This window comes from Oryza sativa, chromosome 12 (assembly GCF_034140825.1).
Source record: "Oryza sativa Japonica Group chromosome 12, ASM3414082v1".
Taxonomy (NCBI): domain Eukaryota; kingdom Viridiplantae; phylum Streptophyta; class Magnoliopsida; order Poales; family Poaceae; genus Oryza; species Oryza sativa.
The window spans coordinates 7,634,962-7,697,440 of NC_089046.1; the positions used below are offsets into that span (position 1 = coordinate 7,634,962).

General features: G+C 41.6%; 3 protein-coding genes across 3 annotated transcripts; 1 reads left to right on the plus strand and 2 right to left on the minus strand.

Annotated features, from left to right (window-relative positions):
* Window positions 1-6,853: 6,853 nt before the first annotated feature.
* On the plus strand, window positions 6,854-11,698 carry LOC4351855 (disease resistance protein RGA5-like). Its single transcript, XM_015763253.2, has 4 exons — window positions 6,854-6,950; window positions 7,372-7,456; window positions 7,584-8,394; window positions 9,486-11,698. The coding sequence occupies exons 3-4, from the start codon at window positions 7,598-7,600 to the stop codon at window positions 11,569-11,571; spliced, it is 2,883 nt and encodes a 960-aa protein (XP_015618739.1). The 5' UTR covers window positions 6,854-6,950; window positions 7,372-7,456; window positions 7,584-7,597; the 3' UTR covers window positions 11,572-11,698.
* Window positions 11,699-17,149: 5,451 nt separating this feature from the next.
* Window positions 17,150-25,964, minus strand: LOC4351856 (transcription factor MYB3R-1-like). The gene is made up of 12 exons (XM_026022242.2): window positions 25,624-25,964; window positions 24,656-24,894; window positions 24,521-24,575; window positions 23,898-23,955; window positions 22,810-22,904; window positions 22,621-22,724; window positions 22,118-22,246; window positions 19,731-21,519; window positions 18,966-19,168; window positions 18,301-18,385; window positions 17,857-18,072; window positions 17,150-17,524 (listed from the first exon to the last, which is right to left on the minus strand). Exons 2-12 carry the CDS (start codon window positions 24,784-24,786, stop codon window positions 17,390-17,392), a joined length of 3,000 nt encoding a protein of 999 aa, XP_025878027.2. The 5' UTR covers window positions 24,787-24,894; window positions 25,624-25,964; the 3' UTR covers window positions 17,150-17,389.
* A 9,072-nt stretch (window positions 25,965-35,036) lies between these two features.
* LOC4351857 (exocyst complex component 5-like) lies at window positions 35,037-49,106 on the minus strand. Its single transcript, NM_001423371.1, has 24 exons — window positions 48,855-49,106; window positions 48,562-48,759; window positions 48,375-48,449; window positions 47,109-47,210; window positions 46,927-46,977; window positions 46,727-46,832; window positions 45,506-45,619; window positions 45,345-45,436; window positions 40,579-40,747; window positions 40,413-40,489; window positions 40,228-40,326; window positions 40,029-40,119; window positions 38,191-38,276; window positions 37,928-38,104; window positions 37,654-37,707; window positions 37,437-37,565; window positions 37,228-37,320; window positions 37,004-37,150; window positions 36,756-36,853; window positions 36,599-36,683; window positions 36,186-36,244; window positions 36,011-36,109; window positions 35,847-35,930; window positions 35,037-35,759 (listed from the first exon to the last, which is right to left on the minus strand). The coding sequence occupies exons 1-24, from the start codon at window positions 48,915-48,917 to the stop codon at window positions 35,687-35,689; spliced, it is 2,421 nt and encodes an 806-aa protein (NP_001410300.1). The 5' UTR covers window positions 48,918-49,106; the 3' UTR covers window positions 35,037-35,686.
* Window positions 49,107-62,479: the final 13,373 nt, after the last annotated feature.

A 62,479-nucleotide genomic window follows, 5' to 3' on the forward strand; every position in this document is an offset into this window, starting at 1 on the left:
CATATTCAAAATTGACTTTGAAAAGGCTTATGACAAAGTTAAATGGCAGTTCCTTCAGCAGACATTACGAATGAAAGGGTTTTCACAATCATGATGCAATTGGATTTCTAACTGAGTTGAAGGAGGAACTGTAAGTGTCAAAGTCAATGATAATGTATGAAAAAATTTCCGGACATGCAAAGGCTTGAGACAAGGGGATCCAATGTCCCCAATTCTTTTTAACATAGTGGCTGACATGTTAGCCATTCTTATTGAAAGAGCCAAAGCCGATGGCCAAATTAGAGGGGTAATTCCATACTTAGTGGATGATGGTTTGTCCATTCTCCAATATGCCGACGATACAATAATATTTCTTGAACATGATTTTGAACAAGCAAAAAACATGAAGGCCATTGTTTGTGTGTTTGAACATCTCTCGGGGCTGAAAATAAACTTTTATAAAAGTGAATTTTTCTGCTTTGGGGGAGCCAAGGAAATGGAGGACCAATATAGACAACTGTTTGGTTGTAATTCTGGTTCCTTTCCATTCAAATACTTAGGAATCCCCATACACTATCGAAAACTCAGAAATTCTGATTGGAAATGTGTGGAGGATAGGTTTCAAAGAAAACTTAGCACATGGAAAGGCAAAAACAGCTCCTATGGTGGGAGATTGGTTCTTCTTAACTTGGTTCTTTCGAGTCTTCCCATGTTCATGTTATCCTTTTTTGAAATACCTCGAGGTGTACTTCAAAGACTGAATTACTATCGATCGAGCTTTTTCTGGAGCAGTGATAGCCAGAAAAAGAAATATAGGTTAAGAAAATGGGATTATATATGCCGGCCAAAAGATCAAGATGGACTGAGTGTCCTAAATCTTGATATCATGAATAGATGTTTGTTGAGCAAATGGCTATTCAAGCTTCTTAATGGTGATGGTCTATGGCAAAACCTTTTGCGCAACAAGTACTTAAAGGGTAAACCCCTCTCCCACATGTCATCCACAGAGAGAGAGCCATCTCTCTGGACTGCACTCTTATAGTCGACAGCTCTATGTGGCTTGTCAACCACCGGACCGTAGCTCCTCACACCGAGAAACCCAGTCTTCCCCCAGAAGACTGTCTTCCTCGACTATACATTCTCCTACCCCAAACACTCTAACCCAGACAGCATTCGTTAAACGGTAGCTTCCGCGCCCTTCCTGCCTGCTGAAATTGATGTGAATGATCGTGTCTTCGACATCAATTTCAGTCTGATTAGATATGTCATTGAAACAAATCCGTTTTGTCTCTGTTTTCTTTTCGGATGAGCCAGAACCAGGAACATCCCAATTTTGGGCTGGCCTAATAAAAGTAAAAGATCAATTTTTTCAGTATGGATCTTTTAAACCTGGTAATGGGATGGAAATAAGATTTTGGGAAGACATGGTTGGGCTTGCAACCTCTCAAATATCAATATCCTTCTCTGTACAATGTGGTCCGAAAAAGACATTCTACTTTGGCAGAGGTTATGAGCACAACACCGTTGAATGTTTCATTCCGACGATCAATTGTAGGACCAAAGTTAGTTGAGTGGAATGATTTGATCTCTCGACTAGCTAACATAACCCTGTCAAATGAAAAGGATTGCTTTATTTGGTCGCTACATAAAAATGGCCATTTTTCGGTCAAATCCATGTATAATGCGATCATCAATTCCAATGTAAGAATCCACAAGAGGATCTTATGGGAGGTAAAGGTACCACTAAAAATCAAAGTATTTATGTGGTTTCTTCACAAAAAAAAAAGTAATCTTGACGAAAGATAATCTCATAAAGAGAAATTGGAGAGGAAACAAGCAATGTTGTTTTTGTAATATACAAGAGACCATCCAACATCTTTTCTTTGACTGTCATGTTGCACGTTTTGCTTGGCAATGTGTCTTCTTTGCCTTCAACATCCCCCCTCCCCACAATGCAAAAGATATTTTTGGTGACTGGCTAAGGGGAGTGCCTAGACGCACAAAAAAAATAATTTTGTTTGGAGCTAGTGATTTATGTTGGTCAATTTGGCGTTGTCGTAATGATATAGTTTTTAACCATAAAAAATGCCTAACATCATGCAGGTTATCTTCATGTATTCCAATTGGCTCCACTCTTGGTGTATGATGCTTTCACAGGAACAACAGGATACTATGCGCAATGGTGCTACACGCTTGGAATTAGTAGCCAAGGAACTTTTATTCCAGTTTGGATGGCGTAGTACCTACAGAATTTCGTGATAGAATCTACGTGATTTTGAAAAAAAAAATTATTTTAGTAGATCATATCATCGGCAGAAGTTGGGGGTTTGTCCCAGCTCGCCTTTTTTAACTTTTCTGTTCACGTCTGAATTTTTTGGCTGTGTGCCTACGAGCAGAGGCTGGAGATGTAACCCATTTCCATTATCTAAAAAAACGTTTTTCGAGCTACAAATCGTTGTGTTTTTAAAAGGAAATTCTACCTTAGAGATTGTTGTTATGGAGAATTAATTACTCCATTTTTTTTAATTTAAAATAATTAATACTTAATTAATCGTACGCTAATGACTCTTCTCATTCTGCATATCTTCATAGTTCTCTCACTTTTCATTCACTCCGATGGTCACACATCTCATCCTGACAAGTATCAATTACAGCAATTGAGCAACGAAATAAGTGTTAAATTGTCTTTTTTTTCCGTCAAACACACACCCTAAGTTGTCGTGTTCCAAACATAAGGGGCTTGTCTTACTTTCTAGGATCATCATCGTCACAATTCGATGGACTTGACTGATGCTAGAGCTACCGAGTCATTGGTGACTGCTGAAATGAGATGTTTAAATTAAGGTTGAATTTAATGTAGTAAGGCCCGGCGGCTATGGGCATCAGTACAAGCAAACGATAAAGACCTTGTACATGTCTAATTATTTAAAAAATAAAGCCAAATCAAAGCTCTACTCTATAATACTCCTCCGTGACAATGTCTAGAAATATAGCTACCTAACACTACGTATCTGGATAGGGTTATGTTTAGATTCGTAGTGTTAACTAGCTACTCCCTCGATCTATTTTAGGATTTTTAATTTTTAGTAAATATTAAGGTTAATTCCTCTTTAGTAAAAAGATTTCTTTCTAACTAATTGATTGGCTTTTAAATCATTGAAATGATGAAAATAATTGAAATATTAGTTCAAGAACCTATAAAGCATTTATATTTTTGAACAGATGACGGGGGATTATCAGTCAAAGAAAAACCAAAGAGACTGCAACTAGTGCAATGCAAACACTTGGAGACGATGGAAAATGGCGGTTACATTCTGTCGTCAGTCGACCTATACAAGGTTGCAGTTATTAATTAAATACCAAGGTTTCCGGTCAATCCTTCCAGATCATCTACTCACTCTACTACGTCAGATACGTCTCCATCAATCTGTGATTCTAATGTAAAATAGTACTCACTTATACTATTTTTGGTCAAATAATCCCTCTAGGCGGCTGCTAACAGGTTCCAAATATGTCCAAATTAGCCTTTCGTCATTTATTCTTTGAATGCGATGTAACTAAATTCACACAGATCTGTTCACATTGGACATCACTTCGCCTATAGAATATCACACATGTATTGGGTCATGGTTTGATGGTATTAAAAGAACTATTTCGACTATTTTAACAGGTACTAGTGCTAGTCAAGATGCCACCTTGTAAACCATGTCAATTTAAATGTTATACATTTATAATAGGGTGGATAGTCAAACTAGTCCTCCAAATTTCACCTACATCTCAGTTTGATCCTTAACTTTTCAATTCTACCTTCCATATTAGTCCTTAAAATTTTTATTTTAGTTCAGACTCATCCTTAGAGCTATTTAGGAAGCCACATGACTAAATCTAATCAACATCATAAATAACCCTAATACCTCTCTCACACATATATAAGAAAAGAAAAAAAGTATATATAGAAACTATATGGCAGGCATCACCCTTTTATTTTTACTGGCGGAATAACAAAACAAATGCTTGGAAAATTTATTGGAGGATTCTAAGTCACGAGACGACAGCAAAAACCAACTTCCCATGACGTGCACTTAGGAGGTCCGCCATAAAAAATAACTCTATTTTTTTAGGTGGACCTCTTAAGTGTCCGCCACCAAAAAAGGGTAGATAAAGAGCACCGTTGTGAAAAAGATTCATGGTTTTAAAAGTTGCACATCCACTGCCCAACACCCACCAAACCCTCCCTCTCCTCTCCGCCCTATCTCCGCTCCCTCGCCTCTCCTCCTTCCTCTCCCTTACCCTCCTTTCTTCAGCTTCTCCTCGGTGCTCTCGGAGATGGTGATGGCAGCCGTGGTGATGACGACGACAATGATGGAAACGAGAGGTTTGTTCACGGCGGATCCGACAGTGGGGCGGGACGTGGGCAATGGATGTGGCAGTGAGGAGGCATCCAGGCGGTGGATCCGGCGGTGGGAGGTGCGCAGGCGGCGGATCCGGGAGCAGGAAGGCACGCGGCTATGGATCCGGCGGTGGGAGGCATGCGGGCATCCGATCCAGCAGTAGGGAGGTACTTGGGTGGCGGATCCAGCGGCGGAGAGGCTCGTGGGTGGGCCGGTGGAGCATGGCTGCGCGTGTGGGCGGGCAATGAAGCTCAGACGGCGGCGGATCCAGTGGCAGGGAGGCTCGCGGTGGCGAGCGGGCTGGTAGAGCTCGGGCACGACTATGTCTACGGACGAGGCTTGCGTGTGCGGGTCCTGCGGCATGTCGGCCACAGCAAGGACAACTAATCAGCGACATCGACATCGCCCCTCCGCACCGGCAAGAGGAGCTCGACGCCGGCGTCAAAGAGTGCGTTGAGGTGGTCGATTTTTTTATCTTAGTGTGATACATTTTATGGTTTGTTATTTGTGATTTCTTGAATTTGTGGTTGTGGGATTGGAGGATGTGATGTTTAATTTGTGGATTTGTTATTGTGGGATTAGATGCAAATTCATAGAATCTGTGATTGTGGGATGTGGTGTTCGATTTGGATTTATGATTGTGGGACTAGAGACAAACTGATCTGGACTGTGAATCTGGTTTGGTTGGTTCTAAAAATATATATATATTTTACCAAAAAAATATTTTTTCTGGTGGTCGGTTCTGAAAATGAAAAACAAAATTGCCAAAAATATTTTTGCTAGTCGTCCGTATAACCTAGCCACCAGTGAAACTGATTTTGGTAAGCGGGTGAGGTCTCCCTGCGATGATCATCATCTATTGTCACTGACCCATGATCGCAAGCAGCTAGGTGGTCCCCTGGTGAAAATGTGTAGTTATATACTACCTCCGTTTTTTAATAGATGACGCCGTTGACTTTTTCTCACATGTTTGACCATTCGTCTTATTTAAAAAATTTACGTAATTATAATTTATTTTGTTATGAGTTGTTTTATCACTCATAGTACTTTAAGTGTGGTTTATGATATATACATTTGCATAAAATTTTTGAATAAGACGAATGGTCAAACATATGAGAAAAAGTCAACAGCGTCATCTATTAAAAAACGAAGGGAGTAGAATATATATAGATTCATTAGCATCTATATGAATATGAACAATGCTAAAAAGTTTACATTGTGAAACGGAGGGAGTAAACGTTACACTAACTATATATATTAATCCATGTCGACACTCCATGTGCATGCATGTACGTTGTTTAATAATGCTTTAATCAACAAATCAATCACATTCATCAAGGCATCCAACAGGAGAAATAGTTACATACTAAATACAACGAACACCAACTCGCGTCGCGATCTTCCTGTATAATTGGTCTTCAATAATTGTATATATATACACCCGATCTAGTTAGTCAAAAGAGTAATTGATTATTGCCTTATTGTCTTAATAAAGAAAAAGTCTAAATACCCTTAAAACTTTAATAAAAGTCCATCTTACCTAAATTGTAATCATTCATATGACCTTAAGATGATTTTACAAAGTGGTTTTTATTTAATTCTTTTCAGAAATAAAGTACAAATGCATTCACTAATAAGAGATGCGCACTTTCCCTGTAAGTACACACGTACACTGTACCCTACCCTTATGAGCAACTCCAAAAGACTAGGTTAATATATCTTGATATTGATAAAGTAACCACGCAGTTGTTTGTGTCAGCGGCCACGTCACAAACCATTGAATGAATAAATCGCATAAATACTAGCACGCATGCCAAATCTAGTACTTCAACCCACATAAGTATGTTGCGCCACAAGAAACCCAATTATGTTGGATCAATTTGACTATTTGACATATGCATTAGATATATGTTAAAATCTCTACCTAAATATTTCTGTTTAGTCATATGTTTGCTCTCTCTTAATATCAATATAATACTAGAATAACATCACTGTAAGCATAAATTGAGAATCGAGGATTGACTATGTGTAAATAAATATGTTATATTCATTATTTAAAACCGTCCGTTTAAGTGTCCAAATCCACAAAACCGCCGTTCAAAACCAACTTAAGGTGTAATATAAACAATACTATAAAGTTTAGAGATTGGATGTCCAGTTCTAACGTACGTTCAGTGTACTAGGTAGATTTTCATCCAAAATTTATGGAGTATATGGACTTATTCCTCTCAATAATTAATGCAACGTTCTTGCTGTAATTCCCATTATTTATAGAAAATAATTTGGACTACAAAAAGAAATAATTGAGGGTAATTAATATAATCGTCCGGACATCGTGCGTACGCCTACAAAAGAAGACTCTAGCTAATTAAGAGCTGTCCACACCATGCATCCGTCCGCATATACCCTGTCAACAATGTCAGACTTAATTTTTGACTTTATTTTTTCAGAACACTCTATATATATATGACACCGATGATCGATGGCTTTGGGTGCCTCCCTTTGCCTGCCTTCATTCGTGAATTAAAAGCTTTGGGTGCACATTGCCTTCAAAGTTCAAACGGTGCAAGGGCAGGGCAGGTACGTAGCTCTCTGGCCTGTGGGCTGCTGGTTTCTTCCTCCACACCTCTAAAAAGTACTACTTTTTTTCTACTGTATTGCTTAGGCCATTTCTTGTAAGCACTTAGGTTGTGTTATTCCCCTTCTTTCCCAACTCAACTATCTTTTTCTTCCATGTAAGCTTTTCAAACTGCTAATGGTACGTTCTTGGTAAAAGTTTTCTGAAGTTGCTTTAAAAAATCATATTAATTTATTTTTTATTTTTTTTGCTAATACTTAATTAATTACGTGTTAATCTCAGCCTTAGTATTTGTTAACAGGTTGTAGCATGTAGGATTTAATTCTTTCATAATTAAATAAATAATCTATCAGTTTCCATTTAGAATGCTGGCTAATTCTTTAATTCTTATGTTTCTCTTGATCCATGCTTCATTACTACTAGCTATTGTTATTTGGGTTCATCTGTTGCTCGGTCGAGGCTACTCTCACTGGTCAGAAATCTAAGCTTCATTGAGGAAGCACCGGTGGTAAGTGTACAACTAACCCAACACAAGTCGGTTACTAATTATTATATTAACCGCCTAAATTTCTCCTAAAAAATAAGCACCATTTTAAAACTCTAATAAATAAACACCTTAATTTGGCTATTTGCAGGACCAAAGAGAGGCATGTCGACGATGGTGGTGAGCGCATACAAGGGGGTGATTGACTCTGTTCTTGCAAAGCTCAGAGAGCTGATGGGAGGGGACATGTGTGCCAACCTCATAGGCGTGTCCAGCAGGGACATTTTGTTCCTCAGGGATGAGCTGCCTGCCATGAGTGCTCTCCTGGAGAAGCTGGATGATGCCGAAGAACTCGATTCGGAGGCGAAAAATTGGAGGAACCAAGTGAGGGAGATGACCTACGACATCGAGGACTGCATCGATGATTTCAGTAACAACATCACAAGCGTAGACGCTAAGACGGGGTTCCTCTACAAGGCTTCCCAATTTCTCAAGACTTGCAGGGCTCATCTTGAGGCTGCCTGGCAAATCAAAGAGCTCAAGACTCGTCTACAGGAGATAAACGAGCGGCGTAAGAGGTACAAGGTTGGACATTACATCTCTAATACTACCTCAGTGACAGTTGACCCTCGCATCTCGGCATTCTATAAGGAGACAGCCGGCCTTGTAGGCATTGACAGCCCAAAGAGAGAGCTCACTAAATTGGTGATGGACGAAGAGACGCAATTGAAGGTTATGTCAATAGTTGGATTTGGAGGCCTAGGCAAGACCACCCTAGCTAGTCAGGTGTATCGTGAAGTTGGAGTGCAGTTCAACTGTAAGGCATTTGTATCTGTTTCTCAAAAACCAGACATGGTAAGGCTACTCACAAGTTTGCTGTTACAACTCAAGCAACATCCCTCTCATGCTTGTGGGGTGCAAGAACTCATCGACAATCTCAGGGAATATCTAATGGATAAAAGGTAGATATTCACATTATTTATTCAGTTTCTAGGAATAAATTAACGTCTTATCATACTAGTTCTTTCTTTAACTAAATAATAAAACTTCTAGGAAATTAATTTCTTTTCCTCCTAAGTATTAGGTCAAAATATGCGTGCACACCTTTAGATTTCCACAAAAGCTTGGATTTCTTGTTTCAAAAAATTTAAGACCCGTTAACACATACTTAATTTGACTAGTTTTAGGAACAGAGGACACAAATGAAATTAAATTTTACTTACTAAGGATCATCTATAAATGGTGCACATTCATGCTACTACCTCCATCCAAAAAAACTAGCAAATTTCAGATAGATTAGTACTCAACACAAATTACCGTTGTACCCCTGTTTAATGTTGTTTCTAATGACTCAACATCACTCTCAATTCACCATGCATGCAAATAAAAAGAAAAGGTTCAGCCAATTAGTCCACCTAATTAGCATTCTCAAATTAACTAGTTGGGTCCTACCTTGCTAGAAACACAAATTTTTGGTGCACATTTTGAATGGTAGAAATACATTTAAAGATATTAATTGATGATTTTAGTGTCTATGTATTTATATGGTCACATTTGACTTTGATGGTTTTTCTGTCCATCAATAAGGTAAAGCTCGAATTAATTAATTGCTCAATTATTTCCTACATACTGTACATTTGTATATTTGAAAAATAGTTGCATATTTAATACAAGTATTCGCTTCAAATATAAAGATGAATATAATGTACTCCTCTCCATCCAAAAAAAATAAGGATTTCTAGGTTGTTTAGCAAATATTAAAGTAAAGGATAATAGAGTTTAGTATTCCTCTTAAATGAGGGATGGATTGGAGTGGGAGGGTGTTTGAGGTTAAAGATGGTGAAAATTGATTGAGATGATTGATGGGATACATAGTAGAATGCTTATATTTGTAGATAAATTTCAAAATCTGGGAATTTTTATATTTATGGACAGAGGAAATAGAATCTAGTTTCCAATTGCACGAGCTTTGATTTTGCTAAATCTATTTAAAAGCGAGTGTTTAATTATTCCTTGCAATTTAATATGTACCGCACGTGAAATGTTTTTGTAGGTACTTCATTGTAGTTGATGATTTGTGGGATGTTCCTTCATGGAATATTATTACATGTGCTTTTCCACAAAATAATCAACATAGCAGAGTTATAATAACTACAAGACACGGGGATGTGGCTAGGACATGTTCCAGTGACCATGGAAGCATTAACAATATGAAGCCCCTAAGTGCCCAAAACTCAAGAGAACTATTCTTCAACAGAATATTTGGGTCTAAAGATTATTGTCCCTCTTACTTGGAAGAAGTCTCATGTAAAATACTGAAGAAGTGTGGTGGCCTACCGCTTGCAATTGTTACTGTAGCTAGTATTTTAGCTTGCCAACCCACAAGACTGAAGGAGGAATGGGAGTACATTCAAAGTTCTCTAGCCACTAACAAATTTGCAAGGAAGTCCACCTTGGAAGACATGATGCAAATCTTGGAGCTCAGCTACAAGAGTCTGCCACATCATCTCAAAGCATGCTTTCTTTATCTTGGTGCTTACCCAGAGGATTGTGTGATTAGCAAGGTTGATCTTATTAAAAGGTGGGTAGCAGAAGGTTTTGTGAGTCACTCTCCTGGGCAAGATGCATGGGTTGTTGCAGAGAGCTATTTCAATGAGCTGGTGAATAGAAGCATGATTCAACTTCCATATCAGGGCTACTACAATGAAGTATCTCATTGCAAGGTTCATGATATGATGCTAGACATGATTCTAATGAGGTGCAAGGAAGATAATTTCATCAGTGTGATACAAGATCCACGAGCGGCGATAGAAGTTCAAGACAAGATTCGTCGGCTCACCATTGACTTGAATGGTGCCATGGGTGACACAATGGATATGAACATTACTAGGAAAGTGTCACAAGTTCGTTCTCTTGGTGTATTTGGAGGATCAAAGTGGATACCTCCTTTGTTGGAGTTTAAGTTTCTGCGGGTGTTATTCCTTGAATTCTTTCTACGAGAGATGATAATTGACCTCACTGGTATCAACCAACTGTCCCAGCTGAGATATTTAAAGGTTGAATGCAAGGAATGCCTAATGGATGGTGACATACCATCACAAGTTTCCATAGTGTTACCAAGTCAAATCCGAAGGCTACAACATTTGGAAACCTTGGAGTTACCCTGGGTATCAAAATGCAGCATCCCATCAATATCAGGCATCATTGATTTGCCGCGCTTGACCCATCTAGTGTTGCGACAGCATAAGGGGGGATTACCGGATGGGATTAGAAAATTGAAGTCATTGCGCACTTTGCATGGCTTTAATCTACCAGTAAGCTCATTGGAAAATATTGATGCCCTGGGTGAGCTCACTAGTCTAGCAGATATGTCACTCCATTGTGGCAAACAAGACACAAAATCTACTACTCCAGGATGGATGACTGCTCTGAGTTGTTCCATCGAGAAACTCGGTAATCTCAAAGGTCTTTATGTGAGGTCTAATAGTCCTAGCTGTTGCGCCGATGCGATGAGCAGCTGGTTTTCACCTCCATTTCTCAACCTTGAGAAGCTTGATCTGCTAGATTGGACATTCTCCAAAGTTCCTAGATGGATTGGCCAACTCCATAGCCTCCGTGAGTTGGCACTTGGGGGCAAGAAGATACTCCAGGAAGATGTTAGTATGATCGGCACAATGCTACCCTTCCTCACCCATCTAAGCCTACGTATTGTTACATGCAATATCGCGGTGAAGGAAAGCAGGATCATGATAGAAGGCTCCATAGGATTCGCTGCTCTCCGGTTTTTCTGTTTTGACTCTAATAGGATGTCACACCTAGAGTTTGGGGTAGGTGCTATGCCCCAGCTCAAGAGGCTGCTATTAGCACTTGATCCATGGGAATGGGATGAGGCCACACCTGTTGGACTTAAACACCTCTTGTACCTCGAGGAAATACGAGTATTGACAGCATCAACAGCTGTTGCTTCTGCAGGATCTGAATCAATGAATGGCAAGTCTGCACTAGTCAAGGGTGTGTTCCATGATGCCGCTAATGCTCTCCAGAGTCGCCCAGCATTTACCGTGCTCCCAAGGATCCGTTCTCTCTCTGATCACGTAAATTGTTGTAAAATTAATATGGAAACAGTTGCATGTAAGTAGGATTTTTAGGGAATGTATATGTAATTGTTGTAGCAAGATTTGTTCTTGTTCCAACTGAACATGGTTGTTAATGTTCTTACTTGTAATTGTAAGTTCTAATCTTACATCAAAAGGATGCTTAGCCTAACACATGATCACCAAGATAATCTAATGTGGAATTTGGTGCACTGGCCGGTGTCAATTGGAGCCACAAGGGTATCGTCTTCCTCTGTTCTTCTGGCTCATGAGATGTTGATGTTCTTAGCTACCTGTGTACTTGAGGTACCTCGAACATGATATCGTCTGCTTGAAGCAAAGATGTTGCAGGTGATTGTCCTCCGTGGGGCCGAAGGGGTTGCGGTTGATTGATGTCCTTCGCTACTACAGATCAATGATGCCGAAGGCATTCTAGTGATCGGTGTTCCTCCCAATGTCACTACCTACATGGGACAAGAGTCTGATCACCATGGAATCTTCTTCCACGGTTTCGTAGGATTGAATGTTTCAGGGTTTATGGGAGAGAACGTGCAAGAGTGACCACTATCCATGGGAACTCACTTAAATATCATAGTGGATAACTACGGGAAACTCCATTTAGAAAGATTTTAACACGTTTCTAATCATTCCGTGTTTGCGAATGTCATTGATCATGTTCATGTTTTCCAGCCAGTTAGGCCCAATTGATGAGCATATGTCACTAATTGCCTAGCCTACCACTATACCATAGTGTCGGCCATGCTCCCACCCAATCCCTTCCCTAAGCTCACTCCAACCAGTAGCGTTGTCTCGTCCTTTCCTCTCCTCTCCTCTCCTCTCCTCTCCTCTCCTGGCTGAATTCAAGTCAGTGGCAAGCGATTGGCTTCCCAAACCCTCTTTAGCCCACCACAACCAACAACCTACATATGGGCCAAAGTACCAAAGCTCAACTACACGAAGCATTAAGGCCTATTATGGCCTGAAGTTACCGGGACAACGAACCAAGACCTACTCCGCAAAGACTTCAAGCCCACGATAAGGTAGGCTCAACCGCTACCTCCATCTTTCCCCATGCACTAGGGCTAGGGCACCACATTTTCTTGTTGGAAATAAGTCTATTTTGCATCCCTTAAATATTTCCCTTGGTCCAATCACATCTCTCAACCGCAAAACCACAACCTCCCTCATTGCCCCTTCATCTGTGTCGCTGGCCCTCCATGTCACATGTCGCCGTCGGCCCTTCACGCCCTGTGACGTGAAACATAAGCATGCATAGTGCCACTGCCGCCGTGGAGCAGTGAGGAGAGCCACTGCCGCCATGGAAGAGTGAGAAGAGGGATTCGGCACCGACGAAGTCAGAGACGAGAAGCTTCTCGAGACACGCCCGCTCCTCTCGGTCGACGGCTAACGCAAGCGCCTCCGATCCAACCGCTGCGACATCCGCACGGGGAGGAGGACGCCCACAGCAACCACTGTTGTGTTCACCGTAAGGTCCTGCATCGCACCACCACCACCGAGCACACAGCACGGGGATCTGGTCATGTGTAATGGGAATGGTGCTCGTCGGGTAGAGCGGGTGACCGGTGCAACCGCGTGACAGCGACGAGGCACGACCGCTCCTCTCAGTCAGCCGCTAGCGCCAACGCCTCTGCCGCCTCCACCTCCTCCACCGCTGGCCATGCCGACATCGATCGGCGTCACGGCATCACCTCCTTGACCAACCCATCTACCATGTCAAACGTTGCTACTTCCACCATGGACGCCGTGCCATCCACATGGGGAGTATGACGTCCCCGCCACCCACAACAGCCGCGGTCCCACCGCATCTCGGACTACGAGCAGTGCCGCCATGTCCACCATGAGGTTCACCATCACCGATCATGCCAGATGGGAAGTTGGTTGTTGATATTTCTTAATGATATTACTAGAATATAATTTCCAGTAATGGCGCAGAAATACTCCTGGTATATTATGGTTACAGAGTTCATCCGCAAACATGCAGATATATCATTGTAGCATTTCACCCAAGAGTATTCCAAGGGTATCGTATTTATGTAATCCCGTGGGAAGATCATAGTAGAGAGAACCGTACTAATAATTTATATGTTACTTGTAATAATCATAGTCTAAGCAGGGGTTAAGATAAATCAAAGGGTACAGTGACACACAAGCAGGGAGCTACTCATTCACATACTAAAACATCTAAGCTAAGTGGAAAGAAAATAGAAAGAGAATCTATTCCTATACTTCTAATATACATAGTATACATACACTTATATGATTAACTAGCTAATACCCTCTTTCCGATGCCCTCCTAGTACTTCGAGAAGCCACCCCTGACTGTCGAGTTTCTTACGACAGCCCGCCATGACCATACAACCAGGGCTAAATACGGAGGAGTACCCTCCCAGGAAACTAACTTAGGACTATATACACGTGCGGAGGAATACCCGTACTGAGCTGTCACCATCAGCGGCCCACCTCTCATCCGCAGCATATAACCCCAAATAATGATATCTCGTAATCTAGACACCATGCCTAAACTACCAGATACTACTCTAATATCATCGTCATGACATAGAGTAATTGCATAAGCAAACATTATACCCGTACCTATGCTTCTCCCAGATAAGCTACCAGTATAATCAGTATAACATGAACATAATGTAAAGTTGGCATTCATATACTCGAAAAGTATTTCAATACCAGAAATGTATAAAGAAGAGTATTCTAAACAAAGTACAAAGCTTACAAAAGAAGAAAGGAAAGCTACTAGAGCCATACCCGATCTCTTCCGAAGGCTTCCGGACTCCGATTTCTATTCTATTCCTACTCCACTAGCATAAGACTACTAAACTAAACTTGAGAGAATATGAGAGAGCTTTGCTTGGAGTGTGTGGAGGAAGTGAGAGTGAGAGCTACTTTTATAGCTTGAGAATGACAGTTGTGGCGGTTGGAATGGTCGGAAATACCCTCCAACCGCCATAGGGAGTCGATCTCAGCCGTCCAGAAGAACCCTGGATCGAGTGGTGCCGTGGTGGGTTAGACCGAACCATGGGTTGGGCCGGCCTAGCCCAAAATCGGCAGGTGGCCTTCTCTGCTGCTCTCATACGCAGACTTGTGAATTTTGCCACAGTTCATTGTGTCAATTCTGAGTTCTTGGCCCATTCATGCATAAGTCTAATCCTCGACATCGTCCGATTGATTTATCGTCTGGTTTGATGCCGATTCTCCTCCACTTTATGGTTATTCTCTACAACAGGTTAGTAAACCTAATACTAGTGGAGTATTATTATTTCTAACACAAATATGCATTGCAAGCATAACTAGTTCTCCTCTATTTTGGTAATATTGACAGTCGAAACTGATCGCTAACGACCATAAACATTGGTCAGCGATGTCATGGACAGGGAGCTCGTTGGGCACGGTGGTTGACCGACACAGTCGCACGACAACGTCGAGGCACGCTAGCTCTCTCAGTCAGCCACCGGCGCATCCGTCGCCTCCACCTCCTCCAGCGTCGGTCGTGCCGGCTTCGGCCGGCATTGGCGCATCGCAAACAACGTGCCATCTGCACGAGGAGGACGCCCACACCGTCCTCGGCAACCTTGGTCCCGCACAAGGCCGAGGAGCTGCCATCGAGGGTGGCCAAGTGTGACTATGCGGCGCTCGCTGAGGGCGTCAGCGCATGCGGGAAAAGAGGGAAGACGAGAGAGAGGGCGTGGAGAGGTGAGGATGAAATGTGGTGAGAGTCGTTGACACGTGGGTTGCACCTGCTAACTCAGCAAGTCAACCACAATCAACCTGCCTATATCAACAGAAACCGCTTCCTAAACCACTAAGGAGATAGTTTGCACCAGTTTTCAAAAATAGGGGTGGTGTTATACCGGGTTTTGTAGTGGAATAACTTCACCCGAGGTCTCTCAACTTTACGTCGAGTCTGTTTAAGATCCCTAATCCTCAATACCAGAAATGTCTACCTCTCAAATATTTAAAACCATGCAAAATAGGTTCTATGGCAGTATATAGGGGTGGCAATCTAAGCCCACATATTTTTCTTTTTTCTCTATTCTATTATCTTTCTTCTCTTCTCTTTCAGCGAGCCTGGCTGCCTAGGGAGAGCAGTGGGCGGAGAGCATGGCGGCGGCTGGGGCGCATCGGGCACCTCGTAACGCCGCGGTTGTTCTTCTCATGGCCTCCGTTGGTGAAGCGGGGCTCATCGCCGTCGCCACCATCGGAGTTAATACCGAGGGAGAAGGAGGGCGCGTTGGGAGCCTCGTAACTTCATCGTTGCTCCTCCCGGCGGCGCTCCTCATCGTCGTCATTGTCCGAGTCGATGCCGAGAGAGAAGGATGGTGCATCAGGAGCCTCATAACGCTTATGTTCCTCCCCTCCATTGCCGCCGTCGGTGAGGTGGGATTCGTCACCGTCGCCCTCGAAATCGATTTCAAGAGAGAAGGATGAAGTCCATCCGCCAGTGACGACGAGGGAGGCATTTGGTGGAGAACTGAGTAGGCCGGCAAAGGGGGGATCAGTGGTCGACGGAGCAGAGCAGCGGAGGCCGGAGTAGGCCGAGAGAGGGGAGACGAAGGCAGGCGACGTCGGCAAAGGGGGCGGAGCGGAGTGGCTGCGGCCGAAGTAGGCCCTGGCCCTCCCCTCCTTCTTCCTCGTCTCAAGCTCCAGCTTTGCTTCTCAAGCGGTAGCCGCCGCACGCTTCTCAAGCTCCACCTCCACGAGCTCCGGCCCTCGATCTCCTCCACCAACGGTGGTGCCTCCGCCACACTCCGCGACTGACCCTGCTCTGCCCACCGCTAACCCCGCACCGAGTCGAGCGTGCAGCATGCGAACGGCGGCAGCGGCGCCTGATGCAACCTCCCCCTCCCTCCCCTGCCGGCCGCTTCCTCCCTCTCCCGGCCGCTTCTCCCACCGGCCATCTGCCCCACTCCCAAGCTTGGGAAGAAAAAAGAAAGGAAGAAGATGATGCTGACACGTGGGCCCACATTTTTCCTTCTCACTTACAGATGGGCCTCACATATTTATTATTTTATTTTTTGATAACTAGGATGTTACATCAACAAAACCAAATATCTATACTGTCTCGGGACTTTTTTTTGGACAGTTTTACATAGTTTAGGGGTACACATTTCTAGTATTACGATTAGGGGAGCCTAGACAGATTCTACGTACAATTGAGGGACGTCAGGTGAACTTATTCATTTTGCAGTTGAGGGAGACTATTCAGTAAGGAGCAAAAGAGGACGGGAAGTAAAGTAGACTTATTCCTTTCTTGTAGCTATGAATTTTCATGTTTTCAACTAACCAGTCCAAAGTTCTAAGCATTCAGAGGGCTAATCCATTTAGTGGACCTGCAGATAATATTTTTTTCTACTGAAAAATTTACATGCGTAAATATTTGTATAAAATTTAAGCTTTGCATGACACCAGACTGAATTCTAGCCATTCAAAGTATAGAGTAGTAGACTCACTCGAGAGCCAACTGTTATCTACCTGGTGAAAGACCTGCAGCAAGCAACACTAAGGTTGCCCCATGTAGTTCCAATTTGCAAAGGGCTTGCAAAATGATATTTTGAATCAAATCCACAAAGAGGCCTGGAATGTCAAATAATATTGAACAGGAATAAATTAAAATTTCTAAATTTAAATACTACAGCTTCAACAGCCCAAGTATTCTGCTGCCTTTTGGAAGCTAGCTTCTGGGCTGAAATTGTAAGCTGGCGATAGCAGTCACAAGAAGCAGCTTTCTTTACGGTAATAATCACAAAGAATACGGTAATGAACAAGATTCACAGTTTCACATAATGATTGTTACAGCTAACCTGAGGTGTATTCCTCATATATCTACCTATCGAAAACTTTTCAGGAGATGGGACGAAGGAATAGGGGAGCTCAAAGATCTTCCCAGACTGCTGCCAGCTTTTTTATCTGATGATCTTATAGGTGTGGCACATTCGTTGAAATCCAGGATTTTCCCCTCGGTCTGCAAAATATGCATTCATATTATGATCATTGCTAATAATACAGTTAAACACTGGCAGTCTGGAATGGGTAATGATGTTAATTTATGCTCAACGTGGATGCAAATCTATCAAAACCATTTACAGTTGATGGATTACAGAAAAACAACTGCCACCGTTTTGGACTCACAAACCAAGATTTGCCAGACAGCATGAGCTACATAGCTAAATAATATTAACGCAAGAGGAACTACTAAAATGACAAACAATAAAACCAGGGTCCTCCTTTTGTTACAACGCAAGACCTTTTGTTTCAACAACACGGGAATATGAAAATAAGCAGTTCAATACGCACCTTGATTTTTGCTTGCAATTTGGTTGTTGCTCCTGGTTCCTTCTTGGCATCTGGATTCTCCAGGTTTTCCTTATCAGAATTTATGTTCTCAGATTGGCCACCACTTGCCAGCACCTCACGGGCTTCTGCCAAAGCAGCAGCAGTCTGCACATTTATCTGCTTCACCAATCCTAGCGCATCGTAACTTCCATTAGCTGGGCTGACGAAGTATGAACCCTGGGAGGAACATATGGCCACAAGAAGTTCAGCAGAGTAAACAGCAAGCAATATCCCCAGTGCGTGACAACATCAGTAATTAATGAAAAAAAATACTCTCAGGCACGACTCAATAATATTTATTTCCATCCGCTTAGATTTAGCCATAGTCCACCAAGTTATATTCTTGTTCCAAACACTTGAGCTCTGCATTTCAAATATATAAATTTTACAAAGTGCTAAATGTACCTGAAATTGCATATCTACAAACCAAGGGGACTTCCATGCTGAAGGAGATTCTAGTCCTCTTTTGATGCCTGGGGTATCAGCCAATCTAACAATAGCAAGGCTTTAGAATTCAGAATTACATATTAAAAGGAACAAGGATCAAGTAATCTCTTCACACTTCAGTAGTTGGAGACAAGCGGAGTTTAATTCCCTATTGTAGTATCTTAAATGTATTCGTCAGTAGGATTCAAGTGTTCTTCAACATTCTGGATGAAATAGCATGTGCTAATCCCAGTAAGATGGTGGCTAAAAGGCTTATGATAATACATTAGATAATAAAATGTTTTTCAGTTTCTGACTAATGATGGAAGCTCTTGAATGGATATTTCAGTTACATAGATAAGAATGGGTAGTAACTTAATTTTGTACTGGATTAAGTATCTAAATAGAGACATGAGGTTGAACATGAAAACCAGCTAATCACAGTTTAGGTCTTCAGAAGCATGCCGGACTACAAATTCAATAGGTTGATGCTTGCAATAGCAAGAAAAGGAGGAAATGATCATTCACTAGAGATCAGTTTCCATAAAACTTAACGACTTAATATTCATGTAACCTGAGAAGATTACTATACAAAAGAATCTGCTGTAAAACAACAAAGGAACATGTGAAATTAGTGGTCTTACATGTTCACATATTCATAATCCACATTTATGCATGCTGAAGATTTCTCCACAATAAGTTCCGCAGGCTTTTTAGCAGACACTCCCTCCTTACAGACTGACAAAGATTCCATATTTGTGTTTTGCTTCTGTTTCATGGTGTTTTTACCATAATCTGGGGAAACAAGATCATCACCGTTGTGCTCAATAAGAATACCTGCAGGTTGCTGCATCAAACAACATATAGGTAAGAACAAGATCATTGGAAAAATTCATTTTCCATTTTGATCCAGTCTCCCAGCCCCCATATTTCATAGATGCTAACATGTTAAAGACTAAAGAGCACCTGCTACACTCAGGGCATTAACTTGGTTATTTGAAGATGCATAAGGCCACTCCCAGTGGGAGTTTCATTTAAATAGGGCTCCATGTCAACAATTTAGATGATGTGGGCATGTGGCAAAGAATTAATAAAGTGAGAGATGAAATGAGTGTCATCTAGATGAAACTGTCTACATCGTTTCCAATACAGCTTATCTCTTGCATGTATTGCCTATGAAACAGCAAAAATGAAACAATGCATTGTAAGAGATATTTCAATCATCCATTAAATACCTTGTTGCTTATGTGGCACCCACTGGGACTGGCCTAATGCTAAATTTAATTGTGTTACTGGACCCACTCTGATTGGTTCACCTCACAAACTATACAGGTGCTACCTTTTATCCTCAACGAAATATGATACACATACTAACTGGCTAAATATCATCAAAAACTGGAAGTACTTACTAAATTGCCTGGCAGATCATCATAAGTAGTAGTTATATTTGTTGCAGTACGCCGTTCCCCCCTTGCCTGCTCGTCAATGTGTTTGTAATTTCCTGCACTCTGTCCATCTTTTGCCTGTTCAATTGTGTTGTCCAAATTTTCCTTGTTCTCATCAGAGAACTCAAGTTTCTTTTCCAGAGGTTTAGAAGAAGCAGATCGCTCAATACGCAAAACTGATTTAGTTATAACAGCATCATCTTTAGTGGCATTAATAAAACATGTTTGAATGCCGATGGAGGATGTGTCTGATACCCCACAATCCTTTTCAGTCCCAGATTTCTTCTCGATTCTTTTATCCGGAATAGGAGACACGAGGTCTCTGTGACGTTTCTTTAGTATTGATGGTGTGCATATGAAGCTTTTGGCAGCACTCTTCAGCAAAATGTCAGGGCTTTCATCATGTGTAGGGGAGCCCCACAATCTCATTGGAGTGCAGACATTCATGGTCGACCGCATTAACTGCCGAATACCAAGGGGACTATACTCTTGGAGATCACCAGAAGTTACAAGGTCGCAACTGACAAATGGAACATCCATGCTTGGAAAACGAGGAGGTTCATAGAATAGGGCTCCCTCATCCTGCTTTTCATCTGCTGTAGCACTCGGTGTAACCGATGGTTCTTTCTCTATACTGGCTTCAGGTTCTTCCGCATTAGTAACATGTTGGTCCGCACATTCAGGTATCCTTTCCATCATTGAAGGAATATCACTGCCATTACTACTACCAGGGTTAGCAGACATTTCAGCGTCACCTGAAGAACTGGAAGATTGTGTGACCATTTCTGCCTGAGAAACTGTCATTTCTTTTGGTTCTGATCTATTATCAGAAGGTACATCAGTCATAACATTTGAACAGATAAGAGATGGTGGTACTGACATCTGTGGACTCTGTCCATAAGTAGCCTCCATCACACTGGAAGAATTTGATGTCTGTAATAGGTAGGGTGGTGCTAAAAATTCATTATCTGCTTGAGAGGAATATACATCCGATTGATGATTTGATCTTGAAAAAGAATCAGTTTCAACTGCATCAGGTCCAGAAAGAAGGCTTTGCAAGGAAATATCCTGCCAAAGTTCAGATTTCAGACAATTAGGACTATTGAAGTCAGCCTCCGACATAAAATGTAGTTTTTGCTCAGCTCCAGAATCACTTGGTAACATAGAGAGAGGCATCTCCATTGCTACATCATATGGTTCCAATGACCTTTCATGATTTTCTATACTACAGATAGTTGGGTTGTCTGCAAAACTAGAATTACTTGGCACTTCATCCATACTCATATGCAAATTCAATCCTTGAGCAAACTCCTCTTGCAAGTGTTGATCTGGATCGAAGTTAGAGGAAGAAACGTGGTAGTGCACCTCAGGTATAGCAGTTGCAACAGCCCCCACAGAAGTATAGCATGCTTCGTGACCCACAGAAGATTGAGAATCATGCGCTTCATTATTGTCAACATTCGCATTTACTTGCAAATCACAGCCCAATGCCACATTAGCATTGTGCACTTGGGAGCAAGAAACCTTGGCAAGTGATGATTGACTACACACTGATGAATTTTCAACCTCTCGAACAGCATAGCTACCACTGTCTTCGCTGTTTTGTTGGGTCAACGCAGGTGAGGAATTACAGTGTGCAGAGTATTCATTTAGAGGGAGACACGAGACTTGGGTAAGTAAACCTGATGACATGTATGAGTCGACTTTCTTCTTTACTGAACTGTTCCAGTGATTTTTAATTGCATTGTCCGTCCTGATAAGGGAAATAGAATGTTACAGGTTCAATCATTTCAGTAGTCCAAAAAGGGCATATTTTTATAATAACAAGCGTTAATTGAGCAGAAGTACATATAGATCATTGTGCATTAGGTCATAAACATTTAGAGAAGACAAGAATGTTAAACATCAATAGATGTGTCAAAATGGCAGTAAAACATAAATTTCGCATCTATTTTCACTTCATAGAAAATAACAGATTGATTTTAAATTTCGCTTGCTGAAAATAAAGGAACGATATTGCAGTTAAGCAGTGGCATCTCTATTTCACATTCGGTGGAAGTATGGACCCGCGTCCTCATTCTATTCTCCCAAAGCAAAAACGATTTAAGTTTCTTTTTTAGGTTACCATCTTCCCTAAATTTATACAACACCATAGATTCCAAATGATGTCTGAAAGGAAGGTGGAAAGAATGCTGAGCTAAACAGTTTGGGAACTTACCACAGAAAAAAAAATAGAATTTGGAACAAAAATTAGAGGAAAGATTTCCCCCATAATAGCAGTCATCATGACAATATCAGATCAAAACTAGAGGTCTGCAAACAGCTCTTAGGTTAAAAATAAAAATCATTACCTTCCTGGTAAAAATTTTGTCAGCTCAGCCCATTTATTTCCATACATTCGATGAGCATGTATGAGGGTAATTTCCTCTTCTTGTGTCCATGCCTCCTTGTTTATGCCAGGGTTAAGATGGTTGTGCCACCTAAATGCAGATTAGATAGTCCATCTTTAAGACGTAGAATCCACAGTAATGATACTCGATTAAAAATAATGGCATGCACATTAAGAAATAAATTAGCATAGTTTACAAAATACTGCATTGTGAAAATAAATCTTATTAACAATCTAACACATGTTTTGCCAGACATCATTGTACAACATATATGGTCTATGCGAAAACTATGTCCAAAGAAAACCTGCATTCACCAGCAGAACAACGGGCTAGAAGAAATCAGTTGTTGCTAGCACAAAGAAGTTGCTCTGTTGAGCCCCACAAAACTTCTTGTTATATCATTTTTCTTCAGTGCAAGCTAGATGAAATAAAATAAAATGAATAAGTAATTTTCATAGCATTACCGTTCCCGACATTGCTTTCCTATACGTCCAGGCAAAGCTTGAGCAATGGTTGACCATTTCTTTGGTCCAAGTTTGTTTACCATCTGAACAATGATGTCATCTTCCTGAAAAAGGGAACAAGTCATTGTGAGCGTATTATGACTAATCAATACTATCTAAGAAATGAAAATAAATGGAATAGCATCCTACTTCTTTGGACCATGGCCCTTTGACCAATTCAGGGTTTAGAACCTTTTGCCACCTGTGCAAGCATTGTACATCGGTTCTATCCGGAAAACATTCCGCTGGAAAATTAGAAGGATCTCTGTCAAAGCTTGGATTTTTAACGATATACAAGAATCTCATCAACAAAGTAGGAAAAACAATGCCAGAAGAGCATGACTTGAGTGTAAGTTAATGAAACAGCACAATGCTTTCCTGCACACGAGTTCCCATAACATCGAAGAAAAAATATAAAATATGCTGCATGGTTTATGATATCCTACTGCACTAAACAATTGTAGGACAAAAGAGGCTTGAGAACAATATGGTAAAAATGAATTGTAAACCCTGGATAGTGGATAATATTGTGAAATAATATATTGTTCCTGTTACAACCTGACATGCATTGCCGTACAACAGTATGTAATCAAAGAGCAAATGTGACCAAAAGAAAAACCAAAGGGAAGCAGACATGCATAATACACCCTCTATTTCAGGTTATAAGACTTTTTGACTTTGGTCAAAGTCAAACTAATCTAAATTTGACTAACTCTATAGAAAAATGTAGTAATATTTACAATGCCAGCATAGTTTCATTAAATCTATAATTGAATAAATTTTCATAATACATTGGTCTTGGGTTAAAAATATTACTACTTTTTTCTATAAAATTAGTCAAACTTAAAATAGTTTGACTTTGACCAAAGTCAAAATGTCTTATAACCTGAAACGGAGGGAGTAGGCTATAAAATGTAGAGTAATGTAGATACCAAAGGACACACTTTTGAAGGTGCTTCCCTATGTTATTTCCTCTCTCAAAAAAATAGTGCAATGGGTGGGGATTGGATTTTAGAAGGCTCTTTCGTTTATATGTTCCATCATAAAAAAAATAACTATATTGAAGATAAAGAAAAAGAAAAGTATGACAGCTAAAGGATATTGTAGAAATGCAATGATAAAGAGTAAGGACTCGCCGGGCAAGAGTAAGGACTAAGGTAAAGAGTAGGACTAAGCAAATAGAAAAATAGAATCATTGCATGACTTTCCACATATAAGCATCAATCCAAAGAACGTACCTATTTTTTTCCAATTCTTCCCTTTATATGTCTGAACAGCTCTGGACAATATGGAATCCTACATTTGAATAGCACATAAGTGCAACGTTAAACAGTGTAAGTAGATAATAAGCACAAAAAAAAATATGCATCTAAGAAATTTGAAATTTTGCATTGTGTGGATGATAATATGGATCTTGGCTCACATTTCATTGAGACATACAAAATAGAACCAAAATGCTGCTGTTACAATTTTGTACAAAGCATGGAACTAGAACAGAATTGCACATGACTATATGACAGAAACAGAACAAAGAAGGTAATCCCAAGGTAGAAAAGTGAAGTTTATGATTCGCCTCAGAATACATGCATTTGTTGACTTTTAAAGAGTTAAAGTTGCCCATGGCTCCCTTGGATGCTAGAGAAATTAGTAAATTATCAGATTCAACTTTGTTTGTAGGAGGAATAAAACACCAAATGAAGTGAAATATTTTTTTCATATTAAACAAGTCCAGTCTTTACCAGTAAACACATTAGATGTTTCACAGTTACATAAAACAAGATTTTTCAATCATCATTTAATTATGTGTACATGAAAGGACTCTTCATCAACAGAAACACAAGCTGACATTCACATGTTATACCTCTTCAGGGGTCCAATTTCCTTTCGTGGAACGCCGTGTTGGACCAGTGGTCCTCCTAAAGTTACAAGGACAAAGAAGCATAATAAAATTTAGTAGAATATACATTAGCATGGTTAGAAGAGCTTAGAATTTTACCCACTGAGCGGCCGGCGCCTTTGTGGTTCATTGCTGATTTCACCTTCTTGGGGAGCTGATGAAGGTCCAGAAGCTTCTCCACCCTTCTCTGGAGCCTTTCCGTTGTCGCTTGTCATCATGACTGAAGACATTCAATCCTCACTTTGCAATAGAAACCTCTAAGGGATATAAAAATCATTATACGGTCAAGCCTGAGTAAGGCCTTCAGGGAGTTGCTTCAAGGAATAAGCGATCATAGGCTGCAATAGAAATGGAGGAATGAAGTTCTTGTCACAAGATGTAACAATAGAAGTGTTCAGGAATGCATAGAGGGCATTGACTACACTCATAAGGACATTAATTTACTCATTTAAAAGGAATGGGGAGTAGAACTCATGTCACTTTGGCTTTCTTAAAAAGATGGATTTTACAATCTTCTATCAAAAAGAAGGAGCCGAGGTGATAGTGTATCTACACCAGTACACCATCCCTTCACTGTACATCTTTCGTAAAAACTAAAAATTGCATCATTCACACAGATGTATCATGTATATGGAGGCAATCGATTGATATCCAGCCAAGCGTACAACTTATAGATTGGGAAAAAAAATAGTCCATCTTTGCTTTTCTAAAACTATTCTGCAGGATCAATTAACCAGCAAAACTATTTGTTGGCTCATTCTACCCTCCGAGCTACCAAAGAAGCTAATTTCACACCCTAATGGTTTGTGTGTGGGTGGGTGTGGGTGATATGCACTGCCATATGGACCTCTAATGCTTGCATTGTCTGAATTTCAGCTTTATTTAGTACCAAAGAGAGTTTGATTTTTGCCATGGAATTTACCGAACAAAAATGTATAATATACAGATCTCACTGAGACAAATTCATCACACATACAAAAGCACCTCCTCCTCCTCCTCCTCCTCCAGCTCCAAATTCGAAGCGGACATCCCAAACAACAATCAAGCAAGCAAGCAGATATACATACCAATCGCCCTGGCGACGGCGACCCTGGCCGCCCTGGTCCCGCGGAGCGCCGTCCCCAGCCGCACGATTCCTGGATGCTGGATCTGCGGGTGGGAGCCCGACGGCCACGGCAGCGGCGCGATTTGCGGCGCACCGACCACCGGCCCACGGCGGCGGCGGCGGCGGCTCCAACTGAGAGATTCGGCGCGGCAGAGGTGGAGGCGGCGGGGGGTGCGAGATCGGGGGCGAGACGAGGTGGGGGATCCGATCTGCGGGCGGAGCAAATCGCCTCCTCCTAACCCTAGCTCTTGCTCTTCCTCTTCGTCTTCGTCTCGCCTCGTCTGCGATTTCAAATTTCAGAGCGTGGGAGAAATGAAGCGGATGGGATATTTGACAACTTTGTTTTTTCTTCTCTTTTTTAAGTTTTGGGTTTTGGGTTCGGGGTGGTTTCTGCAAAATGGACGGGAAGGAGGCGCGGAGAGGGATTCCGGTACGAAATGGACGGTGGGGAGATGGCTTCGCGTGAGATCGGGCGGATCTGGGCCGTCGCTTCATTCGCAGAGCTCGTGGAGTCGTTGACATTCGAATATTGCCGTACCGGGAGTATCCAAAGCAAGGGATGCTTGGCTGTGTTCGTTAAGAGAAGGGAACAAATATCCAGTGCATGAAAAACAGAGCGATTTATTACTACGTGATTAATTAAGTATTAGCTATTTAAAAAAAATGATCAATATGATTGTTTAAAGAAACTTTCGTATAGAAATTTTTTATAAAATACGTACCGTTTAGCAATTTAAAAAACATGCGCGTGGAACACGAAGGATAGGAGTTGAGAACACAGGCCGCCGAACACAGCCAGTTGCTTACCTCCAATGGCCATCGTCGACAATGAAAATTTGCTCTCACAAAACATGAGAGGCTATTCCCTCGATAAAAACAAGAGGGGTAAGTTGAAAAAATTATTAAGCGGATTATTGTTACGGTCATTTGGTTCATTATAAAGATAAATTAAATATTTTAAAAAATACTAGCTAAATACCCGTAGTTTGCTACTGGAAAGTTGAATTATACATGTGGTAAACTTATGTTTGGAACAAGTTAATTATAAGGTTTTTAAGAACAATTTCATTCCCAGTTCTCTATAGAGGTCTTTACATGATAAACTTAAATCATAGAGATGAAATAAGATATTAAAAATTTGTAAAAGGATATTTTTTTACAACATTAAAGTACGTACAGTAGTTGGTAAGAAAATAGAGTTGGTGATTGGCAGATTTATTGCCACCATCATTTTTTTATAAAAAAAAAAAGAGTATAGAAACTTAATAATTAGCTTAAAACAAGTCTAAGCAGTATAACTAAAGAAAGTCTTGAGAAAATACCTTTTTAATCATGGAGCAAATAATTTGTTAGACATAAAAAGATAACATAATCAACTGGAACGATTACACTGAAAACAACAGAACTTTGGAGCATTTGTGAGGAAAAAAAAATCTAAGCCAGGATGGAATGCTTGTCATATTTTTATATCCTTTTGGTGCCGGGATCAGTTGACTCATGAAGTGATGCAAGCTTTGAAGATGCTATCAAGCTGGAATGAAGCTACAATTGTTCATACCAAAAGTAAAAGATTTTTCCATCAATAAAGCACATGAACAGGGCTTATAATAGGGTGGATTCGATTATTTTCTTAAGCAATGTTACCCGGACTAGTCCTCTTTCCACGTTGGGTTGATCTCATCCAGGGTTTTCAATTTCGATTTGCACAGAAATTTTGGAATTTCGGTGCAACTAACACTTTTGGGAATTTTTGAACTTTTTTACCCAAAATCATTTGAAAATTTAATAAATTTTGACCAATATTCAAAAAAGTTTGCAGAAAACCAAAAATCTTGTGCAACATTTTTAGTTGCTAGAGGGGAGCGAAATTTCCAACTGAAATTGAAAACCCTGATTTTATCATGTAGCATGTCATTCAAATTTTTAGATTAAATGCACTAGGCCCAATTTAATCCTAATAAATTCTTAATCCTAATAAATTCCAAAAGCCAACAATTAATGTTAAAGGAATCTCAACATAAAGTGTTAGTTGCACCGAAATTTTGGAATGTGTTACTATTCGAGAGCGCTTGTTGAGCGGTTAAGGTGGTGGTGGCTTGGTGGGAATGCCACCCGCGCGTCGAGCCGGCCAGGGCGTGGTAGTTGTTGCACGCGCGCTCTCTCTCTCTCTCTTTCTCTCTCTCTCTCTCTCATTATGGGCCTGTTTGGCACAGCTCCAGCTCCAGCTTCACCCCTTCTGGAGCTGGAGCTCAGCCAAACAGTTTCGGCTCCACCAAAACTGGGAGTGGAGCTGGGTGGAGCTCTCTCACAAAATGAACTAGAGTTGTGGAGCTGGGTTTAGGCAGCTCCACAACTCCACTCCAGACTCAACTCTTGGAGTTAAATTTAGGAGTTGGAGCTATACCAAACAGGCCCTATGTTTTGCAATGGACACGAATTGAATCGGCACTGTTACTTCTGTAACGGAAGAACGAATCAATCCCAATTTAATTATCAGATTGATTCCGTTATTACTCCAGTAACAGACGGATTGATTTCTCTCCCTCTCGCGCACTATATAATCCCACCACCGGGACAGACAGAGGATGCACTTCTCTGCTCTCTTCTCTTCTTCTCTCCTGCACTGATTCTCCTCGGCACATCCTGATTCTTCTGTTCATGCGCTAAGATTCTGCTTCCCCAGTAACGAACACTTGCGCGCATGAGTGATTGGGACGAGCAGGCCTTCGAAACTCCGTCCGCTTAAGTACATGCACGGGTAGGCGGCAATCAAGTTTTTGGGAGCGCGACTGCTCTGCATCGGTTCTCCACGGTATTGTCTTCTTCCTCTACATCGACTCCCTACTCTGCTTCGTCTACTTCCACTACTTCAACATATCTATTGGTGGAGGCGCTGGTGGAGGTGGCGGCAAGGACACTGGAGAAGGTGAGAACGTCAACATCAACGGAGGCAACAACACCAATAATGCCTCATCTAGTACCAAAGCGTTCTCCGGGTATGTTTCCTTCTTCACTATAGCGTTAAAACATGTTTCTCGATGATGCTTTTCTAGTTATTAGCATGTACATGTTTAGCACTTTTAGTAGATCAATTCCTATTACACATGTCATGTTTATTATCTTATTTTTCTGGATTAAAATATGTTGAATTATGATCAAATTTTCAACAACGGCCATATTTCTTTTTAGAAAATGGATTAAAACCGGCCTCTACATCCAAAACACATGTATACGGTCATGAAACATATAAACCCAAACTCGTCACAATAAGGTTTCAACAAAGTACCATAGACAACACCCAACAAAAGAGACAACAAGACTATGCTTCCAATCTCCTTCTAAAGTCCCACCCCAAACCTTTGCATAAATCTCTCTGACCCTTGCTTCCAACATTTTTCAGCACTCCTTTTCAACTGGTGACCATCCTTTTCTTTAAGCAACGATCACCACTAGCGTGCCCAGTATGTCTTCTTGAAGATCACCTGTAAAAATAAATTAGTTTTGGAGCCATTAAAGACCACACTATCTCTAGTTAACCATACTGCCCAACATAAAGCCGCAACGTCCACAAAAATTTGGTATTCTAGCCTAGTTCCAACTACCAAAAAGATTAACAACAATAGCAAGCAATTGATCAATCCCACAGGCTATAAGGACAATATTCCATACACATTTTACCAAACGATAATAAAAAAATAGAGGTGTTGTATTATTTCATTAGAATTACAAAAGCAATATTTAATGCTACCCTTCTACTTTCTTTTTGCTAGATTATGTTTGGTCAAAATGACCCTCTCTTTAGGTACCAATGGAAGATCTTGATTTTCAACGAAATTCTAAGCTTCCAAATGAACTATATGTCATTGTAGTCACATATAATAAAGGTGAATGGAGAATTGGCAGAGTCTATGATCCCCTCTAGATGTTTAATGCAGGGAGATCCTCTCTTTCCATACCTATTCTTGATATATGCATATGGTTTTTATCCTTGCTAATTGTTGGTGAAAAGGGAGGGTACAATACACCAAGTTGTTTGTTTGCAACCTTAAGTCACACATCTGCTATGTTGACTTATTTTGCTGAAGTTGAATGCACATAATTTAGAACATATCCTTGAGGTGTATGAGAAATGTTCAGGCCAAGCAATAAACAAGGAAACACAGCCATTATGTTCAGCAAGAACTTAAGTCAGACCGGTAAATCTCAAGTAATGGTACTATAATGCTAGATCTGATAAGTACTTGGGACTTCCACTATACACTTATCAATAAAGAAAACGAGAACCTTTGCTTATATCAAAGAAAGAATTTAGCAAAGCGTAAAGGGGTGGAAAAAGGAGATGCATGCCACCAAAGGAGGGGAAGGAGATAAGGATTAAAGCTATAACATTTTACCAACTGAGGGAAATGTCTATCGTGCACTACATGTGATGTGTAGGCAAAAGTGACATCTTCTAACCAAACGGTAGTGTGAAGAAATTAATATCATGATTAGACGATATTGAAGGAGCTAGAAAATAAATAGAACAAGATGCACTAGGTGTCATGGGGCTGGGCAGAATGAGGAAACAGATGAGTGGAGATGGTTTGTACGGCTTCAACCTCAGCATGCTTGCCAGACAAGGTTGGAAATTACTGCAGCAACCGGATTCACTATGTGCTAATGCCAAGAATTTTATTCAGTGCTGGAGGCTAGACAAGTGTGAGGTATGTCTTATTCATGGAGGAGCATTCGTAAAGAAAAGTGTTAAAGCAAGAGATTATTTGGATGATCAGGAATGTAAAAACACTTTGAATTTGGAAAGATCCATGGTTACTAGTAGGTATCACTAGGAGGCCGACATCAGCCCAGGGCAACCACTAGGTAGGCGGTAGGCACCGGTGCTGGTAGCAACAAGCACGTGAGAGAGGTGCTACTGAACTCCTATTGCCTAATCCACTTTACACGTGAGGTAGTTGGTACAAGTGAAACACAAGTCGGGGCTAAACAAAACAAAGATAGGGTTGGTAGGCACGGGAAAAAAAACATTGAAGCCAACAACACTTACGTAGCTAGTTTCATGCCTTATTGCTTAGCGTTGCTGTCAAAAAATATGATCCAAAATCGAGAAAAGAACAAGTATCCATCCAAGTTTTCTTACTAATTAAAATGAACTTCCATTTATCTTGAACCTAATTATACTTTTTATCCAACACATTTTTTCAACAAAATAATAATATATTCATGAGGATATGACAACGCAGATAGGGGAAAGTCATTAGTAGAGCATGTTTTCTTAAGCTTGTTTTCCCATAAGGTATTGAGAGTTTTGCTGAATAGAGTGATAGTCCAAAGTGAAAAGCTAGTCTTGCTTGTTCACCAAGGCTATCTTCTTTCCTTTTGGATCACCCTTCTACACTTTGAGCCATGGTTAGTGAAGGACTAGAAAAGCTTAATAGTTATGTAAAGAGTTGGTTGCTCTCACTACGAGAGGAATACTATTATCCATATCATTGAATCACTACATATAGCACCCCAATTACACTCTCATCCCTACTTCATGTAGAATGGTCAACCTGAAGGTGCTATGGTTGGAGCGAACTAGGCAAATTTGGTCGTCAACAATAAGTTGGCCCAAAAATATCTAAACTTTCCATGTGGGACTATTCCTACCAAACAAACACTTGGGTCTAATGAGCCTAAATCGAAACCATAACATGCTTACATGCACACAAGTCAAACCAAACTAGGAACATGCTAGGGTATTGAAAGCTCGTAGATGTCGCCTAAGGAGGGGGGTGAATAGGTGTTCCTAAAAATTCCTACAATGTAGCGGTCAAATTCAATTGACCGGAACTTTGTAATCTCCGACCAGTTCTCTCAGCGAAGCCTAGAGTGCTGGTCAGAACCTTCGCTCCCTAGACTCGGAATTTCTGATCGGTTGTATACTTCTCTGAAGAGTAGCTCACAGCAAGTTCAAATCCATCAAGATGGAAGCCTAAAAAGAGGTATGGTATAGGCAATATATAAATTGATCATAGAAACTCCAACAAATGGATCGTGCAACACATAAGAGAGCAAGTAGAGCAAAGATAAGTGATTTTTACCCCAAGTTCAGATCACAAATACCCTACATCTCCATTGAGGAGCTCTTGAGAGCCCTGTTAACCCCTTGCCTCACCAAGCGACCAGAAGGTCAACTCAATTTTCACTCAAAGTTACCTCTTTTTCTTTTGGAGGCAAAGTCCATCCTCACAAACATGCCCAGGTCAATCCATAGCATGAGGAAGCTCGTAGGTGACTCCTGGCTATCTAAGAGGTCACCCTCCAAGAGTAACAAGCTCTAAAAAGCAGCTTGGTGTCAACCCCCCAAGTGCTCAAGATCCTCCTAATTCACTCACAAACACAAAACTCTCACAAACACCCTAGATCCACACTCAAATCACCATGGGAGCCCAATAACTAGGTGGAATCCTGAAACCCCAAAAGAAGTTAGGACACAGAAAACGGAAAGTGGAATTAATGACCAAAATGCACTGGAAGGGATGGCGGGGTTAAATACCCACATCCTTATGTCATGTAGCAAGTACTCACATATTCAAAGCTCGGAAGTTCCAATCAGGAAACTTGAAATCTCCGGCCAACACTTGGTGCATAAGCTGAAAACTGGAGCTGGAACTTCTAACCCAAGTGGCAAGAACTTTTGACCCACAACCAAACAACACCCAAACCTATGTAAGTGATGTGCAACCATGTCTCTCAACTAGACAAAGGATGGACATTTGAGCACTTGATTAGACATAAGCAACAATTTGGAACCCCCCTTGATAGTATGACTTTCCTAGACTCAAATTCAAAGTACAAGAAATTCTAAATAAACCTTTGAGTCCTCTCATCACTTTGCATCATGTTTGTGGAGGTCTCTATGCATCATCCTAAGCATCTTGGGATTAATCACTGCACAGTTCTCAATAAAATCAATAGTCCCATTATCATTTTTGTCATTAATCATCCAAAATACACAAAGGGGGGTGTTGACGCAAAAAATGTCACAACACACAAAGGTATGAGAGATCTGTTTAGCTCTAGTGCAGGTCCTATCGATCAGGTTCAGAGTGTGCCAGTTAGTTTGATCTTGCAACTAACAAGATGAAAATAACAAGGTTAGGTCATAAGGCAGATCACTCAATGGACCGATATGGCATCGTGAGCCCAGCCGATGCCGATGGAATTTCGGACCAACGACTATAACCAATGGAATCTGCAGATAAGGATATATTAAATGAAACATTCGTTGATTCTTAAATATAACATAATTGTTAATAACCTATTTTTATTAAAACCAATCTTGATAGATTAGAGTAAACTGAGACAGTATAAGGTTGAAATAATAAACATAAAAACTAAGCAATTATATAACCTTCAATATTAGCCGATGCATCAAATTGATTATAACTTATCATTTACTTTTGTAAAGCTTCAAACTATCACCGACTAAGACTAAACAAAGTATAATCAACAACAATCTTCAATAATTAACCACAATCTTGATAGATCATACCAAATTGAGATAATATAAGATTGAAGATAATAAAAGTAGCAACTAGACAATTAAACTAAATCTTGTAACTTAGCTGATCTAACAGATTAATTGATGACAAGCAAATAACTGATCGGCGTTTGGTATAATGAATATAATCTATCGGATCAAACAAATTTATCTAGCAAATCAAGATCTAATAGATCGGACTTAACTGAGACATTATAAGGCTAATGATAAGCAATCTGATTGATACTATGCAAAGGAATTGATATATTAAATCTGACTAAGACAACAAAGCAATCAAAAAAAGAATCTATGTATTAGATAAGCAACGCAAGTAAAGACCTAATTAGTATATCGGACTCAACCGAGTAAGTACTAGCCAGGTCGATACAAGCAAAGTTGACAGAACTTACTTTCTTGCTAGGTATTGAAACCGATACAGCTCAAACTCGAAAACAAGAACTCGTCGGGAAACTAGGACGAGGGTGGCGATGCACCGAAAAGTGAATATTGAAATGTTGTTAGATCACAATGAACCCGGTTGTACATATTTATAACCTTGGACAGGAACAAATCCGACTCAAACATGACCTAATCGGCTCAGGACTCTAACTAGAAAAAAATTAAATAAGTCCGACTCAGGTACGACATGATCAGCTTAGGAATCTATCCATATCAAACAAACCTTCCTTGATCCATGACCTGACACAAAAATAACTCTAAAACTAACCAAACTTGTCTGATACACTTCCCAAACGTGGCAACTATAATCACGATGTCAACTTTTCCCTTGACTCAGTCTCAACTAATGACAATTACCAAATTTTGTTGTTAAGAGAGGCTAGATGCACTTTCAGGTATTAGACCCCACGCCCTCCCCTTCACAGACTGTCGCCCTTGGTAGCTCACCACTACTCGGCATGTGAATGGTCACTATCTCCCCTCGATGCTACGCACACCCGTGCGTCGTGGGTTAAAATTCTAATAACAGTTGTAACACCCCGGTCTTCAATAATCGGGATTAGCCCAGCTTTACATGCTAAGCGGGGCAACATTCACATAGACCCACATCACTTTCATCCTCGTTTCGTGTAAAAGTGTTAACATAGAGGTACGATGGTTGGAACGAACTGAGTATATAAGCCACCCAAACCTATCTAAACTTTTCAAGTGGGATTGTTCTCACCAAATGAACACTTGGGCCTAATGGGCCTAAACTAAAACCAAAAGCACATAGACCGAACCAAACTACAAATAGACTAGGGTAGTACACATTCAATTCAATACACATGACCTAATAATACTGGTAAGCAAGGTGTTAAATAAAGCACATTCATACGATCCCATCAACCTTCTATGTGCTATAGCTACATTATTGTCAATATGGAACAATCATATTTTGGATAACTAGTAACGGTGCATTGAAATGGGTCTATAAAACTTAGATGGGTTGCACTCATATGATTGGAAAGGGCTGAAAGCATGGATCAAGAATAAATCATTAGATCTAACCGGTTCAGCGGTTTTTTAGGGAGGCTGTGGTTGTGTGATTTCACGTGGCGTGCTTGCTTTTAGGGGATAGGAGGATGACTCTGTTATTATAGTAGTTGAAATAATGATGTTGCAAACACAAATAATAGACTAGGCTTAGTAGAACAGGTGGACATAATATGTTTGCATTGTTTTTTCTTACGAGTTCAATATTTATCTCCTTATATTTGTGTGACATCCTAGTTCAATTAGGATGTGACATATGTGACCTATGTGACCTATAAGAATGGGCATTCGGCTATCTCCAAAACATAGTTAATCCTACCGTAGAAGAATGTATTACTCAAAACAGAAAGGTTGAATATAACCTTATTCACTTTCGAATTTCACATTAGGACAGAGAGGCAAGCAAGGGGTGACATATTCAACTTTCTACCGTCTACAGACTTTGCAATATGCAATTTTATGTGATTGACAAATGAAATCTAACAAATAAACTTGTGCACACGCATCCTCTTGAGCCGAGTAGAGCAACTACCTGATGACGAACATAGTTTTGGTACAAGGTGGTTGCTTTGTGCGGTTATTTTGCATGAATCACATCAACCTATGCTGACATATAGTACACTACCAGCGAGCTGAATTGCATCAACCACACTTGAATCGTTGAATGGTACGGCACAGAGACTGACCAACCCTACCAACTGCGTCGTCGCGCGTGATACAATCATGAACAACTGAACGTTAAATACTACTTATGCCACTTGGTACAATGGTCATATTTAGAGAGACTGATACAGCATGTACAAATGCAAGCCCAAAATAGGATAGGGAAAAAAAATGGAACAAAGAAAACCCAAAGAATTAACATAATCATGAATCTGTGCTATACAGGCGACATGGATGGTCAAAATCATTTGGAGGGCACTGAATCATTTCATAGACTTGAAGTTTGATAGGCAGCAGAAAGTGTGAATGCGGCTCAAACATACTGCTTCTTGACGTGACACTATTCAGCCATGATACTGTTTAGCATGGAAGCGATTTTTGCTGTCTTATAGTCGTCCCTGAGTTGAATGAACCTGCAATTCAGATCCCAAATTTAGCATCAAGTTTAATAAAAGTGGTCGATAGGAAACTATCATGTTATACTATGCAAGATACGGTACCGCAAGGCATCTTTCCGGATACTGGGGGTTCCTTCAAATAAGGAAGCTAGACTTTCAGGAGCAACGATGAATACATTGGCCATGCTGCAAATAAGCAATAGAAATTATATTAGGGACGACTTAGAGAACCATCTGAGAAATAACAAGATACAAGGCGCACTCACATTCCAAGCAGTTCAAACTTTTCATCTATCGATGGGGCATTGAAGCTACGAACGAATTCCCCGTACTCAGTGATATCACGTTTCAGCCGTAACCCACCACTGCAAAAATTAATAGGACATTGGTCAGCATTTGACAAGATAACCCTTTCGAATGTGCAAAATGACACAAGGATACCTGGGACTAAATGTGAACTTCTGCCAATGATTGAGTAGCCCCTTATGCAAGCGATTTCCCTAAGGCAAAGCTCAGATTATTTATGGTATGTACTTTCCATGTCATTTAAACATCGCATAGAGTATAAAAGTACAGCATAAAATTAGCACCATACACTCAGATACTTGGATGTATTAGCTTATAATACAAATTTATTACTGGTAGCCAATTTAAATTTGATAAGACAACTATGGGAAGTTCATTCTGCAAGATAATATGCACAGGGCAGAAAGCAGCTCTGTACATAATAAGGAGTAATGAATGTGCATAATAAATATACAATAGTGCACTATTCTAATCTCGTAATATATTGGTTTCTCATATTCTTAGTTCATGAAAACATAAAAACAATTTTGAAGTTAAGATTTACATACCAGCTCAGTCAAAAAGGACTGTTTATTGAGACCTTCTAGAGCACTGAATGCAACCTCGAGAACACGAGATAGATAGGCTACAATTCTGAAATAACAGATAATCATATAGTTAGGCTTAGTTGTATTGGACATATTAGGTGAGCAAATAAAAGAACACCTTATGCAAGCATTGGTTGGTCGATGATCCGGTGCAGCTCCATCATCTGGTGTTCGATAATCTGTAGCCTTCTGTTCTGAAGACAGCAATCTTTCAACCTGTCAAGCAACGATAGAAGCACACACTTAACCAAACGTTGAAGATGCACAGTGACACCAAAAGTAACATATCTGATTCGCTGATCATGAATGTCAAACTAACAAGACACAAACACCTAACAGTGTGCCTGTAATGAGATAGGAGCGAACCTCAGACATGACGGTATCAATACACTGTAGCAGTCCTTTGTGGGCAGCAGCCTCAACAACAGATACTGCTGATCCCATATCTTCACAAGCTGAGGGGTGGGCACCATCCACAGGCAGCAGGAGCCGAGATATAGTATTTGAGAAGTACTGGAGAGAAGGAGGAAAATCAGCATGGTTCATCGTTTGGCAGCTTAGTGTAAAGTCTAGTGGACTCTGCATATTACCTGCTGAAGAATAGCCACACTGCTAGCACAACGCTGCACAGCAATCATGAAGGATCTAAAGCTACTCTCACCTGCAGCAGCTGCCGCCTCTGCCTGAAAAAATATTTCAAACCTAGCTGCATCTTTCATTCAATGATAAATTTCGTATACAAATGGGGTGTGATTGCCAAAAATGAATGGTAGATTAAACCATTGGAAAGCAGACATACAGCATTAGCAGCAGCAGTAGCAACCCTTCTACTAACACTTGTTCCAATGACATATCTATCCCGTTGAGTTGCTGCATGATTTAAACTCTCTCTAGCATGGTCAAGCCCTTCAGTCAAATATTGGCTTACCTATATGGTGAAACAACAATCTAATCAGATGTGCCCAACATTTCTAAAGACTTTCAAAAATTATTACTGTATGCAGTTCTTCACTCACTTGATCAAGCAAGCATGCAAATATGGATCTCACATTAGCTGCAACAGTAGCAGGCTGCAAACAATAATAATTCAAATTAGTCTTGACAAGAGAATATACTAACGCAACTGTCAAACTAATTTCAAAATTTGAAAGTCTGGCCAATAAGAACGGAGGGCCCTCTGAATTTCAAAATAACATGTTTGTTCATACTGGTCCATTTTGCACAAGACATTCAGAATAAGAAACTCTATATCAAGCCCACACAATAAATGGGATGAAAAATCAGCTCAACCTGAGAAAACAACAGTGTGCATCTAGATATTGCTTCCTCATTCCAGCGAACAAATTCAGTCACTACAGTAACTGATATCTGCTGCTGAAGTGATGTAGTCACAGCCGCTCCATTTGAACGTCCAATTGTGCCAGTTGACTCAGATTGCTGCTTGGCCTCAGCTCTCAATTCAGCCATCTGCAGAACAGTTCAATTTTGAAAATTACGGTACTTGAAATTTACATTTGAAATTCTGACATCCTACAAATGCAAAGAGTGACAACCTTTGATTGGTATTGTTGTCTGAGTGATGCCTGTTCAAATTCTGTGTACTCATCTTTGTGGGAAACAAATATGGATTCAGTGAGACCTAGTATGGTCATTGAACAAAATGAGAATCATGACAGCAATCAACAAATAAGCAACTGCATTCCAAATGTAAAAGTATGGTCATTGAATCGAACTACTTTAATTCGATACATTAAATAAGGGAAATTTTCCTTTTTGCCACTCATTACAATCATGTTCTCTCTATTGGCAACAAAAAAGTGCAGTTCTTTCTTTTACCATTCTTCCATTAGTGAACCTTTTTGTTTTGCCATCGCAATCTCACTGGCAGTTACTATAAGTTTGCTTCTAACAGACCAAAGTTCCAAACTAAAATAGCACTTGAAATTTAAACAAAAAATATAAAATATCAAGAAAACCAAATTGTGGCCACCTAAACGATATAAAATTTTCAGAAAAACATAAACAAGGGAATTACACTAATTTTACTATTTTCATAAAAAAGAACCATGAGAATGATTGGTCTGTAAAAATAATTTATACAGAATATCTGCAAGCAAATTTATAAATAGATAGGAGAAACTATTTTCCTTTAAATATTTTATTTCAAGACACATGTAAAACTTTTCTAACTAATTGAACATTTTTTCTGCTATATTTTTTGTATGAATTTCAAAAGGTAAAGATAAATTGTATTTTTCCTTTATTTTCTATTTCAACTATAATTTAGCTTCATAAGGGCATAATGGTATTAGGGGGGGCATATCTAATGGTCAAGTGACATTGACCAATGATAATAGAATAAGAGAAATGAGTACTAACAGAAGAGTGGCAACGGGTGGCAAAAATAAATTTTTCTCAGCATTTACAGGGCATCTGATAGACCAAGCCAAAAGACTATTATTTTAAAACTGCTAGAATAAATTAGGGTAAAGCCCATTTTACACCCTGAACTGCAAAATTGACTATTTTTCAATAATCGGACACATAGCATCCTAAACCATATGCCATGGTGGTTTTGATCAAAATGACAGTGGTTTTTCGCAAGCATGAACTTCAATTAGGTAAGTTACATGGTTGTGGACCTAATTAAGGCCCTGTTTGATTCAGCTTAAGCTTATTATAATCCAACTTATTAGGAGTAATCTGAAACAAACAGATAGATTACTATAATCTGGTAATCTCCTCCAAAGGCGCTTTTTCAGATTATTGGGTGGCTAAAGACCCACTGCCCTTAGATACTTGAAAGAAATTTCCCACCACTGCCTTCCGTACCTCTCAGCTCTCACCATATTTTTCTTTCCTATCCCCCACTCCAGAACAAATCGAGAATTGGTGTTCAACCTATTGTACAAACAAAATATTCATGATTTTTTATTTATTAATATGACAATAATTTTTAGCTACTTCAAATTATGTATTTGTTGTATACAGTGACAAAAGGATGAATAAGGCATCCAAAATAGCTGAGGGCATTATAGACTTTACCCTTTCAAACCTAGTAATCCATGCCTCCAAATAATCCAGAGAAACAAACAGCTCACAGCTTATTTTAGTCTAGCTTACATAATCCAGCTTATAGTAATTTGGCTAAATAATCTAGATTACAAAAATCTTAAGCTAAAATGAACAGGGCCTAAGTGACGTTTTTTCAACAAAATATGTGTAATAAGAGTATGAACTAGGAAAACCACCTCTACTTAAAAAACGTCCTAGGGTGTATCTAGTTTCGAAGAATCCAAAATAGCAACTGGATAAAGAACAGATGTACAGTTGTTATGTACAAAAAAAAAAGGATGAAGAACAAAATAAAACGTTGTGTGATACAAGATACCTTCAATGTCCAAATCCCCACAACTGATAGATTGCAACTCTTTAGCAAGTTCTTTTGTCTTGTCATATGCTACCGCCAGAACTCTGAGATACTGCCATTTCCATTTGATAGGAATGAGATCTATCATGCTATGGTAAAGGATTGGCAATATATATATTTATATATAATTTGGAAGTATAATATTGTACACGGTGCTTACATGCAGAAGACCACCCTCTTCTATAGGAGGTAAGTTAGCAAGAGAGGGCTTAATAAGAAGTTTATCAAGAATTGCTGTTACCCTTTGTTCTAAAACTCTCTGAAAAGCAAAGTACAGTAGTCTTACTTTATGCATGTCATAAACACATGGTCATCACTTAGAAATCACAGCTCAAGGAGACATACCTGCACAAGAATTGACATGACCTCATTTGGAGAAGGAAATACAGCCATTATTGTAGTTGCTTCTCTCCTCACAGTATCTGAAGCAGCAGTATGATTGTCAGATTACTATAAATGTATATCTTTGAACTATCAACTTGTAAACAATAATCATCAAACTTTTCACTACCTGCAATTTCCTTGTACAATACAGAGAGGCCCTCTGCAATACAAATGTGGTCAGCTTGTGGCCCCTCCTCACCAAGAACAACTTGAATATCAATGCTCATAATATCCACATCAATAAACATTGGCCGTGTTGCAACATAATGTTGCATAGCACTGGTTCCGCGGTTGAACTGCAATTAATGTAGCATAAATAACTTTGTTGAAAAAAATGAATCCTTAAAACATACAGATATACTGCATTCCTTTACTCACAAATTATCAGAAAGAAGGTATAAGAAGGGCCAGACAGATAGCTTATTTTCAGGTTGAAATTGAACTCACAAAATTTCAACTTGGAAGCCAATGGAAGGATTTATTATGCGCAACTAATCATAAGTTTGTAAATCCTCATATGCTAGATTTCTCCTAACAGCTTCAGGGGATATCTGATCAGCAAGACAGTTGAGCATGTAACTAAGAGTGGTATGCTGGCTTGTAATGTAAGATAAACAAGTCTAACCACACTGAAAGGGCCCAAAAACAACCCTTCAACATATTTTCCTGCATACAATGGCCCTGAACTAGCATATGTCAGGCCATCAAAACTGTCTGTCTATTAACTCAGTTTTGAGTAGTCTAGCGATGTTCATGTTGTCCTTCTTTGAAGTGCCTGAAGGTATCTTAAAGAAGCTGGACTATTATAGATCCAGATTTTTTTGGGCAATGTGATGAACAAAGAAAAAGTACAGATTAGCCAGATGGATTGTTCTATGCAGATCTAAGGAATGTGGGGGTCTAGGGATTCAAAATCTGGAGATACAAAACAAGGGCTTGCTAAGTGGTTGTATAAGCTCATTAATGAGGAAGGGATCTGGCAGAGTTTGCTTAAGAAAAAGTATTTGGTGAGAAAAACTATCATTCATCTGGCTTAATGGCGGTTAAGGACACCTTTCTATCGTGCAGGGCATTTAAGGTGCAACGTGGCACGCAGGTAAGATTCTGGGAGGATTGTTGGTTGGGGGATCAATCCTTGGACAAGTATCCATCACTATATAATGTAGTTGGAAACAGAAATGCAGTTGTTACAAATGTGTTGGGGAGGATACCTTTGAATGTCTCTTTTAGAAGGGCACTTGTGGGGGATAACTTGAAAGCTTGGTATGAGATAGTGGCCAAAGTGGTATATGTGAGTTTGTAGGAGCAAAATGATTCTTTCACTTGGAAGGTCGCTAAGAATGGTTTTTTTACTGTTAGCTCAATGCATAAAGAGCTTATGTATTACTATGGCAAGATGTATATGGAATGCGATCCTAGGCTAAAATATCAGATGTTCGTGGGTATAGCTGCATTGTGTTGGGCAGTATGGTTAAATAGAAATGATGTGGTCTTCAGTGGCTCCAATACTAACTCCTTTTTGCAGGTAATCTTCAGGGGAATGCATTGCGCAAGGCACTGGTCGTTGTTGCTTAAAAAGGATGATGGTAACATGATAAAGCATTATTGCAAGATGATAGAGATCAGAGATGAGAGTTTTGGAGTTCTTTTCTAAATACAGTTGGAACTTTAGAAAGAGAATTAAAGCTCAGTCTTGTTATCTCTCTTTGTTGCTTAATCAGTGTGTTTCGAAAGCTTTGTCCCATGTAATGGGTTGCGAGTCTTAGTACTCTTGTATGAACTTTTTGGCTGTGTACATCCTTGTGGATGTAGAGGTCGGATTTTTCATCCATCTATCTATTATATACTAAAAGTCCATTAGCCTCCCTACAAACGCTCCTAATCCGCCATGTGGCGTTCCTACAAACGCTCCTAAATCGCCACGTGGTATTCAAATAAATTGGTGGCCCGTTATTTTACACCATTAGATTAGATCTATTTGAAAAGTCATTGCTACACCCTTAAGGTATAAGCTTTATACAGGAGAAATTTTTACGAGAAAAATTAACGTATATTCCGATCGGATATAAACCCTTAACGTATAAGCTTTATACAGGAGAAATTTTTACGAGAAAAATTAACGTATATTCCGATCGGATATAAACCCTTATGTACTGTTCGCTTAAAAAAAATAAGCAAATATACGTGCAGCTATGAAGCCAAAATAGTAGTACCACACTGTACGTTGAAACCATATATACCGGAAAATCTACGTACGAACGCACAATGGAAAAAAAACAGAAACTTTAGGTACCGTTTATTTAAAAAACGTACGTACGTATGATAAAAAATATTAAAAAGGTACGGTTCACTAGAAAAAAAATGCATGTATGCTATCCGTCAGTAGACAAAAATAGATGTTTTTTTAAAAATAGTATTTTCTATAGTAGAAAAACAAAACTTATTACCCCACAAATATGGTAAAAAAACGTACAACAAAAATATATGATTTGAAAATATATGTTTTCAGCTGCGCGGGCATTCTTCTTTGAAAATAGACTTTAAAAAGTCGATCTAACAATATATAGTCACCATCTATTTTGTTTATGCATGCAAGTGAAGTGGTACTGGATGAAATAATATACAGTCACTTTCTTATTATAATTTTTCATATATGTTTGAATGACATGGATTGAATAGAACTTAGAAGAATATACATTTTACGAGTGAAGTAGATAACATACGTATAAATTCTAATTGTGATTTTTATCATAAATAACACAATGGTCTAAATAGATAAAAAAACGAGTGTATCATTTAAAAGTTAAAAATTATGACGAGTTAAAATATATTGTTACAAATAAATATAAAATTTAGAAGGTTGTGGTTATTTAAAAATTATTGTTGCAAATATTTTCATAAAGAGAAAAAGGGAGAAAAAGTAATCAAGAGGATAAACTTTCTACAAACGCTTATAATCCGTCACTAGTACCGTATAAATGCTAATAGATCGCCATGTGGCACTCTAATAAATCATAGAAAATGTATAAAAAAAAGCAAAACATCCGACCAATCGGTTTGCATTTAATCTGGTGGACCCATTATTTTCAACTATTAGATCTATCTTAAAAAGTACTAATTAAATTTATCTGTTAAAAGGCCCACATCGTAATGCCACTACCGGCCAATATACATGCACGTTGGTATGTAGGTATTCCTTCTTAACAAAAGTAGGTACCTACGTAGAGTACATACACAGCTATTCCTATGTACAGTACGTACACACGCCGGGTCCCACATCCTTTTTTTTTCTTTTTTCTTCTTCTCATCATTTAGATTAGATGGAAAACCAAACTAGTAATTCAAACTAATATTAACTATGCTTTAAGTTGTAAAAATATATGCTATTTTGAGTTATATTCAAATTAGGTGCATGTCATTGAAACACCCATAAAAAAGTATAGATAAATTAAAAGTATAGATTATGTTATAGTTAAATTAGACTTACATTTTCCAAAATAAAAACAACTTCAAGTGTGTGTAGAATTTCAAAAATTACTAACTCTCTATTGTAAAAAATACTGATATGGCAAAAGGATGTTACTAAATTTATCATAAATATATTTTTATGTATTATGTGTTTACTCTATTCATATATTATTAGAAAATTGAAGATCAAATATATTCATTTGACACCATGTCAATATCCCTTTTCTCCCACTTAGCCTTCGTTTGATCTAGCTCATTAACTTAGCTTATACAGGGCACACGAAAAGACACAAGTCATTAGCACAAGATTAATCGAGTATTATAGAAGCTTGAAAATGGAGTTATTTGTATTTTTACAAAATTTCTATAATAAAAAATATTTTGTAAAATACGCACCATTTAGCAATTCGGTAAACGTGGTCATGGTAAATAACGAAGTAGGCACTCCAATAAGCACTTTAGAACTTAACCATAAATTTATTACTTATGCACTAAAACTAAATATGTAGCATATAATATACTTTGTGAATCAAGAATAGTATAATATATCAATCGTATGTCCCCGATAAATCCTATGTAATAAGTTCTATATACAAACCAGTGTCAACAATCGTCAAGTTATATTGTTTATGATACATCCATGCACAATGCACTTAGTAATCAGTTGACATCCAGTAAGCACATGCGTCATCAAGCACCGAAGATATAGGATGATTCTAAGTGGGAACCCATTAACAAAAAAATGATAGATAAGTAGAGGATGTCACAAAATCACAACAAACAATAGTTGACTACAAGTAGATTGTGAGTATGAGCAATAGAGTTCTTATACTTCTACAAACACTTGTAAGATGTCATGTGATGCTCCAATAAATAGGAGGAAATTTAAGAAAAAAATATAAGGGAAAAATAAAACATCATTGTTGCAAAGGATGATGATAGGTAAGTTTACATATAACCAAAACAAAGTGATTTTTGTTTGAATATGATAGACACTATCATTTACTATATCAAATTATATGGTCTATTTCACGGTATAAATATTTCCTTCTTTTATGGTAAGTTTATGAGGTAATCTATTGTTCTTATAGTTAATATGATGATATATGACTTTTTTCAGTATTTTTTTTATATAAACAAAAAATAAATTGCCCACACATCTGCGAGGGCTTCCTTCCTAGTTATCTAAAAAATCAAAACTGTCTGTCTAGCCCATTTTTTATTTGAATATTGTAAGTTGTTGTTTTGCACCTGAAAGAAAAGTTGCAAAAGAAGAACAGTGACCATTGTGTTAACCTTGCTCTCTCTAATAGTCCTATACTAGTAGACCTCCATTGTAATGGAATGAAATTGATGTTTTTTCTTTCAAGAAGAAAACCTGAGAACGAGACAAATACTATCATGTCCTATGCACAGAATACACACCTGTGACAAAATTTTAGCACATTCTGCCATCGTAGACATCTCCCGCCTCTGTGATGCAGTATCAAACCGAGCTAACAATCTATTCTCCAATTCTGAATAAAGATGATCATTCAAAACTAGATTCAACAAACTAGTAACACAAAGGCTAAAAGTGAACTGACCATTACAATACTCTTGAAGATTTGCAACAGCAACCTCCAAACCACGACTTGCATTAGCAGAACCAACAGCTGATGGTACACCATGTCTACCAACATCCTCCTCGGCAAATGAACCTACATTAACAAAACATGCAAACCGTTAAACATCATATTATGAAAGAACATGCTGGGCCCAAAACCAAATAGTAAATCAACTATTTGAAGCTTGAAGGAGTTCTCCTTCAAAAATCAATAATAGCTGTGCTCTCCAGCTCTACAGCCAAAAAATATATATGTTTTACAGATTTAGCATATACAATTGACTGCACATAATCATAACTGTGATGCCCATCAGAAGGAGCAGAATATATTTTCACGGCAGCTGAAGTCATTACATTAACCATTGTTGTTTCAAGCAGTAGTAAGGTACCATACTACCATATTAAAAGACCTCATAAAAATTAGACACATGCTTGATAATCAGTCTATCACTCTCCTGGAATCCAATGATTCTTGGTTATATATTTGGGGGTCTCCAAAATACACTTCGCAGCATTTCTATAAGCTCAATTTTTGGTCCTTGTCACCCCCTTCTACTTTTAAATGGATCTGGCAGAGTAAGGTTAACATGAAAATAAAAGTTTTTAGCTGGCTCTTATTCATGGACAGAGTAAATGTGATTTCAGTAAAGCTTGTTGCAATAGACTGGGCTGGTGTTGGGATACTTCATTGGAGTTCCATCAAATGCTACAAACACAACGTTCTTCATTCCCGCATCGATGTTTCATGGAGCTGTTCCTGCTTGCTGCTTGGAGTATTTGGAAAGAAAGAAATGGGCTAATTTTCCAAGGCATACAGCCCTCTGTTTCTAATTGGGTGAAGATTTTGAAGTCTGATTTGAGCCTACATTTAATAGACTCAAGGAAAGTAACAGACCTTTAGTACAATCATGGATTGATCAGTTGTAATCGGCTTAGTCCTTTTCTTTTTATCTTGTTTCTTCTTTTGTAAATATTTTTTCCTTATATAATATATACCGTGGGGGCCTCCCCCACTGTCTTTTGATCAAAAAAATTAGACACATGCGACTCCATAAATATATGAAATTAGTAGGGCATGTATCTGGAACAAACAGAATCTGTACACAGACGCAGTAACAGGGATATGAAAAGAATGTAAGGTGCAACAGAAAACTGCTAAACATTGTGTTGATCCCGTGAGACAAAAATGTTGTGAGCTTACGCAATTTCTGTGCAATTGAAGCTGCCTCAGCAACACGACTGTCATCAGAAAATAAAGGAGAAAGTTCCATAAGATCCCCTGGTGTGCTGTTGAACTCCATCAGATACTGCAAAAGAAGTATATTTTGTTTAAAATGAGGTCACGGGTCATGAAAAAGTATTGGAAGAAAGAACATTAGTAATGTCAAGCAACTACATTACCTTGATGAGATCTATTGTCTGACTAGCAGTTTCCCTCTGGGATTCTGCACTCTAAAAATGAGAAAACAAATGTTCAGTATGAAAACTAAGCAAGTTCCGATAAATTATATCAAAGAGTAATGTCACGATCAGTGAGTATATGTAACAATTGCAGTCATAGATATTGAGTAAGAGAAGATTACCTGTAAATGATCACCAATTTTGGCAGCTGTTTGGCCAACACTAGAAATACGGGAATCCAACCTAGCAAAGCTATCAAATAAACCATCCACACCTTTCTCAAGCTGGAGTAAACAAAAACAAAGGAACAATGAAAATGAAAAATAAGCAAGAATTAGTAGTTCAAGTGTTCAACAATATATCCCAGGAATATGTTTCAGCGCTACAACTAATAAACAGTCCTTACCTCCAGAATGGAGCTTAAAACTTTCATTATAATATATCATATTATGCTCCCCTAAAAACAACTCTTCTCAAAGGTATAGAACAAAACATGGTCAATCAAAAAATGGAATCTAATTCAGAGGGTTCATGTGGCTATGGGAAAATGTAGCTACAAGAGCGGGAATACCATTTTTTTTTTACCCAGCTCATATATTTTGAATTTATAACAGTAGTTTTCAGAAGAAAAAAATTCATTATATTATATTGTCATTTTTCCAGGATACCAAATGAGGAAGGACTACATTGTTCATTTATATTTATATAATCACAAAAGATAAATAATAGAAAGGAACTGTTGGAGTAAACAACCACATAACACACCAGGAGCCGTTGTGCAAAAAAGCAGTAATTAACATGCAGCAGAGTTTTTTAATCAAACTACAACCTTCATCAGATACTGTCCGTAACAAGAAAAGCATTTTATAACCAAATACCTAGAAAAAAAATGCCAACAAGTACTCTGGTACAGAAGCTTTTATACTGTTAATTGTTTCCCTAATGCTCTACATTCTGTCATTCTGAACATCAGCTTCCCAGTTTACTATCAATGAAATTTTCCAAGAGATTGGTTTAACTGGTTGTTTGGGAGAAATAAACAAAGTGAACAGGTCTAACAGAATATGCAGGCCAGAGATGTGAAGCAACATTTATGAGCAGAATATTTTCTCGTAAAGAATGTGTATTAACTATGCAATTACATCTATACAATGTGCATAACAGAATTTAAATTGCAATGGATTTGCACTTGATTTAACTGTGGTTAACAGGATGACAGATCGATTATCATTACCAGAAGGAGCAAAAGGAGTACAAACATTTCCTTTTGTACTGTGGATTTGTCAGATATATCCCTAAACGAAACCAATTGTTGTTTCTGTATCCATAGGGTCTTTCTGGTTTTATCCTTTTTTCCTAGTGTTATTCAATGTGATGGTTGTTTGTCTTCGCGCAAATATTGTTAACAGCAACGAATTTATAAGAAGCGTGCGTTTGTAGAAGCTAACCTCCCCGAGCGTCTTGCGATGCTTGGCGTCCTGCGTGGCCACCTCCTTCTTGAGATTCTGGAGCCTCTTGTCAATCTAGCAACACTCGAAAACATAACCCAGCAACCTCATCAGCACAACGCCGCGGGGCACCCAATCAACTCACGCATATAGAGGCAGGCAGGGCACAGGGGATCGATGACCGGACCTGGCGGCGGAGATCGACGAGCTCCTTGCATGAGTGCTTGAAGAGCCCCAGAAGCTCGTCGACGGCGGGGAAGACGGGGGGCGCGGCCCCGAGCACGGGCGGCGGGGGCGGGGGCGCCCCGGGCGCGTCGTCCCCGCGGAACTCCGGCAGCAGCTCGTCCACCAGGGTCCCGAACAGCGCGTCGAACGAGAAGTCCCCCTGGGCGCACACGCAATGGCAACAGCACACACCTCAGACGCCGCCGCCGCCGCACCAAATCGCAGGAGGGAAGGACGGGGGCGAGTTGTTCTCACCTTGAAGTCGTCGAGGTCGAGGGTTAGCGGGAGCGCCGCCGGGGGGTCGGTCGCCGACGGCATGGCGGGCGGGCGGGCGGGCGGCGAGATCTGGGTGGGGGAGGCGATCGAATTGGGTGGGGGAGGTTGGGGGCGGACGGAACAAGAGAGAGAGAGAGAGAGAGAGAGAGAGGGAGGGAGAGAGAAATGGCGGATCTAGTAGTGATGGCTAATGACGACGAGTCTCTCTCGACTCGAGTCGAGTTGAACGTTGGGAACCGTGGAGGGGAGGAGCGAGCTTCTCTGGTCGTGCTCCTGTTCGGCCCTGTTCGTTTCTCCTAGGAGCAAGTTTAATAGTACAGCTCGCTACTAGCTTCTAATTTATCTATAGTCAATCTAACAGCTAATTCATATAATAGTTGTTTACTATACTATTAATATATGGTCACTATTAATATATGGTCCCACCTATCATATACACGGTGCGTCTTGGAGTCCGTGCTACAGCTGGCTACAGATCTGTAACCCGCTGCTCTTCTCTCTCATCTTTCATTTCATTAAAATATGTTTATAGCTAGCTAATAGTATGCTATTGTACCTGCTCTACTAGGAGAGGATAAAATTTTGGATTATCGTGGCACGCTTTTCAAACTGCTAAATGATGCGTTTCGTGTAAAAACTTTATATATGAAAGTTGTTCTAAAATATCATATTAATTCATTTTTGAAGTTTGTAATAATTAAAACTTTAATTAATCACATGTTATTACCACTTTATTTTACGTGTTCAAGAGATTCAAACACCACCGAAGGTTGGTTAATCGGCAATGTCGAATGTCGATTTTGCTCCGGATTTTCCTTGGTTGGCAGCTTCCGATTGGAAATTTGCAAAGCAACTGGCTTAACCTTAAGTTTTATTATAAACTTGTAATGTGTTATAGGAGAGAGCAAAATGACCCATGTTTTAAGAAAACTTTCTACCTTATCTTATACTATTATAAAAAATTAAAATGTTTTTGGTACGTCGTCTTTGGTTGTCATCCCGTCGGATTGAATCCGTGATTCCGTTAATTTATTATCATTCACAATAGGAACACTGATTCTTCAAACGGGCCCATCATCCCACGACAGGCCACTCAAACGGCCCGTGCATGACTTGGCCTAATATAAATTGTAGTGCATATTTTCAGTTGCGCAGCGTAGGGGTGGACAGGAAGCTCGTGGCTCGTTAGCTTGCTCGGCTCGTGACAGGCTCGGCTCGTTTGATTTTCCTAACGAGCCGAGCTGGCATTTTAGCTCGTTAGAGATAACAAGCCAGCTCGAGCTGGCTCGCGAGCCTTAACGAGCCAGGACTCCAACAAAATAGCAAAGGCCCAGCCCAAGACAACAGCAAAGGCCCAAGCCCAAGACAATAACAACCCTAGTCCCACTCCTCACCGCATCAGATCCCCTTCCGCAGTGCGTTGTGCGCCGTCGCCCACTGCCCAGGCGCAGGTCCTCTCCTCCTGAATCGATGAATCCATGAATCCTCAATCCCTTTTCTCTCCTCTGCTTTCGCTCTAGAGCGCCACCGATGAAGTCGTGTCGTCGTCTCGTCGACAGTCCTCATAGCTGTCCCAGGCCAGCAGGCGCTAATCCTTGCGTCCGTCGACCTCCTGCCATTGCCGGCCTCCACCATCACCATCGCCATAGTCCACCTCGGCGCGACCAACTGCCCAGCCGCCGCCCGCCTACTGGCTGGCCCCTCAATGGACGGGGCAGCGTGGAGTCCACCACCGAGGAAGGAGGTGGCTGGCCCCTCATCGATCTGTGCATTCTTTCTTCATCAACCTCTATTTACCTTTTCAGATCTGGAATATTCCATTGGTTTTTGCTGTGTTGTTGGTTAATGTGGCACTCCGTTGCATTTGATTTGTAGCAATTGATCTGTAGCATGCTCGTGATGTATCATTATAACAACATTTTGAGGATTTGTTGTTTTGAAACATTAAAGCTGTGAGATTTTGCCCTCTTTGTTCTCTGCAGCTCCTGTTTTTGTTCTAGCTCGCGAGATAAACGAGCTAGCTCGAGTTGATGAACGAGCCGAGCCGAGCCCGTCTCCTAACTCGTTAGGATAACGAGCCGCCAGACCGAGCCGAGCCAGCTCGATATCTACCCTAGACTTGCGCGTGCTAGTAGAGAACTATGTTGTTGTAGCGAGGGATGAATTCAAGCAAAGGATATTGCAAAAGAACGAGAAAAATTAGGTCGGTTAGGTACGTACGTATCCGGAGAAAGAGATCGCCGCGATCGCTCCATCAAGATTTCACGCAGTCAAGGTCATCCTCTGTCCTCTCTGCATCTGCTTCGTTGCTGCTTCCTCCGCATTCACCACCCATCGTTGACCAGATCTATTACTGCTAGGTTCATATAAATGTTTATGGTATTTTCTTCGTTCCTGTATCTGATCTATCTTTTTTCTAAAAAAAAAATAGACAACATATAAACGCATATATACTCATCTCTATAAACACACACTAACACGTACATCCTACATTTATAATCACCTTTGAGGATTGGACTGGTATAGTTTGAATTTTATGAAGTTACAATTGATCATCGCTATTGATGGGTGCGTCGTCTACCATTAAAAATATATATACGACTATAGGGGTGTTCAGATCCAAAGGTGTAAAGTTTTCGCGTGTCACATCGGATATTATACAGAGTGTCACAATGGATGTTTGGGCACTAATAAAAAAACTAATTACAGAATCCGTTAGTAAACTGCGAGACGAATTTATTAAGCCTAATTAATCCGTCATTAGCAAATGTTTATTGTAGCACCACATTGTCAAATCATGGAGCAATTAGGCTTAAAAGATTCGTCTCCCAAATTAGTCACAATTTATGCAATTAGTTATTTTTTTAGCCTATATTTAATACTTCATACAGGTGTTCAAATGTTCGATGTAATAAGGTGTAAAATTTTTGGTAGGGATCTAAACAGGCCCTATAATACCACGTCATATTTATTAGATGCTTTGGGGATCGACGTCTCTACCTATTATTTAAAAAACTAGCAAAATACCCGTACGCTACACCTGATGAAAAATTATTGTAGGTTCTAATCAAACAAGAATTGTAGTGTAGCCGAACAATATAAGATAATCTTAAAGTACATGAGGGATGACGATACATGTGGATGAATACATAACTAATAATTAATTCAACATTGGGTAGAAGAACAACTATGAGTTGAAATAATTTTCAACAATTTAAATTAGCTAAGAAAGTGTATAAATCAATTTATACTGCTGAGTAAGCGGCCCTACCGGCCCAGCCAAGAAACAGCCCGAGGAAGGATACACGCAAGAGCGCAGCACAGCGTGCGGAATAAGTTCACATTGGGTTCCTCTATTTGTCGTCCAGTCTGATTTTCGTTCCTTGATCACAAAACCGGGTACTACAGGTCCCCGAACTTATGAAACCGTTTAAATAAGGTCCCTTGGCAGTATTTGACTCCGGTTTTGGGTGAGGTGGCGCCTACGTGACTAATTAACTCGGTCTTCATCTGACGTGGCATTGACGTGGCACTTACGTGGCAATTCGATCCGAAAAATAATAAAAATTATGGGACCCACATGTCAGTTTCACACACAATAATTAAAAAAATGGTGGGGCCCATGTGGACCCCACCTGTCATCCTCACTACCCCTCTTTCTCTATTCTTTTTTCTTTCTCTCTCTCTCTCCTCTCTTCTTCCTTCTCCGTCGCGTCGCCGCCTTCTTCTCCGTCACGTCGCCGCCTTCTTCGACGCCGCTATCCGTGTCGCCGCCGCCGACCACCCAGACACCCTCCGCGCGCGCCGGGACGATGGTCTGCACGAAAGCAAGGCGACGAGGCCGAAGATGGCGAGCATCTCGGCGAGCAGCGCCTTGGGCCTCCCTATGGCGGCCTGCACGAATGCCACCGCTGCGGTGCTGTTCGACGATGCGGCGTCCCTCCACCCCGCCGCGCGTCCACCGCTGCCACAACGGCGTCCCCGGTGGCGGCCGTCACGGCCCCCTCGACGGCAGCTCTGATGGAGCGGAGGAGGAGGCAGCCGAGGTAGCCCGGGAACTGGACCAGCCTGAGCAGGAGCATGACGGCCATGACGGCGCCCTTGAACACCACCGCGAAGGAGCAGGTGATCGTTGTGCTCAGCCCGGTGATGAACAGCTTCGCCATGGCCATTGCCATCGATCGCCTCTTGTCTTTCTTTTGCCTGAACACGACGTGTTCTTGAGATTTCTTGATGAAAATTTGTCGAACACAAAATGTACGTTCTTGAGATTGAGCAGGGAGAAGAGATCAAAGAGGAAGAGATATGAATTTGTTTGGTCGATTGGTTGTGCCAGGGAGCTCGCCTAGCCGTCTGCCGCCATTCTAGCTCGCCGGCGGGAGAGGAGGGAGCTCGACACGGCTCGAGCGCGGCGTAGGTGGCGGGAGGACAACGAGCGCGGTGTAGAGGCGCTCGGCGATGCCGTCCCGGCACGCGCGGAGGTCGGCGGTGGCGACACGGATGGTCCGGTGGCGGCGGCACGGATGGTCCGGTGGTCAGCGGAGGTCCCGGCGCGCGCGGAGGTCGGCGGCGGCGACACGGATGGTCCGGTGGTCGGCGGCGGTGACACGGATAGCGGCGTCGATGGCGTCTTCCAGGGCGCCGCCGCGCTGCTCGCCTTCACGCTGACCGGCGGTGCTCCGGTCGGGGGGCGGCGCCGACCACGCTCGCCGCCGCCGCCGAAGCTCGCCTGCTCCGCCGTCCTCTGCCGGGGAAGAAGAGAGAAGGGGAATGGGAAGAAGAGAGAAGGGAGAGGGAAGAAGAGAGGAGTGAGGCTGACATGTGGGGCCCACATGGCCCCACCATTTTAAAATTATTTCTTTTTGCAGCTGACATGTGGGGCCACACTTTTTATTATTTTGTTGAGATATAATTGCCACGTAAGTGCCACGTCAATGCCACGTGGGACGGAGACCTAGTCAAACAAGCCACGTATGTGCCATGTCAGCCAAAACTGCCTTCAAAACTGCCGAGGGACCACGTTTGCCCGGTTTTCGTAAGTTGGGGGATAGGTCATACCCGGTTTTGCGGTCAAGGGACGAAAATCGGACTGAGCGACAAATAGAGGCACCTGAACTTATTCCACAGCGTGCAGCTCAGCTTACTTGTATGGCCCATTAAGCGTGCATGGCCCAGTTAACAGCAGCAGCCCGACACGGGAGTGAGGATGGCTGTCCGATCTGATGGGGAATAAGTTCATCTGAGATCTCAGAACTTGTCAACTAACGAATCTGATTTTCATCCTTTAATTGAAAAACCAGATACCACAGGTTCCTCAACTATCAAAACCAATACAGATGAGATCCCTTAACAGTTTAGATGGTGGTTTTGGCTAATATGGCACCAGTTTCCCACACAAAATAATTTTAAAAATGGTGGGACCCACGTGGGCCCCATATGTCATCCTCTTTCTCACCTTTTATCTTTACAGAAAAGTAAATAAAAATGATGGGCCCACGTGTCATCCCATTCTCATTTTCCCCTTTTCTCTATTCTTCCTCTTTCTCCTCTTGTCCTTCCCATCTTCTTCTTGTTGACCGGTGGAGGTGGGATAAGGACGGCTAGTGATGGATGGGAGAATCGGAGGCGCGTGGCGGCCGGCGATGGGCCGGGAGAATAGGAGGCGGGCGGTGACCGCAATGGCCCTCGTTGGCGGTGACACTGATGCAAGATGTCCTCAAGAGGTCCTCGGGACCGGGTCCATGGCCGTCTCCATCGTCGCAAAGAACGGCGCGCTGCTAGCGTCGTCCAGGAAGCCGAGTGTCATCGTCGACCAGGCGTTGGGAACTCAAGCAGGCGCAGTCGCCCTCCAACTTGATGGCGTCATTGGGGCCCTGCCCGGCGGCAGCCTGGAGGCGAACGTTGTGCCGCTTCACTGCACCCCGGGGCCACTCCACCTGCATCGCGGAGACGACGCGGGAGCAGGAGGGCGGCGACGGCGGCGGAGACGACGCGACATCGCGCGCCTGCCAACTCTGCGCCTCTAATAAAGCCACAAGCCACCGGAAGCTTGACATAACAAAGTCACAGCAAACTCAGCGCAAGCATAGTATAACCAACCAAACCAATCAGCCATGGCGTGAAGGCTCTCGCTGCTGACCGTCGTGCTGGTGATGGTGGCCGTGTTAGCGAGCACGGCGATAGCGCAGAGCTGCGGGTGCGCATCGTACTAGTGATGCAGCAAGTGGGGGTTCTGGCATTCTGCGGCACCGGCAGCGACTACTACGGCACGGGGTGCCAGGCGGGTCCCTGCGACGTGTCGACCACCAATGACGTGTCTGTGGCGAGCATCGTAACGCCGGAGTTCTTCGCGGCTCTCGTCGCCTAGGCCGACGACAGCTGCGCCGCCAAGGGCTTCTACACCGCGACGCCTTCCATGTCCCATCGAGGAGTAGCAGCATCGGGTTGGCTCGCGCGGGCGGAGGCGTGGATCGGCACCAGGAAGCGAGGTTGACGGCGTCCGGCGAAGGGAAGAGCAGGAGGACGGGGCTCGGGATGAGGGGGCCAGAGGAAGGGAGGAGGCGGCGGCCGGGGATGAGGCAAAGGGTGTGCGCTGGTCCCTCCTCTCCCGCTGGCGCCGCCGTGCCGCTCCCTCCTCTCCCACCGACGCGCCTGAGAGAGGAGAGGGGAGAGAGATGAAGAGAAGGGAGATGGGAAGAGAGGAGGAAGAAGAGGAGGGGTGAGAATGACAGGTGGGGCCCTGTGGGTCCACCATTTTTTTTATTAATTTGTGTGTTAAACTAACATGCGGGTTCCACGGGGTTTATTATTATTTTAGATCGAATTGCCACGTCAGCGCCACGTCAATGCCATGTCAGATGTAGATCGAGTCAAATTAGCCATGTAGGCACCACTGCCACCCAAACCGCCGAGGGTCCTCATCTACACTAGTTTTGACAGTTAAGAGACGCGTTGTATCTGGTTTTTTGGTTGAAGGACGAAAATCGGATTCGTTAACAAGTTAAGGGACCTCAGATGAACTTATTCCATCTGATGGACAACCGAGTTTGCACCTGTGCTGAAATCGCCGTCGGACGAGAGGGGAAACCCTAGCCCCGACTTTAGTCTTCTCCTCGATCCCCTTCCTCCCTGATTCCTCTAGCGTAAAAAATGAGCGGCAATGACAGCATACCCGTGCAAGGAGAGTACACATGGCTCTGGCAGAGCTAAAGCCGACGGCACATAGCGGGTCGACATCCCCATGTCAACTCGAGTTGGGTGTTCTTGCGAGCCGAGGGCCAGCGACACCGAGGTGATTGCAGCAGTGGCGATGGCGCACGATGGGCTGAGTCGGGAGAACCACTCCCCACCCATGGTTCTCCTCCTTGGTGTAGCTAAATCTGCAACTGAGGTGAGCCTCGGTCTTGCGCGACCAACTTATGCAGGTGCCGGACCGGTCCGGGCAGCGAAGTCAAGCTGCCCCGGCGGGATGCATGATGATGCAGCAGCGCTCGTGGGAAGGGAATTGGTGCGAAGCCGGTGGAGGAGTTTGGAGGTGCACACGCAGACTCCGATGACCAAGGTCTCCTGACGATGGTGGCGGTGAACGCAGTCTGGTGAGGTGGCGTGCACGGCGGGGACGGCGGCAACGCGTGCTTCTCGGCGAACCCCGCGTGACGACGCAGATATCCGTCGACCACATGGTGTGAGACACCCTTTCGAGATCGCACTGTTTACCACGTATCATAATTTCAGTTTTGCCCATTACAACACATAGGCATTTCGCTAGTGTATTAATTTTTTTTAAAAATCAAATGAATCTAGTTACTAATATTTAATTAGTCATATGCTAATGATCTTTCTTGATTTTCGTGCAACTAAAATCCTAGGCTTACCTTAGAAATGGATGCAATATCTCTAATAATTCATATGCGATGTTGTGATCCTATAACCGTTTCTTCTATACTTTCCCCTGAACTATGTCGTTATATACTAATAGATGTTTAAATTAAAAAGAAGTAAATGAACTGTCATACTTTCTCTGGTTCTATATTAATTGACGTTTTAGACAAGGTTGAGGTTAAACTTTTATAACTTTGACCATCAATAACTTTAAAAATATTTAGTTTAAAGAAACTAGAAAAATATATATAGATTTGTCTTTCAAAACACTATAATAAAAGTAAACATGCATTTATTTATTGTATATATTATAATAGAAAAATAAGGTCAAAGGTATATCTTGTAAAGTGTGTTATTGTCCAAAGCGTCAATTAAAATGAGACCGGAGGGAGTAGCATTTCTTTACATGGTATATAAGGACACACTGGATTTGACATAACGACACTCGCACGGACTCAAGTTAGCCAGGTTTGATTAATTTAGGCATCCGTTTGGTTCGTGCCACATTTATGGCAAGATTCCTTCACCATGATGTAGGTCCCACATATTATTACCACATAAAAATATAGCAAGCTTGCTCTCCTATAGCTGAAATGTGGCTTTAATTTTGTTGGCCACATGATAGACATGTTAGCTAAATGAAGTATAGCAACCTTTGGCAACATAGGTATGCTAACCAAATAACCCCGAAGTGTGGAAGTGACCGTCCATGAAGCCTGGCATCGGTTTAGGAGAGCGCACGGCTGTCGTCGCCCAACTATATGCGGGTCGATGTAGCAAACATCTTAACAACAGAATGCTGGCTCGTGCTCATCACTTAGAATCCCTTCTTTCTATAAAATTAAGACCCAAAGCTGCCTCCTCAATTTGCCACTTCATCAATATTATATTAGCTGTTCGATCAATATGTATATCAGACATATGCCATTGGATCCCTCGTCCTCTTGCCCAGCATGCATGGTAATCAATTGCCCTATCCCATTCCCCTCCCTTAATCTCATATATTAATTTACAGTAGAAACCACCAAATCAATTGGGATATGAGGTGCGATGGTTTATGTGCCTCTTACGATTCTCTTCCAAACCTTTTAATAAGCCCCTTTGCAATCCCCACTATAACGAAGTCTTTTTCTCTTCCCCTTTGCATGAATCTTTTCATCGTACGTTGGATTCTACTCCCTTCATCAAAAAAAAAACCCAATCATAAATTTGAAGTATTTGGTAAGCCTAAATTTAACATTTATTTTGACCGGATTTTATTTGAGTATACATAATGATTTGAACCAAGCAGGAGCACTATGCAAGTTTTGTCGATTGGTTTCTCTAAACTTGAAGAAATAATCCCTGTCCTATGCATTTACTGCTGTTTTAGTTTCTTAAGAAAAGATTCGTCATACTTGCAGCCAATACTTATATGTCCTATCACTTTAATTTATTTGAGCAGTTGGGAAGGATAAAGAGAATTGCTATATAGCTGTCCTGACATAGCGAGAAGTAGCTTAACTTGCTCGGAATATATTTTGTTTTTAGGTTCAATTAATATAATCTAATTGTTCATACTAATATACATATTTACATGTTCAAATGTGCCCGCAGCGAAGCGCGGGGTTTCATCTAGCTAGATTTGATACATGTTAGTATTACGATTCTAAATAAGCTTTTTGCTTCCCGGCCTCAACATAAATTACAAATTAACAAATGGTGATGGGAATCATCTCACTACGCATGTTATGTGGAAATTGCTGTCGGAACCGACAGTCACGTATAGCTTTCCATTTCCAACGGGGAACGTGCGTTGCGGCCGCATACGTCCGTCGCCGACCGGCGCTTGCTAGCTGCTGCACACGCAATCAATTAAGGCCGCCGGTCATGAGATCAATCGGCGCAGCCGCGCAGACGGCGGGCAATTAGGAGACGGGAGATCGGTGTCAACTGTCAAGGAGGCCAGGGAACAGGGAGGTTAATTATTGACTGGGATGTTTTAAGGCCAGAGTCAAGAGTGTGGTCCATTATTGTACCCTCGTGATCATGTTGGCGGTACGGACTTTCCGTAGACCGGTCTCGATCGGCTACGACGTCCATGCCTACCTAGGGTAGAAGACGTACCGTGACTTCTGCTATTACCATGAATTTAGATAGAAAGATATTTGAATTCGTTCTACTAAAAAGTGATGAAATACTGTGGATATTATGGGTACCCCATACCCATACGGCATGGTTATCCGACTAGTCATAGGGGATAACTTATATCTATGGAATATGTAATAGATCATGACTCGGGTATTACGTTTCCTTGTATATTACGGAACGGCCTAAAGTCCTGGTTTGATAATATTGTAAAGTAGATTTAGGAAACCGATACCGTATTGGTTAAGGTTTCTATCTTGTAATCCTGCCCCCCATCCTATATAAGGTGGGCAGGAGGCCCTCTAGGGGGCAGATGACACAACCTGATCGTCAGATCAATACACACCCGGCGGATTCAAATCCCCAAACAGGAGTAGGGTATTACCTCTCATTGAGAGGGCCTAAACCTGTCTAAATCCTTTGTCTCTGCATCCATCCACTTTTAGGTCTCGTGCGCTACCCCTTTTTATTATTGCCGAAATCATGTTTCGACAAATACAAACCGAAAGTATTACAACATGATATTCTCCTAAAATCGAGACACTCAGCTAGTAAGAGACTTCCTCCGGTGCTTGAAAGTTATGGTGTCCGTTGATTACTTGCCATCTAACGATCTGTGATAAAAGGTATGCCTCAAAAGGTATTAAAAAAGTGAGCCAGGTACTAACTTGATGTTTTAGGTGGAAGGTTAGATTGGTAACTTTACTTTTATACAGATTAGAGGGTGGGGCTTTAATCAGTAAAAGAATTAGGATCGATAAGCCCTGCTTGCTGATAAGAACAATTTCTTCAGCAAGTGCCGCACGGACGAAACGCCACCACCACTGATGATCCAAAATGACCAAGAATTTTGTATACATACAAATTAAGATTCAACATACTGGTTGATCGTGCCATACTTGTGGATTGTGTATGGATGAAAGAGGATATGTGTTTCTTTGGACTCTAAACAGGAGTAGGGTATTACCTCTCATTGAGAGGGCCTGAACCTGTCTAAATCCTTTGTCTCTGCATCCATCCACTTTTAGGTCTCGTGCGCTACCCCTTTTTATTATTGCCGAAATCATGTTTCGACAGTTGGCGCGCCAGGTAGGGGCTGCGTCGAGCTTCCTATCAACGAGCGCGATGGAATCAATTTCATGAGTCGCCGACTTCGTTTTCGCTTTGGGAGTTTTCACTTCCTTTCCGTCGACCACTTCTTCAAGCTCCTCTTCTCTGACTTGATCCAAATCAGTCAGGGGGAAACTCAATCTGATTTTTATCATTATTTATCATATTGATTTTTAATCTCAGATTAATCTCTTGCTATTTTTTGTTGTTGTTCGCATATAATTACGCGGCACTATTGAGGCGATTGATGCTGGTCATGGACTCGAGGCGTCTCAGCTTTCCGGTCGATCGGCCGCGAGTCCACTCTGCCGGCTTGTCTTCGCCACCGCCATTGCTGATAACAACAACGACTTCACCGCCGGCCTGCCTCCGTCACCGCCGAGTGGTGCCTCCGCCTACACGGCTGGCCTATTATGCCGCCGCTGTTGGGCGTCTACGACTTCACCGCCGGCCTGCCTCCGTCGCCGCCGATTGGTGCCTCCGCCTACACGGCTGGCCTATTATGCCGCCGCTGTTGGGCGTCTACGACTTCACCGCCGGCCTGCCTCCGTCGCCGCCGACTGGTGTCTTCGCCTATATGGTTGGTTGGTCACACCACCGTTGTTGGGCGTCTACGTCTTCACCGCCGGCCTGCCTCCGTCGCCGCCGAGTGGTGCCTCCGCCTACACGGCTGGCCTATTATGCCGCCGCTGTTGGGCGTCTACGACTTCACCGCCGGCTTGCCTCCGTCGCCGCCGAGTGGTGCCTCCGCCTACACGGCTGGCCTATTATGCCGCCGCTGTTGGGCGTCTACGACTTCACCGCCGGCCTGCCTCCGTCGCCGCCGACTGGTGCCTCCGCCTACACGGCTGGCCTATTATGCCGCCGCTGTTGGGCGTCTACGACTTCACCGCCGGCCTGCCTCCGTCGCCGCCGACTGGTGTCCTCGCCTATACGGTTGGTTGGTCACACCACCGTTCATGGGCGTCCACGTCTTCACCGCCGGCCTGCCTCCGTCGCCGCCAATTGGTGCCTCCGCCTACACGGCTAGCCTATTATGCCGCCGCTGTTGGGCGTCTACGACTTCACCGCCGGCCTGCCTCCGTCGCCGCCGACTGGTGTCCTCGCCTATACGGTTGGTTGGTCACACCACCGTTCATGGGCGTCCACGTCTTCGCCGACCGGCTGGCCTTCGCCGCCGCCGACTGGTGTTTTTGCCTATACGGTTGGCGGACTTCGCCGCTGTTAATGGGCTTCATCATCTACACCACTGGCTTGGTTCCACTGGCGCCGACTGGTGTTTTTGTCACCATTGATGGACTGCTTCGTTCCCACATCGGCTACTTTTGCTGTCACCGAGGGAATATTACAAAGCTAAGTCATCATTTATTTTATTCTTTATATGATATTTTGTCTTTTCCTTCGCCTCACTACATCAACTGGTTCGCCGTTGACTAGTGAGTCGGGGGCTATAGATGTTATATCGTATTTTTTAAACAATTTTCATAATATTTATCTTGATTGCTTGCGACATAATCTGAGTACAAAAGTACCTATCGAGTTATGGAGTTCTATCTTCCTATGCTTTCCGTTTGGTTTGCCAATGGATGGTTGCCTTTGGGCCGATTCCTAGCACCCGGGGGCTCGTTGGATGGACCGAGTAACGCAAGGTGCTAAGTATTATTCGGAATAAATCAAAAGCATAGAGATGAGATAAATTTATTTTCTGCTCTTAATAATTGCAAAAGTACCTAAGTAGTAAATTCTGATCCGTGAAACTTTGTTCCATTAATGACGAACTCATGTCACTCATATGCATGTTTGGGAAATGCCTAGGCCGACTCCCGATGCTTGGGGGCTATGACTAGTCGGACAGAGTGTTTAAACGTACAGAGTCATCTGCTCGGGGAAATCAAAATTGACAAGAGGAGAAATACATATTTGTCAATATTTTAAAATACTTGATTTTTTTCTCGAGTATTATATTTACATCAGATACTACTCATCCTATATGTTTGTTCTGCAGGATCCAGATCCAGATATGCCTAAAAGGGATTCATGGCTTTAAGCTTATCTCTTACGCTCCAGGAATGGATCAGTCAGAACATCACCAACCGGCCGCCTCGTCTGCCGCCGACTGGTGCTTCCGCCTGCACGGCTGACTTATTATGCCGCCGTTGTTGGGCGTCTACGTCTTCACCGACCGGCTTGCCTTCACCGCTGCCGACTGGTGCTTCCGCCTGCACGGCTGACTTATTATGCCGCCGTTGTTGGGCGTCTACGTCTTCACCGACCGGCTTGCCTTCGCCGCCGCCGACTGGTGCTTCCGCCTGCACGGCTGACTTATTATGCCGCCGTTGTTGGGCGTCTACGTCTTCACCGACCGGCTTGCCTTCGCTGCCGCCGACTGGTATTTCCGCCTGCACGGCTGGCCTTTATGCCGCCGTTGTTGGGCGTCTACGTCTTTACCGACCGGCTTGCCTTCGCCGCTGCCGACTGGTGTTTCC

Excerpts from the sequence above, each read along its gene's own strand:
- LOC4351855 (XM_015763253.2), top strand. The coding sequence starts at position 7,598 with ATGTCGACGATGGTGGTGAGCGCATACAAGGGGGTGATTGACTCTGTT. Across the intron at positions 8,395-9,485 it reads GAATATCTAATGGATAAAAG|GTACTTCATTGTAGTTGATG; the intron begins GTAGATATTCAC and ends ATGTTTTTGTAG.
- LOC4351856 (XM_026022242.2), bottom strand. The coding sequence starts at position 24,786 with ATGTCTTCAGTCATGATGACAAGCGACAACGGAAAGGCTCCAGAGAAG. Across the intron at positions 19,169-19,730 it reads ATGATCTGCCAGGCAATTTA|CAACCTGCAGGTATTCTTAT; the intron begins GTAAGTACTTCC and ends TGTTTGATGCAG. Across the intron at positions 17,525-17,856 it reads AATTGCAAGCAAAAATCAAG|ACCGAGGGGAAAATCCTGGA; the intron begins GTGCGTATTGAA and ends CATATTTTGCAG.
- LOC4351857 (NM_001423371.1), bottom strand. The coding sequence starts at position 48,917 with ATGCCGTCGGCGACCGACCCCCCGGCGGCGCTCCCGCTAACCCTCGAC. Across the intron at positions 48,760-48,854 it reads TCGACCTCGACGACTTCAAG|GGGGACTTCTCGTTCGACGC; the intron begins GTGAGAACAACT and ends GTGTGCGCCCAG. Across the intron at positions 46,978-47,108 it reads AAATTGGTGATCATTTACAG|AGTGCAGAATCCCAGAGGGA; the intron begins GTAATCTTCTCT and ends TCTCATTTTTAG.